At 41.4% G+C, this 72,089-nt stretch overlaps 2 protein-coding genes across 7 annotated transcripts; both read right to left on the reverse strand.

Annotated features, from left to right (window-relative positions):
* Positions 1–507: 507 nt before the first annotated feature.
* LOC147375757 (guanylate-binding protein 6-like) lies at positions 508–31,097 on the reverse strand. 6 transcript variants are annotated; one of them, XM_086391026.1, is made up of 11 exons: positions 31,040–31,097; positions 26,478–26,673; positions 22,701–22,828; positions 19,959–20,068; positions 19,552–19,748; positions 17,126–17,371; positions 15,831–16,111; positions 12,079–12,291; positions 8,296–8,398; positions 7,783–7,976; positions 508–5,279 (listed from the first exon to the last, which is right to left on the reverse strand). In XM_086391026.1, exons 2-11 carry the CDS (start codon positions 26,644–26,646, stop codon positions 5,163–5,165), a joined length of 1,758 nt encoding a protein of 585 aa, XP_086247152.1. In that variant the 5' UTR covers positions 26,647–26,673; positions 31,040–31,097; the 3' UTR covers positions 508–5,162. The 6 variants fall into 6 exon arrangements, with proteins under 6 accessions (XP_086247152.1, XP_086247154.1, XP_086247155.1 ...); XM_086391027.1 differs by lacking the exon at positions 508–5,279 and adding an exon at positions 5,304–5,472; XM_086391028.1 differs by lacking the exon at positions 26,478–26,673.
* Positions 31,098–52,462: 21,365 nt separating this feature from the next.
* LOC147375758 (guanylate-binding protein 6-like) lies at positions 52,463–62,561 on the reverse strand. The gene is made up of 5 exons (XM_086394052.1): positions 62,364–62,561; positions 58,640–58,778; positions 55,952–56,079; positions 52,889–52,998; positions 52,463–52,685 (listed from the first exon to the last, which is right to left on the reverse strand). The coding sequence occupies exons 1-5, from the start codon at positions 62,559–62,561 to the stop codon at positions 52,463–52,465; spliced, it is 798 nt and encodes a 265-aa protein (XP_086250178.1).
* Between the last annotated feature and the right edge of the window lie 9,528 nt (positions 62,562–72,089).

Here is a 72,089-nt window from a genome sequence, read left to right on the forward strand (position 1 = left end):
GATGGGAAAGCAGAACTCCTCACTGACCCCTTTACCAGACCATCCAGACTTCCGGTATTCAGGGCATTCTTCTGGTGACACCAGAGGGTCTTTGGGGACTAGACAAGCTGCAGGACTTATTCCAGAGAGTTTGGTTACAGAAGTGGCAACTGAGTGTTAACTCACATTCCTTAAGAAAGCAGAGTCATCTGCCAGATGCCCCGGTCTGTCAGCGTGTGGGTGTCATATTCAGTGAGAAAGGCAATGGCACCCCACTCCAGTACTTTTGCCTGGAAAATCCCATGGATGGAGGAGCCTGGTAGGCTGCAGTCCTTGGGGTAGCTAGGAATCGGACATGACTGAGCGACTTCACTTTCACTCTTCACTTTCATGCATTGGAGAAGGAAATGGCAACCCACTCCAGTGTTCTTGCCTTGAGAATCCCAGGGACGGGGGAACCTGGTGGGCTGCTGTCTATGGGGTTGCACAGAGTCGGTCACGACGGAAGCAACTTAGCAGAAGCAGCAGCAGCATCAAAAGTATAGTTTTATTTCAACAGAAGCTCCTTGAACAGCTGCAATTATGATGACAACTGGAGTATTTCCAATTACAATATCATTGTTCATGGGTCAAAGGTGATGGCTTCATTGCCGGATAGTTTTCTTGCAGAGAAGTTCAAGGAACCCAGAGCACGTGGGGTGTCCAGTCCCTTCCAGAGAAAAGCAGCAGGTTCAGATGGGTGTGCATGTGCTTTCCAACCAACTCCTTTTGGTTGTTGTGTTTTAATTGTGGAATGGTTTCCAACTCTTTGCAACCCCTTTGACTGTAGACCACTAGACTCCTCTGTCCATGGATTTCCCAGGCAAGAATATTAGAAAAAAAAAAAAAAGAGAATACTTAAAATGGGTTTCCATTTTCTTCTCCAGGGAATCTTCCTGAGCCAGGGATTGAACCCTTGTCTCCTGCATTGGTAGATGAGTTCTTTACCAGGGAAGTCCATCCTTCTAGTACTAGTTCATAAAACTGTTCTTGATTTTGAGTGTCCTAGGCAGCAGTTAATAGAGTAAGGAAATGGCAGTCTGTGGTTCTGATGAGTGGAAGGTCATGTATTTATCCACATACATTGTTTGAACACCTGGGGATTATGAAAACCTGGGCTTTGCAGGGGAGATAAATATACAGTGAAGATCATCAAGTAGAAGAGATCATCAGGCAGTAGGGGAGACAGAATATCAACAGGTTATTTCAATATCAAAATTATATAAAAATCCTGTGGTCAGAGTGAAACATAGTATGATGGCAGCACACAGGAGGGACACCACACTCAGTTCATTCCGAGTACACGAGTCTAGCATTGAACAGCTGACAAGAATACATAAAATGTTGAGTTGAAATGGAATGAGTCTCCTTTGAATACACGATCTTTATAAATGTGCAGGAACTTTGAGGCCATTCCAGCCTACATTCCAATAGACTTTACACCTGAGAGTAGCTTAGGGACTAGGGCTTCAAAGCCTTGATGACAACAATGTCAGGATGCAGATCTAGTACTGTTTCCTGCTGTAGTAAGCAGATTCCTCCTCTGGAGCTGACTTTTTATTTCTCATAGTGTTTGATACTTTCATCCTGTCATGAGAACCATTCCATTCCATATATTGTTATTTTTATTTCATTAATTATATCTTTTTATTTTTGAGTAGGTAATAATTCATGCAAAATATAAAACCCACAGAGGAATATGTCAAATGGACCTATTTCTCCTCTTGTTTTTTATCTCAAATATACAGGTCCATTCCTGTTGTGCTCAGGGATACCAGTTTCTTTCCTATTTCCAGAAATAGAGGGAAATGTGTGTATATGCTGATTATGTTTTAAATCAGTAATGCAACTTACACACTTTCTTTATCTTTATTTTTTTTTCACTCATGATATATCTTGGCCTCTTGATGAAGGTGAAAGAGGAGAGTGAAAAAGCTGGCTTAAAACTCAAACTTCAAAAAAACAAAGATCATGGCATCCAGTCTCATCACTTCATGGCAAATAGATGGGGAAAAAAATGGAAACAGTGACAGACTTTATTTTCTTGGGCTCCAAAAATCACAGCAGATGGTGACTTCACCCTTGAAATGAAAAGATACTCACTCCTTGGAAGAAAAGCTACAACAAACCTAGACAGCATGTTTAAAAGCAGAGACATCACTTTGCCGACAGAGGTCCATATAGTCAAAGCCATGGTTTTTCCACTAGTTATGTATGGACGTGAAAGTTATACCATAAAGAAGGCTGAATGCTGAAGAATTGATGCTTTCAAACTGTGGTGTTGAAGAGGACTACTGTTGAGAGTCCCTTGGGCAGCAAGGAGATCAAACCAGTCAATCCTAAAGGAAATCAACCCTGAATATTCCCTGGAAGGACTGATGCTGAAGCTGAAGCACCAATACTTTGGCCACTTGATGCAAACAGCGGACTCACTGGAAAAGACCCTGATGCTTGGAAAGATTGAGGGCAGGAGGTGAAGGGGGTGACAGAGGATGAGATGGTTGGATGGCATTATCAACTCAATGGACATGAGTCTGAGCAAACTCTGGGAGATAGTGAAGGACAGGGAAGCCTGGCATGCTGCAGTCCGTGGTGTTGCAAAGAGTTAGACGCAACTGTGCAGCTGAGCAACAACATCTTGGAGACTGTCTCACCTTAGCACAAATAGAATCTCCCTTTTCATTTCAGTGACTGTAGAGTACTCCTGTGTAAGTGTGTCCCAGGATTTATCTCACTAGTATGTGACAGAGGGACTTTAGAGATGTTTCCAGTCTTTTGGGATTACAACAATCCCCTCAATAAATATACTACCACACATTCCATTTTCAACTTGGGTACATAAATGTTTAAGATAAATTCCTAAATGAGAACTTGCTGTATCAACAGTATTTTCACTTAAGGTTTGGTATATATTTGCATTAATCTTCACTCTTCCTAGCATATATCAGAGATTGCCAGTTTCCTGTCACCCTTGCTGGCCTATGTCCTGTCTAAACTACTTTCTGGTCCATCTGAGAGGTGACACAGGTCCCTCCTAATTTTACCCCTCATGTCTTTTATTATCAGTATAATTAGACATTTATATTCTCATGTTTTTACCCACTTGAAAAATGTGATTGTTGCTCTTCCCTCACTGACGTATAAGGGCTCATTATGGCTTAAAGAAATCATCTCCATGCCTGTTCCATGGAGACTTTTCCTCTTATGATTTCTTTTTATACTTTTCTTAAAACTTTTCTATGAATCAACCATTACCCACTAACTTCTTCGCCATTTATTTAAATTAATTCAATCAAAATTAGGACTTCCCTGGTGGCTCAGATGGTAAAGCATCAGCCTACAATGCGGGAGACTTGGGTTCAGTCCCTGGGTTGGGAAGATCCCCTGGAGAAAGAAATGGCAATCCACTCTAGTACTCTTGCCTGGAAAATCCCATGGATGGAGAAGATTGGTAGGCTACAGTCCATGGGGTCGCAAAGAGTCAACTGAGCGAGTTCACTTTCACTTTCAATCAAAATTACTTAGATATTTGGATATCAGGCCCTGATTCTTCAGTAATAACATCTTTTTTACTTTTAAACTTTTCTGTTTTGAAACTACAATGGCATGTTTCAAAGGTTAGCAACTATTATATGAAACCCTTTATAATGTACTTAAGTGGAATTGTCAATTCTTTTATTTATTTATTTTTCTAGATATTTAGTTTATTTATTTATTATTATTATTTTTTACTTTATAATATTGTATTGGTTTTGCCATACATCAACATGCATCCGCCAAGGGTGTACACGTGTTCCCCCATCCTGAACCCCCCTCCCACCACCCTCCCCTTACCATCCCTCTGGGTCATCTCAGTGCACCAGCCCCAATCTTCCTGTATCCTGCATGGAACCTGGACTGGTGATGCATTTCTTATATGATATTATACATGTTTTAATGCCATTCTCCCAAATGATCCCTCTCTCCCTCTCCCACAGAGTCCAAAAGACTGTTCTATACATCTGTGTCTCTTTTGCTGTCTCGCATACAGGGTTGTCGTTACCATCTTTCTAAATTCCATATATATGCATTAGTATACTGTATTGGTGTTTTTCTTTCTGGCTTACTTCACTCTGTATAATAGGTTCCAGTTTCATCCACCTCATTAGAACTGATTCAAATGTATTCTTTTTAATGGCTGAGTAATACTCCATTGGGTATATGTACCACTGCTTTCTTATCCATTCATCTGCTGATGGACATCTAGGTTGCTTCCATGTCCTGGCTATTATAAACAATGCTGTGATGAACATGGGGGTACACGTGTCTCTTTCGATTCTGTTTGCTTCCATGTCCTGGCTATTATAAACAGTGCTGTGATGAACATGGGGGTACACGTGTCTCTTTCGATTCTGGTTTCCTTGATGTGTATGCCCAGCAGTGGGATTGCTGGGTCATATGGCACTTCTATTTCCAGTTTTTTTAAGGAATCTCCACACTGTTCTCCATAGTGGCTGTACTAGTTTGCATTCCCACCAACAGTGTAAGAGGGTTCCCTTTTCTCCACATCCTCCCCAGCATTTATTGCTTGTAGACTTTTGGATCGCAGCCATTCTGACTGGCATGAAATGGTACCTCATTGTGGTTTTGATTTGCATTTCTCTGCTAATGAGTGGTGTTGAGCATCTTTTCATGTGTTTGTTAGCCATCTGTATGTCTTCTTTGGATAAATGTCTATTTAGTTCTTTGGCCCATTTTTTGACTGGGTCGTTTATTTTTCTGGAATTGAGCTGTAGGAGTTGCTTGAATATTTTTGAGATTAGTTGCTTGTCAGGTGCTTCATTTGCTATTATTTTCTCCCATTCTGAAGGCTGTCTTTTCACCTTGTTTATAGTTTCTGTTGTTGTGCAGAAGCTTTTAATTTTAATTAGATCCTATTTGTTTATTTTTGCTTTTATTTCCAATATTCAGGAAGGTGGGTCATAGAGGATCCTGCTGTGATGTATGTTGGAGAGTGTTTTGCCTATGTTGTCCTCTAAGATTTTTATAGTTTCTGTCTTATGTTTAGATCTTTAATGCACATGAGATACATCATCCCTATGCACATTGTTAAAGAAAGTCACTTCATAAGGACATTAAGACAAAGGTAAAACCTGCCAGGATCCTTAAAGTAGTAAGCATGTATTTTCATTTCTTGTAGTTACTTGTCGTAGTCTAATTATCTCAATACATAATTCATCAGATTTTTTTTGAAAGTCCACATTGAGTAGTTCCCTTTGCACCTGTAGAAAGAAGACAGTACCCTGTTGGAAATATCCAATTGTCATTTATTTGTATCTAACATGGCATCCGGTCCCATCACTTCATGGGAAACAGATGAGGAAACAGTGGAAACAGTGTCAGATTTTATTTTGGGGGGCTCCAAAATCACTGCAGATGGTGACTGCGGCCATGAAATTAAAAGATGCTTACTCCCTGGAAGAAAAGTTATGACCAACCTAAATAGCATATTGAAAAGCAGAGATATTACTTTGCTAATAAAGGTTTGTCTAGTCAAGGCTATGGTTTTTCCAGTGTTCATGTATGGATGTGAGAGTTGGACTGTGAAGAAGGCTGAGCGCCAAAGAATTGATGCCTTTGAACTGTGGTGTTGGAGAAGACTCTTGAGAGTCCTTTGGACTGCAAGGAGATCCAACCAGTCCATTCTGAAGGAGATCAGCCCTGGGATTTCTCTGGAAGGAATGATGCTAAAACTGAAACTCCAGTACTTTGGCTACCTCATGAGAAGAGTTGACTCATTGGAAAAGACTCTGATGCTGGGAGGGATTGGGGGCAGGAGGAGAAGGGGATGACAGAGGATGAGATGGCTGGATGGCATCACTGACTCGATGGACGTGAGTCTGGGTGAACTCAAGGAATTGGTGATGGACAGGGAGGCCTGGCGTGCTGCAATTCATGTGGTGGCAAAGAGTCGGACATGACTGAGCAACTGAACTGAACTGAAAGAACAGTATCTAACAACCTCAGCAGCTCAGCACATGTGTCTATTTCCCTACTACTTTAGATGCTTTTTGATGAGTTTGTCCAGTATTTCCAAATGTTTGAACATGGTGGGGAGTGAGAGCATCCCTGGTTTAGCTTCCCAGGATCCCTCAACACCATCTCCCTGGGCAAGGAGCAGTTAGGCCTAAGTCAGGACTTAAAACTACCCCACTAATGTGTTCCAGCCCTAAGATTGCACTTTGGGAGGGACTGTAGGAAGAGTTAGAACTGGACATGGAACAACAGACTGGTTTCAAATAGGAAAAGGAGTACATCGAGGCTGTACATTGTCACCCTGCTTATTTACCTTATACGCAGAGTACATCATGAGAAACGCTGGGCTGGAAGAAGCACAAGCTGGAATCAAGATTGCTGGGAGAAATATCAATAACCTCAGATATGCAGATGACACCACCCTTATGGCAGAAAGTGGAGAGGAACTAAAAAGCCTCTTGATGAAAGTGAAAGAGGAGAGTGAAAAAGTTGGCTTAAAGCTCAACATTCAGAAAACAAAGATCATGGCATCTGGTCCCATCACTTCATGGGAAACAGATGGGGAAACAGTGGAAACAGTGTCAGACTTTATTTTAGGGGGCTCTAAAATCACTGCAGATGGTGACTGCAGCCATGAAATTAAAAGACGCTTGCTCCTTGGAACGAAAGTTATGACCAACCTAGATAGCATATTGAAAAGCAGAGACATTACTTTGCCAACAAAGGTTCGTCTAGTCAAGGCTATGGTTTTTCCAGTAGACATATATGGATGTGAGAGTTGGACTGTGAAGAAGGCTGAGTGCCGAAGAATTGATATTTTTGAATGTGGTGTTGGAGAAGACTCTTGAGAGTCCCTTGGACTGCAAGGAGATCCAACCAGTCCATTCTGAAGGACATCAACCCTGGGATTTCTTTGGAAGGAATGATGCTAAAGCTGAAACTCCAGTACTTTGGCCACCTCATGCGAAGAGTTGACTCATTGGAAAAGACTCTGATGCTGGGAGGGATTGGGGGCAGGAGGAAAAGGGGATGACAGAGGATGAGATGGCTGGATGGCATCACCAACTCGATGGACATGAGTCTCAGTGAACTCTGGGAGCTGGTGATGGATAGGGAGGCCTGGCGTCCTACGATTCATGGGGTTGCAAAGAGTCAGACCCGACTCTGAAGGCTATGAACTGAACTGAACTGAACTAAACTGTAGGTGAATTCTAAATATTTCTCAGTTCCCTTGAGGTAGGGTGACCACGCACATGTCATAAATAATGAGGTCTGCTGACTCTCTTTAGAACACTGAAACTCCAGGTTTGGACAAAGAATTCATTTACTCTAGGTGTATAAAATGAATCAGACAGATCTGGAAATAATGTAGCCATTTTAAGTTTTCAACATCCTGTATTTGGTAGAAGCACAATTGATACTTTTGAGAGCAGATGGAAATATTACAGGTCTTCGATGGTTGTACTGCAAGTCCTAAGTACTCTAAGACTGGGATCCTGTTCACTTAGGGGAAGTTTGACCCTCAGTCCAGGAGCCTGGACCTTTATTTGTTCCTTCCAAGCCTTAGCACTACAGAAGATGCTGAGTCTTACAGAGGTTAATTCTTCAGCACAATCCACACTGATGTTACATGAAACCTGTCTTTGGATTTCTCTCTGGGATCTGAATATAGGTCATATTTCTGTCCCTTTATTACTGAGAAACTAGCATTTTGTCCATCAGACTCTGCCCACGCCCATCTAGACTTACCTTCAGCTTGTGCTCAAGCAGTTCTTCCTGCTCTCTAAGAAGGTTTTCTCTTTCCAAAATGAACTTCTCTTTCAGTTTGGCTATACTTTCCTTGTGGCTTCTCCCTTGTGCCTCCATTTTTTGCATCTTATCATTCAGTTTCTGTATTAGCAGATCCTTTTTCATCTCTGCTGCTTGTCTTTTGGTATATTCCTCTGTTTCACAAGAGTTTTAAACAAAAAACAGTTATGCTGAGCTATACCTTCCTGAGCTCAAAGACTAAAATGACATTAAAGTGGTGGGAAGGAGTCTGACTGTTCCTGCTATCACATCAGACAATGTGCTTTGGTACATGATGTAGACACACTGATTAGATGTACATTCAACCCAAACTCCCTTGTTTATTTCCACGTGTAGCAGAGAGGATCCACAGAAGAAGAGGAAGCTCTAGTGTCAGAAAGTGTTTCCTCCCAATCCTGCTAAAGGGCAGCACAGAAGCCACCTTCCCCTCTGAGAGCTCAGTCCTCCCTGTACCTTTCATGGCTTTGTCCACATCAGCGAGGGCCTGGTCTGCCTGCAGGATGGCTGCCTCTACTCCTGCCTGTGACTGCAGGAAGCTCTGGAGGACGTGGTTTGCCTGAGGAAAAAACAAAGAGCAAAGACTTGTCAGGCAACCTCAATATAGTATCTTCCTGGGGAAATTATTGTTCAGTGAACCTACAGATTTCTTTGGGATGGTTTTGGTCACCGCCTCCTGTTCAATGTTACACACCTCCATCCATAGCTCTTCAGGCACTCTGTCTAACAGAATCTAATCTCTTGAATCTATTTGTCACCTCCACTGTATAATCATCAGGGATTTGATTTAGGTCATAGCTCAATGGCCTAGTAGTTTTCCCTCTGCAAGGGAGAAAGGTAAGTATATACCCAACTGAATGCAGAGTTCCAGAGAATAGCAAGGAGAGATAAAAAGGTTTTCTGACATGGAAGATGCAGAGAAATAGAGGAAAACAGCAGAATGGGCAAGACTAGAAATCTCTTCAATAAAATGGGAGATATCAAGGCAACATTTCATGCAAGGAATGGGCATGATAAAGGACAGAAGCGATAAGGACCTAATCAGAAGCAGAAGAGATTAAGAAGAGGTGACAAGAATACACAGGAGAACTACACAAGAAAGGTTTCAATGACCTGGATAATACAGTGGTGTGCTCACTCACCTAAAGCCAGACATCCTGTAGTGTGAAGTCAAATGGGCCTTAGGAAGCATTACTACAAATTAGTGGAGGTGACAGATTCCAGCTGAGCTATTTAAAATCCTAAAAGATGATGCTGTTAAATCAGCATCTCACTACATCAGCAAATTTGGAAAAGAACAGTGGCCACAGGACTGGAAAAGGTCAGTTTTGATTCGAACCCCAAAGAAGGGCAATGTCAAAGAAGGTTCAAACTACCATACAATTGCGCTCATTTCAGATGCTAGCAAATGCTCAAAATCCTTCAAGCTAGGCTTCAGCATTACATGGACCAAGAACTTACAGATGTATAAGTAGGGTTTCAAAGAGGTCAAATTGCCAACATTTGTTGGATCACGGAGAAAGCAAAGGCATTGCAGAAAATAATCTACTTCTGCTCCTGCTAAAGCCTTTGACTGTGAGGATCACAAAAAAGTGTGGAAAATTCTTCAAGAGGTGGGATTACCAGTCCACCTTATCTGTCCCTTGAGAAACGTGTATTCAAATCAAGAAGCAACGGTTAGTTTGAAACAAACTGGTTCAAAGTTGGGAAAGGAGTATGTGAAGGCTGTATATTGTGTCTCTGCTTTTTTAACTTACATGCAGAGCACATCGTGTCAAATGTTGGACTGGATGAAGTACAAGCTGAAATCAAGATTGCTGGGCAAAATATCAACAACCTCAGATATGCCTGTGATACCACTCTAATGGCAGAAAGTGAAGAGGAACTAAAGAGCCTCATGAGGGTGAAAGAGGAGAGTGGAAAAAGCTGGCTTAAAATCTAACATTAAAAAAAAAAAAAAAACTACAGTCATGGCATCCAGTCCCATTGCTTCATGGCAAATAGAAGGGGAAAAAGTGGAAGCAGACAGATTTTATTTTCCTGGGCTCTAGAATCACTGTGGATGGTGAGTCCAAAAATGAAATTAAATATGCTTATTCCTTGGAAGGAAAGCTACGACCAACCTAGACAGTGTATTAAAAAGCAGAGACATCACTTTGCAAAAAAAGGTACATATAGTCAAAGCTATGGTTTTTCCAGTAGTCAAGTACAGATGTGAGATTTGGACCCTAAAGAAGGCTAAGCACCGAAGAACTGATTCTTTCGAACTATGATACTGCAGAAGACTCTTGAGAGTCCCTTGGACAGCAGGAGATCAAACTAGTCAATCCTAAAGGAAATCAGCCCTGAATATTCATTGGAAGCACTGATGCTGCAGCTGAAGCTCTAATACTTTGGCAACTTGATGTAGAGAGCTGACCCACTTTTCAGTGGGACCCTGATGCTGGGAAAGACTGAAGGCAGGAGGAGAAGCGGGCAACAGAGAATGAGATGTTTAGGTAGCATTGCTGACTCAGTGGACATAAATTTGTGCAAACTCAAGGATATGGTGGACAGAGAAGCCTGGCATGCTGTAGTCCATGTGATTACAGAGTCAGACATGACTTAGTGACTGAACAACAGCATTGACCCTCCAGGTTCGACCGTGTAAATTTTTCACCTTTCTTCAGACCCCACAGTGGTTGTAGATGCCGGAATTATATGCAGCTGTAAAATCACCCATCCTCCACTGTTTGCAACTGTTTGCAACTGCTCTAGCTGCTTTCCTTCTGACTCATGCTCACCTACCCTTTCTTTATTAAGTTATCGTTTATTGACATTTCAATGTGTAGCTTTTGCCCCCTTCTCCAGGAAGCTTTCTTAAGCGTTATTCTGAGTTCTGAATGGCTGCCAAGAACCTAACAGCTACCCTATCAGCACTACCACTTGATAGATATGTGACATTAGGTAACTGAGTTCCTTTTCCTTATGTCATACTTATCAATTTTGTAATGAAGATGATAGCAGCATCTAATCTATATTATTCTGAGGACTAAATTGATGATCTAACCAAAACACCTGAAGTACACTTGAAGTAGTGAGGGCTCAACATACGTCAGTCATCATCACTACCACTACATTCGTCCCTGTCACTATCTCTATCAGTGTGTACCTGTATGATAACCATTGTGCCACCATATCCAATGGCTATTTATGTGTCCTCAGGTAAGATTATAAACTTCTCGAGAACAACAACTTTTCTTTAATTTTCCCTACACTTTGCAGAAAGTCCATTTTGGGGGTACTCATTTAAATTTTTTATTATTTTTTTTTACACAATTTTTAGAGGTTATACTCTATTTATAGTTAATGCAAAATATTGGCTATATTTCCTGTATTTTACAATATATCTTTGTAGCCTATCTTACACCCAGTCACTTGTACCTCCCACCCTCACTCCTATATTGACCCCACTCCACGTTAGTAACCACTAATTTGTTCTCTGTATCTGTGAGTCTTCTTCTTTTCAGTTATACTAACTAGTTTGTTGTATTTTTTGGATTTCACATGTAAGTGATATCATACAGCATTTGTCTTTCTCTGTCTGACATTGCTTTGAGAATAATGCCCTCCAAGTCCATCCAGGTTGCCACAAATGGCAAAATTTCATTCTTTTTGATAACTGAGTAGCATCCCAGTATATGCACATTCCACATCTCCTTTATCCATTCATCTGTTGATGGGCACTTATGTTGCTTCCATGTCTTGGCTATTGTAAATAATGCTGCTATGAACATTGGGATGCTGGTATCTTTTTGATTTAGTGTTTTTTCAAAACTTATTACAGTGTTTGCTAATTGAAAGGAATGTTCTCTTTCATCTAGATTCTTGATAATAGATCCTGTCTTTGAGAAGAAGTATTTCTAGTTTATTTAAAGAAAATTAAAGTGTTAGTCACGCAGTCATGTCCAACTCCTTGTGTGCCCATGGACTGTATGTATCCTATGAGGCTCCTGTATCCATGGAATTGTCCAGGCAAGAATACTGGAGTGGGTTGCCATTTCCTCCACCAGGGGATCTTCCCAACCTTGGAATTGAACCCGGATCTCCAAGCAGCTGCAAAATTGTGGATATAAAAGCTAAAAGTGTAGCAATACCACCATGCTCTGCTTTCTGGTGCTATGGTCTTAGAATTTCAAAAGAACCAAAAGACCCTTTGACTCCAATCTTCTGTTCTTTCACAATCCCCTTACTCCTCACCTTAACTCCTTTCCTGGGAATGAGTTTATAGTTTTCTTCAAACCTGTTCCTTGCTTCTAAGTAGCGACGGTGTCCGCCAGGGAAAGAGAAAGTTCCTTCTGAAATACTCTTCATCAAGGGGTCTGAAAGCTTCTTAAGCTCAGCCTGACAATACTTGACAGATGCTTCTTCATCTTGCAGCAAGAAATCTTCTTTCTTTTTCTTGATCATGACCTGTCAAGGAAATGAAGAGAAATTCAGTAGAAAGAAGCTGTTAGAAGAGAAGGTCCAACTGTGATCCTCTTGAAGGAAGCAGTCACACAACATCAGGGCACATGAGAAACAGAATAATAGATAGAGTCACGAGACTAGTTTTAGTTCTAGATCTGACCAACTTTTTGTGTGACTTTTAGGAAGTCTCTAAACTCTGTTGGCTTAGTCTCAATACCTGTGAACTGATGGATTGGCAGCTGTGAATTCCATTGTTCTTTAACAGTAATAGGATTAATTGTGATCCACCCATCAACCAAGAAAAATGGAAAGCTCAATTATGACTTGAAGTAGGGCTTACTATGCCTCCTAGGTGCTATAGATAAAGATATATATTAATACATAGCTAATCAATTGCCTAACTTAATGAGTTAAGTATACACAACAGAATTTTGAACTCTTTCTGAATGGTTGCTTCATTGAGGGGTTGAGTGTATGAAAATATAGGAATTTTATTTGTCACCTTTGTACTTGTAAACTATAATTGATCTGATTTTTCTCTAAGAGATTTTTTAACTGGGAGGATGGACAAAGGTAGATTAAAAGACAAAGTTTCTGTGAATATGCCAATGGTAAGCAGAATTATGATCACCAAGAATTTTCTCCCTGGTATGCACATTCCTGGACTTCTGAGTAAGTTGAACATTGATCATATGTTTCTGTTCAGTTGAGTTGCTCAGTTGTGTCCGAGTCTTGAGACCCCATGAACTGCAGCACGCCAGGCCTCCCTGTCCAACACCAACCTGGAGCCTACCCAGACTCATGTCATTGAGTCGGTGATACCATCCAACCATCTCATCCTCTGTCATCCCCTTTTCCTCCTGCCCTCGATCTTTCCCAGCATCAGGGTCTTTTCCAATGAGTCAGCTCTTCGCATCAGGTGGCCAAAGTATTGGAGTTTCAGCTTCAACATCAGAGCCTCTAATGAACACCCAGGACTGATCTCCTTTAGGATGGACTGGTTGGATCTCCTTGCAGTCCAAGGGACTCTCAAGAGTCTTCTCCAACACCACAGTTCAAAAGCATCAATTCTTCGGCGCTCAGGTTTCTATATAGTCCAACTCATACATCCATACATGACCACAGGAAAAACCATAGCCTTGACTAGATGCACCTTTGTCAGCAAAGTAATGGCTCTGAATTTTAATATGCTGTCTAGGTTGGTCATAACTTTCCGTCCAAGGAGCAAGCGCCTTTTAATTTCATGGCTGCAATAACCTTCTGCAGTGATTTTGGAGCCCAGAAAAATAGTCTGTCACTCTTTCCACTGTTTCCCCATCTATCTGCCATGAGGTGATGGGACTGGATACCATGATCTTCGTTTTCTGAATGTTGAGCTTTAAGCCAACTTTTTCACTCTCCTCTTTCACTTTCATCATGAGGCTCTTTAGTTCTTCTTTACTTTCTGTTATAAGGGTGGTGTTATCGGCCTATCTGAGGTTATTGATATTTCTCCCGGTAATCTTGATTCCAGCTTGTGCTTCATCCAGCCCAGCGTTTCTCATGAGGTACTCTGCATAGAAGTTAAATATGCAGGGTGACAATATACAGCCTTGACGTACTCCTTGTCCTATTTGGAACCAGTCCGTTGTTCCATGTCCAGTTCTAACTGTTCCTTCCTGACCTGCATGCAGGTTTCTCAAGAGGCAGATCAAGTGGTCTGGTATTCCCATCTCTTTCAGAATTTTCCACAGTTTATTGTGATCCACACAGTCAAAGGCTTTGGCTTTGGCATAGTTAATAAAGCAGAAATAGATGTTTTGATGGAACTCTCTTTCTTTTTCGATGATCCAGTGGATGTTGGAGCTGAAACTCCAATATTTTGGTCACCTGATGAGAAGAGTTGATGCATTTGAAAAGACCCTGATGCTGGGAAAGATTGAGGGCAGTATGAGAAGGGGACAACAGAGGATGAGATGGTTGGATGGCATCATCGACTCGATGGCCATGCGTTTGGGTGGGCTCTGTGTTGGTGATGGACAGGGAGGCCTGGTGTGCTGCAGTTCTTGGGTTCTCAATGAGTTGGACACGACTAAGTGACTGAACTGAACTGAACTGAATGGTTTAGTGTTTTTCCCCGCTTTCTTCAATTTAAGTCTGAAATTGGCAATAGGGAGTTCATAATCTGAGCCACAGTCAGCTCCTGGTCTTGTTTGGCTGACTGTACAGACCTTCTCCATCTTTGGCTGCAAAGAATATAATCAATCTGATTTGGCTGTTGGCCATCTGGTGATGTTCATGTATAGCATGGTCGCTTGTGTTGTTGGAAGAGGGTGTTTGCTATGACCAGTGCATTCTCTTGGCAAAACTCTATTAGCCTTTAGATTATGTTGTATAGCGTAGGATACTTTAAAAAGTAGAGATGACCCTAGTGGACAATACCTAATCACTTAAGTCTTTCACATGTAGTCTTCTCCTGTTGGTGGCAGAAGAAGTAATCAGAGAGATTAGAAAGAAAAGAAGAATACAGGGCACCATTGCTGGCCCAAAGATGGAGCAGGGTGGTTATCCAGAGCCCATATGAGTGCTGAAGAAAGATACATTCACATATTTACATGCAGGGATGACAGTGTGGCTTATACATGATTTAAATTAAACTTTATGCTAAATATAATAATCTGTTTGTGGCCTATCAAGCATGCATTTACATCTGCTTCAATCATTAAAGGAATACATTTAAAAATCAAAATGGAATAACTTGTGCAGAAATTCAAAACTGACCTTGGTGGCCATTCTGGATGTGGTTTCAGGCATGTTTCTGCATCACTGAGAACTTGAAAAACCTGAACTTTGTCACACTCAAGGATGCCACCATCCATTCCCAAAACAGTGTCTGCTATAATAGCAACTGGAAGGTGAAAACTTATGGTCTCAAAGATCCCATTGTAAACAGGCAATGGTTTCAGACTCCAAACAATCCTTTAACAAGCACTCTTACTTCTTTCCAACTCCGGTCTTAATTCTTAACAAGTACTACAGGTAGTTTTGTGGGTTTTGCCTATATTGAGGGTTTTGCAGCCCCTCCTCCCTGCACCCATTTTGGAGTCCAGTGGAGCACAATTCAAATGCTTCTTGTATGTGTATCTTCAAGGCTCTAGTCCTCATTTGGCTCAAATCATATTCTTCTTATGCTATGAGAAACTGTTTGCTGTTTATTCTTGGGAGTATTACTAAGCCCTTTGAGCCTTTTCCCCCCTCCATCTTGTTGTACACAGAGCACATCACCTGTACACCTTGAGCTGGGATCTAACCTGAAGAATTTTGAGCTAATAAATGTGTGTTGTTTTAAACAGCTAAGTACAGGGTAATTTGCTTACAGTAGAAAATAAAGAGGCCAGTTTTTAGAAAAAGGGATGGAATGCAGCCTGTAGAATCCTGTCTTTCACATGAATCCAAACTCCTTTTACAAGTGAGAAGCATGTGAACCACAGGTAAAAAGAAGGAGCCTAAGTACATTTCTAGAAGAAAAGGTATCAGGAAGGCTATATTCTAGGCTACATTACCAGAAGTTTCTTCTGGAAATCCTTCTTTCCATCCTTGAAGGAGTGCTTCATGAAGACTGCAATGGCTTCCTTCTCACAGGCTGCGTGCACCTCCAGCAGCTCCTGAAGCGTGTCTGTGGGGAGGCTCAGTCTCTTGGTCATCTGTTCACTGTAGTGGTCTGCTGCCTTCTGCACGGCTGCTGAGTTCTCTAGCTGGGCCAGAGTTGTCACCGCGTTCTCCAGACAAGGAACTGATCCACTGTTGATGGCATTTACGTAGGCCTCCACCAGAGTCCCCAACCCTGAATGACACATATTTTGAAAATAAACAGAACATTCTCCCTTGTTTTATGAACTTTAGATCAATACTCTTAAAATTACTAAAGTTTTATTGACTTTGAGGTTTTCTTTCTTCTCTTTCTTTTCCTCATCTTCATCCTTATCCTCATCATTGTATCCTCCACCTTCTACAACTTTCTTATAGTAACATCACTGTGTCTCCCATTCACACTATTTTATAGTTCTCAGTTCATCACAATTCATTATTAACTGAATTATCTCAAACAGTATGTTCAAGGTTCTCCTGTAACACTTTTCCCATTGTAATACAATACAAAGAACTTATATATATGTGAGCAAACTGCATATTTTGTGAGCACTATTTCCAAATGAAAATGTAGTGCCACATGCAAAAATGTCATCAAGAATTTCCAGACCATGATACAAACTTTAAAGCAAGCAGCCCCATCTCAGCACAGGGCACTATGTGACTGCCCCATTGACATGGGCATGAAGCCAGAACTACGTAAGATTATATTTAGACTTGTTTCTCAGACTCTCAATGAGCTTACATGGATTCATGACCTACTACTTATTATTGATTCATGTGAATTCACAGAATACCTTGTATATCCTCATTAGAAACACTTACCCACTCAGTGGTTCATCACCATGAATATGTGTATCCTTAACATATCTTTAGTGTAATATTGGGTTGGCCAAAATGTTTGTTTGGCTTTTTCCATAATATCTTACTGAAAAACCTGAAAGAACATTCTGGCCAACCCAATAGTTTCATGAGATTTGGTATGCTTCAAAAAAGCCTCATACAGGGCAATTTAGTGAAGAAGCATGCATTTCTATGTGGGGATGAATATCTGATTTTCCAAATTGTATAGAGAACACAGTTAATGAAGAAAAAAAGAAGAAAGCACCATTATCGACAATCCCAGAGTACATTTACAACTTCAACTCCACCAGACATTCGTCAACCACAGTGAATCACAGAGAGACATGCTGTAGCAAAGGAGGCTCACTTTTCCCAGTGATAGTGATTCCCTCTTTTAAAGTCTTGGTCTTTGCATGGGTATAGATATACGAGCAGAAAACTTTTGACTGCTTCTTGAAATTCACATCCAGTTCGTTGTCTGGTATTTCCTCAAGATGGAGTAATTGTTTTCTGTTACTTGCAGGGCGGTCAAAGACGAAACACTTCCGTCTGGGAAAGAACTTCTTAATACACTCTCTGGGTAAATTGGAATTTTGAATTTGGTGATTTTCATCTGCAAAAGTGGAAATGAACAATCAAAGAAGAGACAGACTCTTGATAAGGGTGCTGAGGACTTTGATTTCCAGGAATTTTTACAATCATTCTAATGCCTATGCCTATAAATCATTTCTATTTGAAAATCAACCTTACACTAATCTACCATTAGTTCAGTTCAGTTCAGTCGCTCAGTTGTGTTGGACTCTTTGTGACCCCATGAATTGCAACAAGTCAGGCCTCCTTGTCCAACACCAACTCCCAGAGTTCGCTCAAACTCATGTCCATCAAGTCGGTGATGCCATCCAGCCATCTCATCCTCTGTAGTCCCCTTCTCCTCCTGTCCCCAATCCCTCCCAGCATCAGAGTCTTTTCCAATGAGTCAACTCTTCGCATGAGGTGGCCAAAGTACTGGAGTTTCAGCTTTAGCATCATTCCTTCCAAAGAACACCCAGGACCCATCTCCTTTAGAATGGACTGGTTGGATCTCCTAGCAGTCCAGGGGACTCTCAAGAGTCTTCTCCAACACCACAGTTCAAAAGCATCAATTCTTCGGCACTGAGCTTTCTTTATAATCCAATTCATACATCCATACATGACCACTGGAAAAACCATAGCCTTGACTAGATGGACCTTTGTTGGCAAAGTAATGTCTCTGCTTTTGAATATGCTATCTAGGTTGGTCATAACTTTCCTTCCAAGGAATAAGCGTCTTTTAATTTCATGGCTGCAATCACCATCTACAGTGATTTTTGAGCCCCCCAAAATAAAGTTAAATAAGTTAAAGTTATCTACCATAGAAACTCTATTTTTATACTGAGCCAAGATTGAAGGAAATACTTCTGGGGAGGAAAAAGAACTGTTTATACCAACTGAAGAAATGTTTGTTTTCCTCAGCCATTGCATAGTATGCACTGGATCAATTATTTATAAGGTGTTTCTTGAAAGTTAAGCCAATCCAAATAACTGTCAAAAACACTAGTTTGATGTTACAATATCCATTTCAGACATGAAAAGTAATGGTGGAAATAAGGATATTCACAATATATCTGGGAAAGAAATCACATTGGGAACAAATGACATACAGGAAAGAAATGCTTTATAAAATTGAATAAAAATGCACATTCTATAAATATGTTTTGAGATTACTTTAGCATACCAATCTCATGGTTAGATTGGCCTAAAGGAAATGAGGACACTCCATCAGTCCTCTGCAACACTTTCTATTGGGTGTGACAGTATCATACAGAGGGATTTTGGGGCATATATCATCAGTTCAATAAATATTTATTGAAAGATTTAAGTATATGATTAAACAAAGTCAATATTGCTTTTAGGTACCACCTATTATTCTCTCTGCTAAATATAATCTGAGTAAACAATTTACTGGATGAATATGACATATACCATGTAAGAGAGGTTATATGTGGCTCAATCATAAAGAATTCATCAGCCAGTGCAGGAGACATGGGAGATGTGAGTTTAATCCCTGGGTAGGGGAGATCCCCAGAGGAGGAAATGGCAACCCACTCCACTATTTTTGCCTGGAAAATCTCAAGGACACAGGAGCCTGGTGGGCTACGGTCCATACATTCAAAAAGAGTCAAACATGACTGAGCAACTGAGCACACGAGCATGCATGTACATATGGTGTAAGTTTCTAGAATGAAGAGTATGATGTTATGAGAAAGCCTTTGAAGTCTGATAGTCTCAATGGAAGGATGTAGCAATGTTTTTTCTTTTGAATGAATTAGAGTATAAATAGTTTGTCTATTAAGAATATATCTATATAGGGCAATAAAAAACACTGTGAAATGTATCAATATTTCACAAATTAATCCTTTTATTTACCTTATGATTCTACATCTACCAATTTCAATTTGATGGGTTATTTTTCTCAAAGAGGAAAGAAGAGCACTTAATATGTAATACAATATGTGAGACTTTTTCTTCATATTAATTTTTCTAAAATCGTTTGTTTAATACTAGATTCTAAATTTCCTCAGTGAGCTTATGCTCTGGTCTCTGAAGTTCTTCCAGTAACAACAATGACTGAATCCACCCACCAGTCATTCACCAGGCACCATTAGCATAGCCTCATTCCAACCCCGAATTAAGAGTGACATCAAGTGCTGAATATCAGGGCTCTTGATCCCACTTCCTACTGAGCTTTCTACCACCTTGCCCCTGCTCTGATACCTGGAATCAACTTCAAGGCATTCTCCAGGTACTCATCTTCAGTGATGGGGTTTCCATTAAACTTCAGCTCCAACATGAAATCCCGCACAGTCCAGACAAAGTCTGGAAAGAATCTCACAAACTCGACTGAGTCCTCTACATCATCAGAGATGGGAGATGATTTGATTCTGATCAGCTCTGTTAATTCAGTCACATAGCTGGGATCTTAGGTAAGGAAAAAGAAGCACTCTCCAACAAAATTTCCAGATCCTACCCCAAAGCAAGTTTTACAAATATTCCCTTTTAAAATTTGCCCCATTTTACCATCTCATCAATCAACAGAATGGAGTCATGGAAAAGGAGAGACGGTGTCAGCTGCTATTCCCATAAACTCAATGAAATGTGCTAGTTCAGCTCTGGAAGGATACTGCAGCTGTTCCAGGGCCTGGTGGTTGATGGTGCCCATGCTGTTGTAGATACAGGTACTGCTCAGGAGCACGGCCAGGGCAAAGATCCATGAGTCATTTTTGGAGTCACCCTAGAAAGTACATTACAGGGTGAGGACACTACTCATGCTCTCATTCAATTGTTCATTTGCTGTAACAGCAGACTGTAACTCGATAGGAAGGCAAGCAACATAAATTTTCATCTCAGTTCAGTTCAGTGGCTCAGTCGTGTCCGACTCTTTGTGACCCCATGGACTAAATGCAAATCATTCTGGTGTTTATATTGACCCATCTAAGCTCTTTTGTGTGATTAGCTATTAGCAGAAATGAATGACATCTTATATATGTTTGAATGTTTACTATAGCACTTGGAACATAGAAGTTTTCCAGTAGAAAGTGGACAACGATTCCTTTGCAACATTTTCTAGATCATGATGGATATTAGGAATAGAAATACTAATCAATTAAATTCAACTACTAACTGTTCATCTAGATAATAGGAGACACTCATTTGCTTACTTGAATATAAAGTTCCACATAATAATCCCTACCCTAGAGAGACGGCTTTCTGGAGGGTCAGATATATATGGGAACATACCTATTTATCCAAGATGATAAACAACTCAGTGTAGAACCAAATGTGTTACTGTAATAGATAAAGGAGTAATACCACAAAGACAGAAAAAAAAAAATACTCTGTGCATTCAGAGCAAAGAGTGATTGTGTCTTACAGTGATGTGATGACATGAAGTTGAAAAGAACTGGACATTAAAGAATTGACAGAAACTTCCCTGATAGCTCAGTTGGTGAAGAATTTGCCTGCAATGTGGCAAGAATCTTCCTAGAATGCGGGAGACCTGGGTTTGATCCCTGGGTTTCGAAGATCCCCTGGAGAAGGGAAATGCTACCCAGTCCAGTATGCTGGCCTGGAGAATTCCATGGACTCTGTAGTCTATGGGGTCACAAAGAGTTGGACACGACTGAGGTCTTTCACATCAGTCACTTCAGGAACCATGCAAGTGGAAGGACCCACAGAAGCTGATCATGATTGCCAGAAACTGTGGTTATATAGAGGTATTACCAGGTTATTTTATTTGGCTGAAGTGGTGTTACCCATGTAGTAGTAGATAACAAGGTGGAAAATGATATTCAGAACAAGTCATGAGTGACTTTGGAACTGATTTATATGTATACTGCCCACTCCAGAATTCTTGGGCTTCCCTGGTGGCTCAGAGAGTAAAGAATCTGCCTTCAATACAGGAGACCTGGGTTTGATCCCTGGGTCCAGAAGATCCCTTGGAAAAGGGAACGGCTACCCACTCCAGTATTCCTGCCTGGAGAATTCCGTGGACAGGGGAGCCTGGCTGGATACAGTCTATGGGGTTACAAAGAGTTGGACACGACTGAGTGACTAACACTTTCACTTTTTTCACCCAGATACGTTACAGATAGTGAGACCAGCAAGTGGTTCTGCTACTATCAGTGTGCAGTTTGTTGTGCACTGGCTTATGGCAAATGAGGTTAGATAAAGGCGGCAGATTATGCAAACTACAACCTATTATGAATCATAGACCATCTTGGGTTGACACTGATGTGATTAAGAATAAATTAAATTTTAATTTATAATTCAGAATTCATGTCCCAGCTCTTTTCTGCAGTGATAAAACCCAAGATTCAGTGTTCCTACATTTAATTTAGATGCAGATTAATACAAATAAGGAGAAAAAAACTGATTGTAACTAACACTATAAAGTCAAAATATCTAAAATTTTCCCATTTACAAAGCTTTTTAGTTAAGAGTTCACTGACAATGCTCAGAGCCTTGGACTAAAATGTTCCAGGTACAGAAGGAGCTTTTCTGGAGATTTAAAAAACATATATATAATAGATTTTTGTTAAATAGAGTTTTAAATTTTATTTATGTTTAAAAATGTTATTTTATTAAATATATTTTTTATTAAAACTATTTCATGTTTTCTACTTACAACCCCATCAACTCCACAGCTCTCAACTAGCAGAGCCCATTGTTCCCATGGGTTATAGCTTCTACTGGACTATAACTATAGTCTTTCACCAGTTATAACTGGTTATATATATATATAACCACTATAACTGGTGAAAGACTGGTTATCATCTTCTGACTATAGCCAGACTTCCACCAGTCTAGCTTTCACCAGACTTCCCAAACTAACAACTGGTATAGGTTATCACTTTCTGTAAACATGGTTCTGTGTGCTGATAACACTGCACATTTCTTACCTCCCCAACTGAGCTCTGGGCCTTTAGCTCCATCACTCTGATACCTGTTGCATTCAACACAAAGCCCTGGGATTCAGATGCCCAATAAATATTTATTAACTTGTATCTTTCGTCTCCCCTGGAGGAGGTCATGGCAACCCACTCCAGTATTCTTGCCTGGAGAATCCCCATGGACAGAGGAGCCTGGTGGGCTACAGTCTATGCAGTTGCAAGGAATCAGTCACAACTGAGCAACTAAGCAACAGCACATCACATTTTTCGTCTCAGTGCTGAAAATAAGAAGATCTATCTATAATAACCAAACTATTGAATTTATTATACAATAAATTCAAGCAAAGGTTTTTTTAGCCTCATCATTCATAGTTTGCTTTGCATAATTTGATTGGGACATGTCATAAAAATTGAACTGAGGTGGGAAATTGAAATGTAAGTAGAGTAAGGAATAAAGAAGATTCCCTGCCTTACCTTTTCCATATCACCCAGACCCTCAGTGTCCAGAAGGACCAGGGTGTGGTTCTCCTTGGAGGGGTGGGGCACACACCACATCCAGATTCCCTTGGTTTCAGACTGCACTGTGGAGCCCAGACAGAAACCTGCACAGAAAGAGGAGGAAGCAACGCACAGTAAGACCAGAGAGTTCAGGCTAGCCAGGGGTTGCTTTGGGTAAAATGGTTGGAATGTGAGTGCCTGGGTTGGGGACAGGTGTTTCCATTTCAGCAAGGACAAGTGCTACACATACTCAGGACCTTCCCAAGAAATATTTGTCCCTTATTCACCTTCTAACATTAATGGCTCATACTGTATCACATTAAGAGGTCAGTGTAAACTCTGTTAACCTTTCTAGTTATCTGATATTAAAGAGCTTCCATATCCTCCATTTCTGATGGAGTCCCACCAGTACCAGTAGATCAGGAGTAAGCCTCCTGTTCCGCTGGCTTCCACCCTCGTGAGCCACGTTGTCCCAGCATCTCTGTTCCTCTACCTTGACCACATCTCCTTTTGTTTAGCTCCATCCAGTAGCTCTGGTGTTTGTCACATTCTGGAATCCATTCATTGCTTGCTTCTTCACACTACAGAAGATACAAAGGCTACATGGCCATTGTTCCTGCCACCCTCTGACTGCTTCTGCATCCTTCATTGATTCCTTTTGCTCTGCTTGTTCCTTTGTGATTGTTTCTTCATTAAACATCTTGATTTACCCCTTAAGTGACTTCCATATGTCCTTCCAGGTCCTGAACTGATATATCAACTCTTGATAGATTTGTTTTTCCTTCCCTTCCGCCCTGTATTTTCCTCATTTCTATTCTCCTCTTCAAGAAATGATGAATTCTTCGTTCATTGACTCAAGGTTGCTGATATTACAGCACTGAATCAGAAAAGACCCATGAGAATTGTTTGCCCTTCTTTCTAGAGTATTAAAACAACTGAGGGAGATTGTGTGTGTGCTCAGTCTGTAGCCCACCAGGCTCCCTCTGTCCATGGATTTCCCAGGCAGGAATATTGGAGGGGGCTGCATTTCTTCCTCCGTTCGTCTTCCTCACCCAGGGATCTAACTTGAGTCTCGCATGGTTGCTGCATTGCAGGCAGATTGTTTACCGCTGAGACACCAGGGAGGCCCAGAGGGAGATTATGTGAGGTATATGCCTAAAAGCTGCAGGCAGTGAATCTTATCTGTAGTGCAAGATTTTAAGTGCCCACCAGATGCCCATGGTCTCTTCAATGAGACTAGAAATGGATATGATGATATCCCTAGTGGAGCATGGTTCAGCACGGCTCAGGCCGTTCAATGATCATATCCTGTGTGTTCTGTTCAGAGAGGATATAACACCTGAGGTGATCTGCACTCTTCAACATCGTGATGGCTTTTCACTGTTTGCCGATTAATACAGAGAAATATAAGCTCCCATTTCCTTCATGGAGAAAAGATGAGGTATAACTGCGAGTCATCGCTGTCAGTTATGTGAGGTCAAGGACAGACAAAGAAGTCACCACAAGGGCAGAGTGCAGTGACTTGCTTCTGCTCGTGGACCTTGACTGGGCACCAATTTTGTTTCATTTTTGGTTTTTGTCTCCTTGTCATTCAACTGGAGTGGTAGAGTCACAATTCAAGTTCTTTAAAACATAACTAAGTGAGGGATTTCCTTAGTAACAGAATTTGTTGTTCAGTTGCTCAGTCAAGTCTGACTCATCACAACATCATGGATGGCAGCAAGCCAGGCTTCCCTGTCCCTCATGAACTCCTGGAGTTTGCCCAAGTTCATGTCCATTGTATCAGTGATGCCATTCGCCTCCTTATTACCTGATGTTATCTCAAATAGAAAAAAAAAGAATGTTGTTTAAACACCTTAATTGTTTAAACACTTTGACTGATGACTTTTCTCACAGTTTTCAAATCTCTAATCACTCAAAAATGACATATTAAGTAATACAGCCTGACAGAGAAACCAGTCCTCCCCTGACTAGTTGTCAGGAGTTTCTCTAAAAGAAAAGCAAATATAAAATATTTTTATTTGAGGCCAATGGGAGATTGAAAAGCAAAAAGAAGAAGAAAAGGAGAAAATAGAGTAAGAGAGATAAGAGACAGAGTCTGAGAGAGACATTGAGAAATAGCTAAGATTCTTAGATTTTAGTTGGCTGAGGTTGTACTCTCTAATCATGCTGAGACACTGAGCCACATAAGAAGGCATTAGGAAAGAAATGGTGTGTAGTTTTCTTAGACAGCAATATCCAAGACATCGGCAGATTGCCCCTAAAATCAATAAGAACCAAGCAAGCAATTCGGTAGAAAAAGAAAGATTCCATGAAATTGCAAATGTAAAGAGTAAATTAATATGTTCAAAGGTACAGATGTTTATTTGTAGTGAGGCAAATAACATGCAACTGTATAGACAACAAATCAGCCAAAGTTAAAATAAGTCTTTTACCAGATTTTTTTAATGATGTGGAGAATTCCAGTTACTTCTAATAAGCACATAAATTGCACATAAAACTTCAAAAACTGTTTGATATTGTCTTGAATGCCTGAAAATATATGGACTCTATGATCCAGCAGCTACATTTCTGAGTATATCACACAGGGGTAGCTAGTGTACATGTGCACCAGGATAGAAACAAGAATATTCACGACAGCAGCATCCATAAAAGGTAAACTACAGATAATAACAGTGTTCATCAACAATGAGTGAATTCTTCTACCCTTTGTCAATAGCATACTATAAAGTAGTGAACAAAAATAAATTACAGTCAAGTATGACAAACTAGATGAACCTTATAAACTTCTTGTTGAGCAAAAGAAGCAAGACCCCAATGATTGGCACACTTTAGTTCCCCTTGTATTAAGTTCAAGGTATATTTTACAACCTGGGTGTGGCTCAGCTGGTAAAGAATCCGCCTGCAATGTGGGAGACATGGGTTTGATCACTGGGTTAGGAAAGTCTCCTGGAGAAGGGAAAGACTGTATAGTCCACAGGGTCACAAAGAGGTGGACACGACTGAGCAACTTTCACTTCATGTTTTACAAATGGAGAAACCTAATATGAAGCAATTTTTTAAAAGGAAGAGTGAAAGAATACCCCATGAAAATCAGAACACTGGTGAAGTCTAATGAAGGTGTGAGAGGGCATAACTTGGGATTTTGGGTGTTGAAGTATTATTTCTTGATCTGAATAGTGATTAGACAGATGATTACATTATGTTTACCAATTTTACAATATTTGTATATGTATATTTTATGCACCATTCTGTATGTGTTATAGCTGATAGTTGGAAAAAGAGAAAACGAAAGTATAATTTACCAAATTGGAAATAAGCAAATTAAATGAAGTAAAAAAGGTCGGTGGTAGCCCCATTGAGATATGAGTTTTACAGAGATTCATCTGCCTGTACTTCCTTCTATCCTTTTTAAAAAACAACATGCTACCTGAAATGACCCTATGGTTTAGGGCAAACGTGGTGAAGGAGAAGGGAATGGAATGATTGCTGAAGATGAGCTCCTGAGCAGTTGGCAATGGATAGGATCAGGACAAATGAGGTAGATTTTTGGATGAGGTTGGGGATTCTCGATTACTGGATAAAAGAGTTAACATTGTGGAGGGATGGGTTTGAAGTTATAAATTCGGAGGTGAGAATTAGTCGTTTTCTTCAGTAGGGAGTTAGGCTCTTCAGTAACATGACCCTAGAGGAGGAGGATCAGCAGACTGTGTTATCACTGCTTCCAAGTAAAGGGTCTTGAACAACACTCACCATGGTTCTGTCCTGCCAGGCGGTTCATCAGGTAGGACTTCCCCGTCCGATAGAGCCCTGCGATGGCCACCACCACCACAGGCTGAGATATCTGCTCGAGAATCTTCAGTGCTCTGGGGTTTACCAGCAGCTGATTGTTCTGGTTTTCCACCAGACAGATGGGGTCCATTATGTTGGACCCAGATGACACTCGAAACTGTAACCCAGAGGAACAGTTCAGTAAAACACAAGATCCGCAAGTCATCTCTCATGGTGCACACAAGGCTTCTGCTTGTGGAACCTGTACATCAATTCTCTATTCTTTGTATGTTTCTAAAAGGTAAGTATTCAGCTTAGTGTGCTAAGGCCTGCACACGTGAATTATGTACATTTCCTCATGGATCCTTAATGAACCCGAAAGCAACCTGTCCATGGGAGGCATGCAGTGAATACAATGAGAACACAAAGCACTGATGATGAAGCCTTGAGAACAAAAGCATTTAGGGGGTATTAGAGGCAGATGGGATATGAAGGGGATGAGGAGTGACCAGACACCATTTCTGGAATTCCAAATGATTTGATCACTCAGTAATTGCACAAATATTTATTGAGAAACTCTCATGTGCTGGACACAGTTCTAGGGGCTCAGAAGCAAATAGTGAACAAAATGGAGAGAAATCTCAGCATCATGGAGCTCTATTCTAGAGGAGACAGATAATAAAGTAAAACCAAAATTGCTGTTGTTGTTGTTTTGTCGCTAAGTCTTGTCCAACGCCATGTACAGTAACCTGCCAGGCTTTTCCATGTACAGGATTCCCAGGCAAGAATACTGGAGTGGGTTGCCATTTTGTTCTCCAAGGGAAACTTCCTGACCCAGGGATCAAACCCACATTTCCTGCTTGGCAGGCAGATTCTTTACCACTGAGTTACCAGGGAAACCGCCCCCCACCACCACCCCAAACAAAACATATATATGTATATTAGGGGATGGGAAGAGATCAGAAGGAAAGGATAAAGGAATGGCCTATAGAGCACTGGGGGTTGAGTTTATGTAGTCAGTAGCCAGGGAAGACCGTGCCAAGTAAGGAAAACGAATGTAATCAATGATTTGATGAAGACAGATGGATGCAGGGAATCAGTGGGATCTGGAACAAGCTGGAAGAGCGAGTGTGGGAAAAAAATTGAGATAAAGAACATAGCTCTCTCTCAAACACAAAAGGATAGACCTTTAATGTGGCTACTCAAAGTTGTGCTTGTATGAATTAATTTATTAGCTGAAATTATAAGACTTTCTTATTATTTAAGCTGATAGGGAAGAGATGCAAGCAACCAGGGTGTTTAAAGGTCTGCCTAGGTGTGTCAGAGTCTCACATTTGGGCCAGGCTCTACTTAAAATGATTTTGTCACAATGATCAGGTGTTTCATGATCTCAAGAGACAAACGGCACTCTGAGGGCTTTGACAGTCCCATTGTTTTTTTCTCAGACTATGTTAAGCAGTATGTACATGTTCCCATACTTTATTAACCATGTGACAACTGGGAAGATTAATTTATCTGTGCCTCATGTTTCTCTGCTATAAACTGGTGACACTAAAAGTAAAAAACAGTCTGTTGTTAGGGTCATTAGGAGAATTAAATACCTCATAATACTTACACTATTCTTAACATTATGCTGGTTCATAGTAAATCCTATGTAAGTATTGCTTTACAGTTGAGTCCTCTGAAGAAGGGGAAGATAATTTCTGAATGAAAATGGAGGATTGGCTCTGGCCTGAACAGTGACACTTCCCTCCCTGGTTGCAAGCAAGTGGGAGGACACATCCCAAGAGGAAGATGAGCAGGCTGGGGAGATCCAGTGGGGACAGCTGAGAGGGAGGATGGTGATGGGGGAGAGTCAGGTTGGAGGAGCTCAGAGCTGCCTGGCCAAGTCCAAGTACAAGTTCTGAGTTGGGCTGCCAGGGTTCAATCAGAGGGTTCACGTGACAAGTTTGCTGTTGAGACCTTGTAAAAGGAACTTAACTCTGGAAGCCTCCATTTTCTATCAATGTTGTAGGAAGAAGAATAATTCCTACCTGATTCATTGCTGTACACGTGATAACATATAGGCTCTTAGAAAATTTTAAGAAAATTTCCTGCATTAATGTACTGTTTTAACGATGAACATGTTAGAAAATGTAATAGTCTATTAGCGCTTCCAGTAAGTTGTACATAATCAAGGTATCTAAAACCTTTAAAAAAAAAAGTCATGAATTTTTTCAGCAGAATTCCTCTCTAACATGTATCTTTTTTTTTTTTTCCTATAGTAGATTGGGGGGTGGTCCTAAGATGGCAGAGCAATAGGACGGGGAGACCACTTTCTCCCCCACAAATTCATCAAAAGAACATTTAAACGTTGAGCAAATTCCACAAAACCACTTCTGAATGCCGGCAGAGGACATCAGGCACCCAGAAAAGCAGCCCATTGTCTTCGAAAGGAGGTAGGAAAAATATAAAACACAAAAAAAGAGACAAAAGAGGTAGGGATGGAGCTCTGTCCCGGGAAGGGAGTCTTAAAAAGAGAGAAGTTTCCAAACACAAGGAAACACTCTCACTGCCAAGTCTGTGGCAAGCCTTGGAAGCACAGAGGGCAACATAACAGGGAGGAAAAATAAATAAATAATTAAAACCCACAGATTACGAGCCCAATGGTAACTCCCCCAGTGGAGAAGCAGCGCAGACGCCTGCACCCAGCACTAGCAAGCAGGGGCTGGTCAGGGAGGCGCAGGCTGCATTGCTTAGAGTAAGGACCTGGCCCTGATGCCCCAAGGGCAATCTGAGCGAACTAACTTGGGCTAGCAAACCAGACTGTGGGATAGCTACCACGTGAAAACCCCTAACCTAAGACACCCCAGGCCTGCGCACAGAACAAAGGACTGAACAGAACTAGCCAGTTGCAGACCATCCCCCTCCGGTGACAGGCAGCCAGAGCCAGAATGGGGCAGTTGCAGCCCCAGAGAGACATTATCTACCAAACTGCAAGCAGGCTTCTTTGCTAACTAAGACTTCTTGGGGTTCTGGACAGTCAACATCCGCCTGAGAAGGTGTGCCGGTTGTAAACCCAGAAAACCGAGTGGCAGGGATGGGGGAGGAGATAAGTCCCAGTGACCACGCTCGCCAAACACCTCATCACCTGAGCTGCTCGGACATGGGAAGGGCACAAAACCCAGGCCCCACTGAGTCTGCGCCTCTAAGAACCACCCAAGTGCCTGAACCTGAGTGGCTTAGACCTGGGAGGTGCATGCAGCCCAAGGCCGGCCTCAGACGGTTCCTGGCGGTTCCTGGTGGAGCAGCCTAGAGCCTGAGCAGTGTGGGCAGGGAGGAAGCATGCACCATGAGCAGGGGCAGGCCCAGTGTGGTTGAGGCGCTGCCAGCACACCCCAGTGTTATTTGTTTGCAGTGTCCCTCCCTCCCCACAGTGGGAATAACTTCTATTTTTAAGGTGAATAGCTATAAGCAAGAGAAATTGTGGAGTTTATTTCTTAGACCAAATATTGATAAAGCTTTGTGTAAGTCAATGAGTCTACAAAGATTTTGTATTTTAACTCAAAGTATACTGAGCGACCAAAACCAAGAAGCTTTTAACTTCAAAACTAAGCACTTGGAGGGACTTTCCCAGCAGTCCAGTGTAAGACTCCCTGTTCCCAATGCAAGAGACAGGGGTTCCCTGGTCCAGGAACTAAGATCCCCACGTGCTGCATGGCATGGCCTCATAAATAAATACATATAAAACAACAGAAAGCCATAAAAAATAAACTAAACAAATAGAAAAGAACAGTGCTAATAGAAGGCAGAAGATGACCAACAAGTTTCCAAAGGTGACTGTTCAGAATTATCTGATAGTCAAGAATACCCCACACTGGAGATTTTCAGCAAGTACCAGAGGTTATTCTGAGGCTGTTAATGTATGTGCCACTCATTAAAAAATCATGCATGATCAACAAACATAATTAGATCTTACAGTTATTATTAAGAGTTTTTTTTTTAGTAAGAGTGAGATTGAATTATTCCAAAGAAAACAGTTCTGTATGTATTCAGAGTATCAAATGTTAAGACAAAAATAATCCCGAGTCCATCTTTTAGGATTTAAATTGGCTCTGTGTGTAGGACCATCTTTTTTGTTTGACCACTGCCCAGCGGGGTGCAGTCAGGATGTGCCTGAGGAGGGCAAGAGGGGGCTAGGAGAAGAGACCGCACCCATCGCCTCTGCGAAGGGCGGGCTGGGGAGTGAGGGTGAGTTTGCGTCTTCGATCTCAAAAATGACTTCAGCTTCCTTTCCTCAGAAGACATACCTGCTCTCCTGCTTTTTGCTGCAGCCCTGCTTAGATGCTCCGGGAGCAGCGGCGCATCCGGGCGACAAGCCTGAAAGCAGCCTGGGATCCAAAAGGAGACTCGGAGCTGCCTGAACAATGCGCCTGGCCGGCGCCAGCCGCTGGCCCCGCGCCTCCATCTGCTCCTCTCCTCCCCCAGTGTGGGGTCTGCGCTGGGAGATTTATTGTTATTTAACCGAAGTGTGCTTGGAAGGTCAAGTTTAGGAGCAGACTTACCTGGAGCTGCAGCTGGGGGTCAAGTCAGTTGCTCTGGCTGGCTCCTAGGGCTCTTCCTGTTTCTGGCTCCTCTGGAAACCACTCTTATGCTCAGAAGCTGGCGGGGTTGGGGGGGGGCGGTGCGGAGGAGGAAGCTGAAAAGCCAGCTGGTTATTAAAATGGGTGGGGATTATGGGAAATGAAATCAAAACAGAAAGGGATAATTGTTTGTTTCTTTTTTTAATGGAGGCAGGAATCTGGATGAATTCCAGGAAAGACAGGGAGACAGGTGTTCCTCCAGGCCTGGCTGGGTCAGCGCAACTTTGTCCCTCCTCCACAGTTGGTTTGAAGGAGGTACAAGTAATGGTAGGATGAGTTCAACAGTCTGTCTCTCAGGGGTGGTTTGTCAGAGAGGGAGTTTATTAATGTTTCTTCACTTGAAAAATGTTTCATTTTTTCCTTTCTCTTTCCTTTTTAAAAAGTGTTTTAACTCGATCTTTTTTTTCATTAGCAAAATAAATATGTGTGTATAAAACCCTCAATTTTATAGCCCAGACATATTCACTATTTTTTTAATTGGAGAACAATTGCTTTACATTGTTGTGCTGGTTTCTGCCACACAATAACACAAATCAGCCATAATTATATGTATTTCCCCTCCCTCTTGAGCTTCACTATTATTTTGTTAGAATTTTCCTCTTTCCTTTTACTAGTGTGGATCCAGATTTGGAGGTTAGGGGTTGATTCAGATTCCTTCCGTTCTTTTCTGTATCCTTTAAGGCATTGTACTAACCTGTAAGTTAAAAGGCTGACTGCTGCTGTTAGGGAACCAGGTTCTTTTGTCCAAGGAGCTGCAAGCCAAAACACTGAGAGCAGGAGATTTGCAGCAGAGAGTTGATTTGTGAGGCAACCCAGTAAGGCTGCAGGGGCTGTGATGACACTAGGTCCCCTATGGGACAGGCAGGTCTATTCTGACTCTGATCAGCTATATTGGTTTCACCTGGCCTCAAACAGTTTTGCTGTGTTACAAGAGGAAGGCGTTTTCAAACAAGCTCTTCCCTTATCTGCTCATTCTGTAAGACGAGCTCAAGAATTTCCCTTAGTCTGCAGTTTCTGTGTCAGGTTTCTACCCTATGAAGCAGGGTTTCACTATCCCATTTGTATTTCAGATGGAAGTGAGGGAAAGGAAGGACAGGCAGAATATAATCTCAAAGTTCTATGGCCAAATGTTCCCAAGAGGAAGTGCTTTGGCACATATTCCCTATGCAGACTTCTTTAAGTTAAAAAGCAGCTAGAAAAATATAAAAATCCTTAGCCAGATTCAGTTCAGTTCAGTTCAGTCACTCAGTTGTGTCCGAATCTTTGCAATCCCATGAATTGCAGGATGCCATGCCTCCCTGTCCATCACCAACTCCCAGAGTTCACCCAGACTCATGTCCATCGAGTCAGTGATGCCATCCAGCCATCTCATCCTCTGTCGTCCCCTTCTCCTCCTGCCCCCAATCCCTCCCAGCATCAGAGTCTTTTCCAATGAGTCAACTCTTCGCATGAGGTGGCCAAAGTACTGGAGTTTCAGCTTTAGCACCATTCCTTCCAAAGAAATCCCAGGGCTGATCTCCTTCAGAATGGACTGGTTGGATCTCCTTGCAGTCCAAGGGACTCTCAAGAGTCTTCTCCAACACCACAGTTCAAAAGCATCAATTCTTTGGCGCTCAGCCTTCTTCACAGTCCAACTCTCACATCCATACATGAACACTGGAAAAACCATAGCCTTGACTAGACAAACCTTTATTAGCAAAGTAATGTCTCTGCTTTTCAATATGCTATCTAGTTTGGTCATAACTTTCCTTCCAAGGAGTAAGTGTCTTTTAATTTCATGGCTGCAGTCACCATCTGTAGTGATTTTGGAACCCCCAAAAATAAAGTCTGACACTGTTTCCCCATCTATTTCTCATGAAGTGATGGGACCAGATGCCATGATCTTCATTTTCTGAATGTTGAGCTTTAAGCCAACTTTTTCACTCTCCACTTTCACTTTCATCAAGAGGCTTTTTCGTTCCTCTTCACTTTCTGCCATAACGGTGGTGTTATCTGCATATCTGAGGTTATTGATATTTATCCCGGCAATCTTGATTCCAGCTTGTGCTTCTTCCAGTCCAGCGTTTCTGATGATGTACTCTGCATATAAGATAAATAAGCAGGTGACAATATACAGCCTTGACGTATTCCTTTTTTTATTTGGAACCAGTCTGTTGTTCCATGTCTAGTTCTAACTGTTACTTCCTGACCTGCATTCAAATTTCTCAAGAGGCAGATCAGGTGGTCTGGTATTCCCATCTCTTTCAGAATTTTCCACAGTTTATTGTGATCCACACAGTCAAAGGCTTTGGCATAGTCAGTAAAGCAGAAATAGATGTTTTTCTGGAACTCTCTTGCTTTTTCCATGATCCAGCGGATGTTGGCAATTTGATCTCTGGTTCCTCTGCCTTTTCTAAAACCCGCTTGAACATCAGGAAGTTCATGGTTCACATATTGCTGAAGCCTGGCTTGGAGAATTTTGAGCATTACTTTACTAGCGTGTGAGATGAGTGCAATTGTGCGGTAGTTTGAACATTCTTTGGCATTGCCTTTCTTTGGGATTGGAATGAAAACTGACCTTTTCCAGTCCTGTGGCCACTGCTGAGTTTTCCAAATTTGCTGGCATATTGAGTGCAGCACTTTCACAGCATCATCTTTCAGGATTTGAAAGAGCTCAACTGGAATTCCATCACCTCCACAGCTTTGTTCTTAGTTATGCTTTCTAAGGCCCACTTGACTTCACATTCCAGGATATCTGGCTCTAGGTCAATGATCACACCATCATGATTATCTGGGTCGTGAAATCTTTTTTGTACAGTTCTTCTGTGTATTCTTGCCATCTCTTCTTAATATCTTCTGCTTCTGTTAGGTCCATACCATTTCTGTCCTTTATTGAGCCCCTCTTTGCATGAAATGTTCCCTTGGTATCTCTAATTTTCTTGAAGACATCTCTAGTCTTTCCCCTTCTGTTGTTTTCCTCTATTTCTTTGCATTGATCGCTGAGGAAGGCTTTCTTATCTCTTCTTGCTATTCTTTGGAAGTCTGCATTCAGATGCTTATATCTTTCCTTTTCTCCTTTGCTTTTCATTTCTTTTCTTTTCACAGCTATTTGTAAGGCCTCCCCAAACAGCCATTTTGGCTTTTTGCATTTCTTTTCCATGGGGATGGTCTTGATCCCTGTCTCTTGTACAATGTCACGAACCTCATTCCATAGTTCAGATTGCCGTATGCTTATTTTGTAAAATTAGAATGAGACCATATTTGGAGCTGCAAAGCGTGTTATATAACTCTAAAGGTGTATACTACAATATCAGGGCCAGATATATCTAGAATTCTGAGACTTCCCTTGGTAGATTCAAGACTTGAACCCAAACTGGGAAAACTACCGTGGCTCTACAATCCCTGAGCCACTGAGATGGATTTAGGGGGAGATTGAGCACATAACCTAAAGCCAAATTAATTAACTTTTCTTTTCTCAGTTATCTGGATCCCAGAAATTTTTCTCATTTCCTCCCTCACTCTTGGTCTTGTTCTGGATCTCTTGACCTATTCTCTTCTGTTTTCATTCAGTTCAGTTCAGTTCAGTCACTCAGTCATGTCCAACTCATGGCGACCCCATGAATTGCAGCACGCCAGGCCTCCCCATCCATCACCAACTCCTGGAGTTCACTCAGACTCACGTCCATCGAGTCAGTGATGCCATCCAGCCATCTCATCCTCTGTCGTCCCCTTCTCCTCCTGCCCCCAATCCCTCCCAGCATCAGAGTCTTTTCCAATGAGTCAACTCTTTGCATGAGGTGGCCAAAGTACTGGAGTTTCAGCAGCATCATTCCCCGCAAAGAAATCCCAGGGCTGATCTCCTTCAGAATGGACTGGCTGGATCTCCTTTCAGTCCAAGGGACTGTGTTCATTAACTTTGTTTTTGTCAATGTGAGTATAAAGATATATGTTTCAAAATGAAGACCATAAGGCCACTTAGATATGTTTGGCTCTGAAACATAATATATATTACACATATTATAAACATGATATATATTACTACTTACAAATATATTTGGAGTCTTATTTTCAGTTTCCATGGTTTGTCACTGCTTCAGGAAAAATCCTTTTTAAATTATATCCCATAGGTATAATTGACAAAAGTATACTATTTTGGAAAAGTAAGAATAATTACTTAAGTAAGTAAGAATGGCATCACCAACTTAATGGACATGAATCTGAGTGAACTTCGGTAGTTGGTGATGGACAGGGAGGCCTGGCGTGCTGAGATTCATGGGGTCGCAAAGCTGAGCCACTGAACTGAACTTAAGAATGATTAAAATGTGTTCCTAAATGGAAGACTTTGGCCACCTGATGCAAAGAGCTGACTCACTGGAAAAGACCCTGATGCTGGGAAAGATTGAGAGCAGGAGAAGAAGGGGACGACAGAAGATGAGATGGTTGAATGGCATCACCAACTCAATGGACATGGATTTGGGTAGACTCCGGGAGTTGGTGATGGACAGGGAGGCCTGGCGTGCTGTGGTTCATGGAGTCACAAAGAGTTGGACACGACTAAGCGACTGAACTGAACTGAACTCCAGAATAAGTGGTCTTGCATCTTGCTTTAGAAATTGTGCTTGTTTGTCATCTAGTGCACTGAACTTTGTGTCTAGTGAAACTTTTGAGAGGAAGAGTCTCATTTTCACATCCTCAGAGTTTCATGAAAGACCATGGGCTGTGGATTGACCTGCATTGTAAACAGTTCAAACCTGACACACTTTCAGTTCTGAAATATGAGTGTAGTTCATCAGGTGTGGAAAATGTGGATTCAAAGGAATAATAGCCTTTGGGGATAAAATTCCTAGGTTTGGGGAGCTGTAGAATTGGAGAGAGTAGCCACTGAGACAAAATATTTGTAAAAATGTGCAAAATTAAAAGCACCTTGGATATTGCTGAGCACTGAAATAAATAAGAGAAAAGAATAGGCATTCAGGACTATAAAATTGTAAGGTGATAGACCTTGATTGCTTATTTGGCTATAATAAGTATGTCACTCTGCTTGCAAGCTGGAGTGGAGGTGTATCACCTGAGGAAATTCAGCCTCAGTATATCTGCAACACGAGGTAAAGGGATAGCTGATAGTGTTCAAGCTAAACTCTCTTTAGATCTCATTTTTAAAGGAAAAAGTTATTTCTGGCTTAAGGTTCCTTTTACCATTTTTGAAGTGTCAGAGAGTTCTCATGATCAAAGTCCGCAGACTTTAATACAGTTAGGTAGGGGTTCAGGGGACGGAGTCTACTAGAGCTATACAGAAACAGAAAGCAGGATCTAATACAAACCGAAAGCCCCAAGTATCTGTGCATTCATACACCGTTAGTCTCATTCTGCGGAGAAGGCCATGGCACCCCACTCCAGTACTCTTGCCTGGAAAATCCCATGGACCGAGGAGCCTGGTAGGCTGCAGTCCATGGGGTCATTAAGAGTCGGATAGGACTGAGCGACTTCACTTTCACTTTTTAGTTTCATGCATTGGAGAAGGAAATGGCAACCCACTCCAGTGTTCTTGCCTGGAGAATCCCAGGGACGGGGGAGCCTGGTGGGCTGCTGTCTATGGGGTCGCACAGAGTCGGACACGACTGAAGCGACTTAGCAGTCTCATTCTGTGTTGTCCATTGTTCTAAATTTTTAGGATCCACATGTACTTCACCAGGAATTGTTACTTTCTCACTCATCTCCACTACTCTTTAAGAATATTGGAGCCAATAGTCATGTCACAATGGTATTACTATAGTTAAAATCTTAAACTATATCTCTAATTATCTTAAACTAGTCTATCTAATTCTTGCATGAGAAGTGGTGTGGACATCTATCAATTAAACTACTACTCTGTTTTGTCTTGGTTCTTACTTCGAATGAGGGGAATAGGAACTGCAGCCATTACCCGACACAGACAAAAGCTAGTTAAGCACAAATATTTTCTTTTTCAAAGTATTCCCAGCTGTTCAATATGTCCAGCTGAATTCCACTCCCTATTTTGTACCCTTTAAATGTACCTTATAATGATAAGCAAACAAAGGGAAGCTAATGCAGACAAATTTGGATGAGAATATGTAAATCTCTTTTTAAAGCTATAGCTTTGTAGTTAGCTTCTTGTATGCTGGCTCTAATTATAGCAGGATTTCAACATCCTTTTGAAGATGAGCCTTTTTTCAGTTCTTGGGGATGTGTTTGGCCACTCACACAATACAGAATGAGCTTAAGATCATGTGACATGAATTCAACTGGTTCTACCACAATCACACAGTTCAGAACTAGCCTGCCCAGTAGAATTGTAGAACACTCTCAGGAGGCAATTGAGATGCCAATTGATCATAACTCTTGAGAGGATGGGACATCATTGTTCAGGATGTGGTCAATAATGTAAGCCCAAAGTCATTATAGAATGCTGTGCACCCAATAGGCATAATACATGGATTTGGAGGCCAATGGCACACAGTATCACTCACAGGGACTTCTTTAGGGAAATTTGTGCTCCTTGACCTTGAAAATCTAGGCCTGTGGTTCTAGAGAAGGAGTGTTTCATTGAGGGGGCACACTAACAGTACCTTAAACCTAAAGCTTAAATGCTGCCTGTTTTCTCCGGGCATCTTTTGCCAGTAAAGCAGCAGGCACAGGAGTAGTTTATCATGACAATTGACTTTGATCCTCATGAAGAGGTACTATTGCTACCATGTGATGGGAGCAGGGAGGAATATTTTGGTGAAAATACTAGCCTACAAGTCCTAAGGGCATATATATGTTTTTGCAGACCTTGTTTTCTTGGGAGCAGAATAAAAACACTGTTGTTGTTGTTATTCAGTCAGAAAGTTGTGTCCAGTACTCTTGCCTGGAGAATCCCATGGACAGAGGAGTGTGGCAGGCTACAGTCCATAGGGTCTCAAAGAGTTGGATTTTCTATTTGCATTTCTACTGAGTTCTGACAATCCATCTGTAACACTAAAGAATTTTCTTAATAAATATATTCTGTGAGGACTGTGTAATACCCAGTCAGCAGGCAAGAGACCCTTGTGAGCATGCTGTAAACAAGTCTGAGGAGAAGCAGTAAGGAATGTAGAGATGTCCAGAGTAGCTCACTTCTTCCTGTACCAAATGTTGTGTGAAAGAATGACTGTGATGCTGCCTTCCTACAGAATTGCTCAACAAATACTTGTATAGATCTTTAATTCCATTAGCAATTAGCATATATTTATTAGTTATGAAGTTATAGAAGTAGCTTTTCACCAGGAGGTTTGTCTTGAGATGAGTATAACTTTATTCCAATAGATGACCACTTAGAACTGAACATCAGAGCAATGCAGGTTCCTTTCACTCTACTGTAATTGTCCAGTCCCTTACTCTTGACCCCTTTGTTTCTCTGAACCATGATCACTTCATGGTGGAAACATGTGTGCCTCTTTCTTGTTTGCGTTATTTGTCACGTGTGTCAGGGAGATTTGATGGGAAAGCAGAACTCCTCATTGCCCCCTTTACCAGACCATCCAGACTTCCGGTATTCAGGGCATTCTTCTGGTGACACCAGAGGGTCTCTGGGGACTAGACAAGCTGCAGGACCTATTCCAGAGAGTTTGGTTACAGAAGTGGCAACTGAGTGTTAACTCACATCCCTTAAGAAAGCAGAGTCATCTGGTAGATGCCACGGTCTGTCAGCTTGTGGGTGTCATATTAGTGAGAAATATATCCTCCTATCAAAAGTATAGTTTTATTTCAACAGAAGCTCCTTGAACAGCTGCAATTATGATGACAACTGGAGTCTTTCCAATTACTGTATCATTGTTCATGGGTCAAAGGTGATGACTTCATTGCTGGATAGTTTTCTTGCAGAGAAGTTCGAGGAACCCAGAGCACGTGGGGTGTCCAGTCCCTTCCAGAGAATAGCAGCAGGTTCAGACGGGTGTGCATGTACTTTCCAACCAACTCCTTTCAGTTGTTGTTGTTTTAATTGAGGAATGGTTTCCAACTCTTTGCAACCACTTTGACTGTAGACCACTAGCCTCCTCTGTCCGTGGGATTTCCCAGGCAAGAATATTAGAGAAAAAAAAAAAAAAGATAGAATACTGAAAATGGGTTTCCATTTTGTTCTCAAGGGAATCTTCCTGACCCAGGGATCGAACCCTTGTCTCCTGCATTGGTAGACGAGTTCTTTACCAGGGAAGCCCATCCTTTTAGTACTAGTTCTTAAAAACAGTTATTCTGAGCTATACCTTCCTGAGCTCAAAGACTAAAATGACATTAAAGTGGTGGGAAGGAGTCTGACTGTTCCTGTTATCACATCAGACAACATGCTTTGGTACGTGATGTAGACACACTGATTGGATGTACATACAACCCAAACTCCCTTGTTTATTTCCATGTGTAGCAGAGAAGATCCACATAAGAAGAGGAAGCTCTAGTGTCAGAAAGTGTTTCCTCCCAAACCTGCCAAAGGGCAGCATGGGAGCCACCTTCCCCTCTGAGAGCTCAGTCCTCCCTGTACCTGCCATGGCTTTGTCTGCATCAGCGAGGACCTGGTCTGCCTGCAGGATGTCTTCCTCTACTCCTGCCTGTGACTGCAGGAAGCTCTGGAGGATGTGGTTTGCATGAGGAAACAACAAAGAGCAAAGACTTGTCAGGCAACCTCAATATAGTATCTTCCTGGGGAAATTATTGTTCAGTGAACCTACAGATTTCTTTGGGATGGTTTTGGTCACCGCCTCCTGTTCAATGTTACACACCTCCATCCATAGCTCTTCAGGCACTCTGTCTAACAGAATCTAATCTCTTGAATCTATTTGTCACCTCCACTGTATAATCATCAGGGATTTGATTTAGGTCATAGCTCAATGGCCTAGTAGTTTTCCCTCTGCAAGGGAGAAAGGTAAGTATATACCCAACTGAATGCAGAGTTCCAGAGAATAGCAAGGAGAGATAAGAAGGTTTTTTGACATGGACAATGCAGAGAAATAGAGGAAAACAGTAGAATGGGAAAGACTAGAGATCTCTTCAATAAAATGGGAGATATCAAGGCAACATTTCATGCAAAGAATGGGCATGATAAAGGACGGAAGCGATAAGGACCTAATCAGAAGCAGAAGAGATTAAGAAGAGGTGACAAGAATACACAGGAGAACTACACAAGAAAGGTTTCAATGACCTGGATAATACAGTGGTGTGCTCACTCACCTAAAGCCAGACATCCTGTAGTGTGAAGTCAAATGGGCCTTAGGAAGCATTACTACAAATTAGTGGAGGTGACAGATTCCAGCTGAGCTATTTAAAATCCTAAAAGGTGATGCTGTTAAATCAGCATCTCACTACATCAGCAAATTTGGAAAAGAACAGTGGCCACAGGACTGGAAAAGGTCAGTTTTGATTCGAACCCCAAAGAAGGGCAATGTCAAAGAAGGTTCAAACTACCATACAATTGCGCTCATTTCAGATGCTAGCAAATGCTCAAAATCCTTCAAGCTAGGCTTCAGCATTACATGGACCAAGAACTTACAGATGTATAAGTAGGGTTTCAAAGAGGTCAAATTGCCAGCGTTTGTTGGATCACAGAGAAAGCAAGGGCATTGCAGAAAATAATCTACTTCTGCTTCATTGACTATGCAAAAGCCTTTGACTGTGAGGATCACAATAAAGTGTGGAAAATTCTTCAAGAGGTGGGATTACCAGTCCACCTAATCTGTCCCTTGAGAAACGTGTATTCAAATCAAGAAGCAACGGTTAGTTTGAAACAAACTGGTTCAAAGTTGGAAAAGGAGTATGTGAAGGCTGTATATTGTCTCTCTGCTTATTTAACTGACATGCAGAGTACATCGTGCTAAATGTGGGACTGGATGAAGCACAAGCTGAAATCAAGGTTGCTGGGCAAAATATTAACAACCACAGATATGCCTGTGATACTACTCTAATGGCAGAAAGTGAAGAGGAACTAAAGAGCCTCATGAGGGTGAAAGAGGAGAGTGGAAAAAGCTGGCTTAAAACCTAACATTAAAACAAAAAGTAAGATCATGGCATCCAGACCAATTGCTTCATGGCAAATAGAATGGGAAAAAGTGGAAGCAGACAGATTTTATTTTCCTGGGCTCTAAAATCACTGTGGATGGTGAGTGTAAACATGAAATTAAATATGCTTATTCCTTGAAAGGAAAGCTATGACCAACCTAGACAGTGTATTAAAAAGCAGAGACATCACTTTGCAAAAAAAGGTACATATAGTCAAAACTATGGTTTTTCCAGTAGTCAAGTACAGATGTGAGAGTTGGACCCTAAAGAAGGCTAAGCACTGAAGAACTGATTCTTTCGAACTATGATACCGCAGAAGACTCTTGAGAGTCCCTTGGGCAGCAGGAGATCAAACTAGTCAATCCTAAAGGAAATCAGCCCTGAATATTCATTGGAAGGACTGATGCTGCAGCTGAAGCTCTAATACTTTGGCAACGTGATGTAGAGAGCTGACCCACTGAAAAAGACCCTGATGCTGGGAAAGACTGAAGGCAGGAGGAGAAGTGGGCAACAGTGGATGAGATGTTTAGATAGCATTGCTGACATAAATTTGTGCAAACTCAAGGATATGGTGGACAGAGAAGCCTGGCATGCTGCAGTCCATGTGATTACAGAGTCAGACATGACTTAGTGACTGAACAACAGCATTGACCCTCCAGATTTGACCCTGTAAATTTTTCACCTTTCTTCAGACCCCACAGTGGTTGTAGATGCCGGAATTATGTGCAGCTGTAAAATCACCCATCCTCCACTGTTTGCAACTGCTCTAGCTGCACATTGCTTTCCTTCTGACTCATGCTCACCTATCCTTTCTGTATTAAGTTATCGTTTATTGGCATTTCAATGTGTAGCTTTTGCCCCCTTCTCCAGGAAGCTTTCTTAAGTGTTATTCTGAGTTCTGAATGGCTGCCAAGAACCTAACAGCTACCCTATCAGCACTACCACTTGATAGATATGTGACATTAGGTAACTGAGTTCCTTTTCCTTATGTCATACTTATCAATTTTGTAATGAAGATGATAGCAGTATCTAATCTATATTATTCTGAGGACTAAATCGATGATCTAACCAAAACACCTGAAGTACACTTGAAGTAGTGAGTTCTCAACATATGTCAGTCATCATCACTACCACTACATTCGTCCCTGTCACTATCTCTATCAGTGTGTGCCTGTATGATAACCATTGTGCCACCATATCCAATGGCTATTTATGTGTCCTCAGGTAAGATTATAAACTTCTTGAGAACAACAACTTTTCTTTAATTTTCCCTACACTTTGCAGAAAGTCCATTTTGGGGGTACTCATTTAAATTTTTTATTATTTTATTTTTTACACAATTTTTAAAGGTTATACTCTATTTATAGTTAATGCAAAATATTGGCTATATTTCCTGTATTTTACCATATATCTTTGTAGCCTATCTTACACCCAGTCACTTGTACCTCCCACCCTCACTCCTATATTGCCCCCACTCCACGTTAGTAACCACTAATTTGTTCTCTATATCTGTGAGTCTTCTTCTTTTCAGTTATACTAACAAGTTTGTTGTATTTTTTGGATTTCACATGTAAGTGATATCATACAGCATTTGTCTTTCTCTGTCTGACATTGCTTTGAGAATAATGCCCTCCAAGTCCATCCAGGTTGCCACAAATGGCAAAATTTCATTCTTTTTGATAACTGAGTAGCATCCCAGTATATGCACATTCCACATCTCCTTTATCCATTCATCTGTTGATGGGCACTTATGTTGCTTCCATGTCTTGGCTATTGTAAATAATGCTGCTATGAACATTGGGATGCTGGTATCTTTTTGATTTAGTGTTTTTTCAAAACTTATTACAGTGTTTGCTAATTGAAAGGAATGTTCTCTTTCATCTAGATTCTTGATAATAGATCCTGTCTTTGAGAAGAAGTATCTCTAGTTTATTTAAAGAAAGTGAAAGTGTTAGTCACGCAGTCATGTCCAACTCCTTGTGTGCCCATGGACTGTAGATAGCCCATGAGGCTCCTGTATCCATGGAATTGTCCAGGCAAGAATACTGGAGTGGGTTGCCATTTCCTCCACCAGGGGATCTTTCCAACCCCGGGATTGAACCCGGATCTCCAAGCAGCTGCAAAATTGTGGATATAAAAGCTAAAAGTGTAGCAATACCACCATGCTCTGCTTTCTCTACAAAAATGGTGCTATGGTCTTAGAATTTCAAAAGAACCAGCAAAGACACTTTGACTCCAATCTTCTGTTCTTTCCCAATCCCCTTACTCCTCACCTTAACTCCTTTCCTGGGAATGAGTTTAGAGTTCTCTTCAAACCTGTTCCTTGCTTCTAAGTAGTGAAGGTGTCCTCCAGTGAGAGAGAAAGTTCCTTCTGAAATACTCTTCATCAAGGGGTCTGAAAGCTTCTTAAGCTCAGCCTGACAATACTTGACAGATGCTTCTTCATCTTGCAGCAAGAAATCTTCTTTCTTTTTCTTGATCATGACCTGTCAAGGAAATGAAGAGAAATTCAGTAGAAAGAAGCTGTTAGAAGAGAAGGTCCAACTGTGATCCTCTTGAAGGAAGCAGTCGCACAACATCAGGGCACATGAGAAACAGAATAATAGATACAGAGTCACGAGACTAGTTTTAGTTCTAGATCTGACCAACTTTTTGTGTGACTTTTAGGAAGTCTCTAAACTCTGTTGGCTTAGTCTCAATATCTGTGAACTGATGGATTGGCAGCTGTGAATTCCATTGTTCTTTAACAGTAATAGGATTAATTGTGATCCACCCATCAACCAAGAAAAATGGAAAGCTCAATTATGACTTGAAGTAGGGCTTCCTATGCCTCCTAGGTGCTATAGATAAAGATATATATTAATACATAGCTAATCAATTGCCTAACTTAATGAGTTAAGTATACACAACAGAATTTTGAACTCTTTCTGAATGGTTGCTTCATTGAGGGGTTGAGTGTATGAAAATATAGGAACTTTATTTGTCACCTTTGTACTTGTAAACTGTAATTGATCTGATTTTCCTCTAAAAGATTTTTTAACTGGGAGGATGGACAAAGGTAGACTAAAAGACAAAGTTTCTGTGAATATGCCAATGGTAAGCAGAATTATGATCACCAAGAATTTTCTCCCTGGTATGCACATTCCTGGACTTCTGAGTAAGTTGAACATTGATCATATGTTTCAGTTCAGTTGAGTTGCTCAGTCATGTCCAACTCTTTGAAATCCCATGAACTGCAGCATGCCAGGCCTCCCTGTCCAACACCAACTCCCGGAGCATACCCAAACTCATGTCCATTGAGTCAGTGATACCATTCAACCATCTCATCCTCTGTCGTCCCCTTCTCCTCCTGCCCTCAATCTTTCCCAGCATCAGGGTCTTTTCCAATGAGTCAGCTCTTCACATCAGGTGGCCAAAGTATTGGAGTTTCAGCTTCAACATCAGACCATCTAATGAACACCCAGCACTGATTTCCTTGAGGATGGACTGGTTGGATCTCCTTGCAGTCCAAGGGACTCTCAAGAGTCTTCTCCAACACCACAGTTCAAAAGCATCAATTCTTCGGCGCTCAGCTTTCTTTATAGTCCAACTCACACATCCATACATGACCACTGGGAAAACCATAGCCTTGACTAGGTGGACCTTTGTTGGCAAAGTAATGTCTCTGCATTTTATTTTTATTTTCTTTTTTTTGCTGTCTAGGTTGGTCATAATTTTACTTCCAAGGAGAAAGCATCTTTTAATTTAATGGCTGCAATAACCTTCTGCAGTGATTTTGGAGCCCAGAAAAATAAAGTATGTCACTCTTTCCACTGTTTCCCCATCTATTTGCCATAAGGTGATGGGACTGGATGCCATGATCATAGTTTTCTGAATGTTGAGCTTTAAGCCAACTTTTTCACTCTCCTCTTTCACTTTCATCAAGAGGCTCTTTAGTTCTTCTTCACTTTCTGTTATAAGGGTGGTGTTATCTGCCTATCTGAGGTTATTGATATTTCTCCCAGTAATCTTGATTCCAGCTTGTGCTTCATCCAGCCCAGCATTTCTCATGAGGTACTCTGCATAGAAGTTAAATAAGCAGGGAGGCAATATACAGCCTTGACGTACTCCTTTTCCTATTTGGAACCAGTCTGTTGTTCCATGTCCAGTTCTAACTGTTGCTTCCTGACCTGCATACAGGTTTCTCAAGAGAGAGGTCAGGTGGTCTGGTATTCCCATCTCTTTCAGAATTTCCCATGGTTTACTGTGATCCACACAGTCAAAGGCTTTGGCATAGTCAATAAAGCAGAAATAGATGTTTTTCTGTATCTCTCTTGCTTTTTCAATGATCCAGTGGATGTTGGAGCTGAAACTCCAATACTCTGGCCACCTGATGAGAAGAGTTGACTCATTTGAAAAGACCCTGATGCTGAGAAAGATGAGGGCAGGAGGAGAAGGGGACGACAGAGGATGAGATGGTTGGATGGCATCATCGACTCGATGGCCATGAGTCTGGGTGTGCTCTGGTTTGGTGAAGGAAAGGGAGGCCTGGCGTGCTGCCGTTCTTGGGTTTTCAATGAGTCGGACATGACTAAGCGACTGAACTGAACTGAAATGAATGGTTTAGTGTTTTTCCTCACTTTCTTCAGTTTAAGTCTGAATTTGGCAATAAGGAGTTCATGATCTGACCACAGTCAGCTTCCGGTCTTGTTTTTGCTGGCTGTATAGAGCTTCTCCATCTTGGGCTGCAAAGAATATAATCAATCTGATTTCGGTGTTGGCCATCTGGTGATGTCCATGTATAGAGTCGTCTCTTGTGTTGTTGGAAGAGGGTGTTTGCTATAACCAGTGTATTCTCTTGGCAAAACTCTATTAGCCTTTAGATTATGATATATAGCGTCAGATCAGATCAGTCGCTCAGTCGTGTCTGACTCTTTGCGACCCAATGAATCGCAGCACGCCAGGCCTCCCTGTCCGTCACCAACTCCCAGAGTTCACTCAGACTCACATCCATCGAGTCAGTGATGCCATCCAGCCATCTCATCCTCTGTCGTCCCCTTTTCCTCCTGCCCGGAATCCCTCCCAGCATCAGAGACTTTTCCAATGAGTCAACTCTTGGCATGAGGTGGCCAAAGTACTGGAGTTTCAGCTTTAGCATCATTCCTTCCAAAGAAATCCCAGGGATGATCTCCTTCAGAATGGACTGGTTGGATTTCCTTGCAGTCCAAGGGACTCTCAAGAGTCTTAAACACCACAGTTCAAAAGCATCAATTCTTCGGCGCTCAGCCTTCTTCACAGTCCAACTCTCACACCCATACACGACCACAGGAAAAACCATAGCCTTGACTAGACGGACTTTTGTTGGCAAAGTAATGTCTCTGCTTTTGAATATGCTATCTAGGTTGGCCATAACCTTCCTTCCAAGGAGTAAGCGTCATGGCTGCAGTCACCATCTGTAGTGATTTTGGACCCAGAAAAATAAAGTCTGACACTGTTTCCACTGTTTCCCCATCTATTTCCCATGAAGTGGTGGGACCGGATGCCATGATCTTTGTTTTCTGAATGTTGAGCTTTAAGCCAACTTTTTCACTCTCCACTTTCACTTTCATCAAGAGGCCTTTGAGTTCCTCTTCACTTTCTGCCATAAGGGTGGTGTCATCTGCATACCTGAGGTTATCGATATTTCTCCCAGCAATCTTGATTCCAGTTTGTGTTTGTTCCAGTCCAGCATTTCTCATGATGTACTCTGCATATAAGTTAAATAAACAGGGTGACAATATACAGCCTTGACATACTCCTTTTCCTATTTGGAACCAGTCTGTTGTTCCCTGTCCAGTTCTGACTGTTGCTTCCTGACCTACATACAAATTTCTCAAGAGGCAGATCAGGTGGTCTGGTATTCCCATCTCTTTCAGAATTTTCCACAGGATACTTTAAAAAGTAGAGATGACCCTAGTGGACAATACCTAATCACTTAAGTCTTTCACATGTAGTCTTCTCCTGTTGGTGGCAGAAGAAGTAATCAGAGAGATTAGAAAGAAAAGAAGAGTACAGGGCACCATTGCTGGCCCAAAGATGGAGCAGGGTGGTTATCCAGAGCCCATATGAGTGCTGAAGAAAGATACATTCACATATTTTCATGCAGGGATGACAGTGTGGCTTATACATGATTTAAATTAAACTTTATGCTAAATACAGTAATCAGTTTGTGGCCTATCAAGCATGCATTTACATCTGCTTCAATCATTAAAGGAATACATTTAAAAATCAAAATGGAATAACTTGTGCAGGAATTCAAAACTGACCTTGGTGGCCATTCTGGATGTGGTTTCAGGCATGTTTCTGCATCACTGAGAACTTGAAAAACCTGAACTTTGTCACACTCAAGGATGCCACCATCCATTCCCAAAACAGTGTCTGCTATAATAGCAACTGGAAGGTGTAAACTTATGGTCTCAAAGATCCCATTGTAAACAGGCAATGGTTTCAGACTCCAAACAATCCTTTAACAAGCACTCTTACTTCTTTCCAACTCCGGTCTTAATTCTTAACAAGTACTACAGGTAGTTTTGTGGGTTTTGCCTATATTGAGGGTTTTGCAGCCCCTCCTCCCTGCACCCATTTTGGAGTCCAGTGGAGCACAATTCAAATGCTTCTTGTATGTGTATCTTCAAGGCTCTAGTCCTCATTTGGCTCAAATCATATTCTTCTTATGCTATGAGAAACTGTTTGCTGTTTATTCTTGGGACTATTACTAAGCCCTTTGAGCCTTTTCCCCCCTCCATCTTGTTGTACACAGAGCACATCACCTGTACACCTTGAGCTGGGATCTAACCTGAAGAATTTTGAGCTAATAAATGTGTGTTGTTTTAAACAGCTAAGTACAGGGTAATTTGCTTACAGTAGAAAATAAAGAGGCCAGTTTTTAGAAAAAGGGATGGAATGCAGCCTGTAGTATCCTGTCTTTCACAGGAATCCAAACTCATTTTACAAATGAGAAGCATTTGAACCACAAGTAAAAAGAAGGAGCCTGAGCACGTTTCTGGAAGAAAAGGTATCAGAAAGGCTATATTCTAGGCTACATTACCAGAAGTTTCCTCTGGAAATCCTTCTTTTCATCCTTGAATGAGTGCTTCATGAAGACTGCAATGGCTTCCTTCTCACAGGCTGCGTGCACCTCCAGCAGCTCCTGGAGCATGTCTGTGGGGAGGCTCAGACTCTTGGTCATCTGCTCACTGTAGTGGTCATCTGCTCACTGTAGTGGTCAGCTGCATTCTGCACGGCTGCTGAGTTCTCCAAGTGGGCCAGAGTTGTCACTGCGTTCTCCAGACAAGGAACTGATCCACTGTTGATGGCATTTACGTAGGCCTCCACCAGAGTCCCCAATCCTGAATGACACATTATATTTTGAAAATAAACAGAACATTCTCCCTTGTTTTACGAACTTTAAATCAATACTCTTAAAATTACTAAAGTTTTATTAAATTTGTGGTTCTCTTTCTTCTCTTTCTTTTCCTCATCTTCATCCTTATCCTCATCACTGTATCCTCCACCTTCTATAACTTTCTTATACTAACATCACTGTGTCACCCATTCATGCTATTTTATAGTTCTCATTTCATCACAATACAGTATTAACTGAATTATCTCAAACAGTATGTTCAAGGTTCTCCTGTAACACTTTTCCCATTGTAATAAAATACAAAGAACTTATATATATATATATATGTGTGTGTGTGTGTGTGTAAACTGCATATTTTGTGAGCACTATTTCCAAATGAAAATGTAGTGCCACATGCAAAAATGTCATCAAGAATTTCCAGACCATGATATGAACTTTAAAGCAAGCAGCCCCATCTCAGCACAGGGCACTATGTGACTGCCCCATTGACATGGGCATGAAGCCAGCACTACATAAGATTATATTTAGATTTGTTTCTCAGATTCTCAATGAGTTTACATGGATTCATGACCTACTACTTATTATTGATTCATGTAAATTCACAGAATACCTTGTATATCCTCACTAGAAACACTTACCCACTCAGTGGTTCATCACCATGAATATGGGTGTATCCTTAACATATCTTTAGTGTAATATTGGGTTGGCCAAAATGTTTGTTGGGGTTTTCCCATAATATCTTACTGAAAAACCTGAAAGAACATTCTGGCCAATGCAATAGTTTCATGAGATTTGCTATGCTTCAAAAAAGCCTCATACAGAGCAATTTTAATGAAGAAGCATGCATTTCTATGTGGGGATGAATATCTGATTTTCCAAATTGTATAGAGAACACAGTTAATGAAGAAAAAAAGAAGAAAGCACCATTATCGACAATCCCAGAGTACATTTACAACTTCAACTCCACCAGACATTCCTCAACCACTGTGAATCACAGAGAGACATGCTGTAGCAAAGGAGGCTCACTTTTCCCAGTGATAGTGATTCCCTCTTTTAAGGTCTTGGTCTTTGCATGGGTATAGATATATGAGTAGAAAACTTTTGACTGCTTCTTGAAATTCACATCCAGTTCGTTGTCTGGTATTTCCTCAAGATGGAGTAATTGTTTTCTGTTACTTGCAGGGCGGTCAAAGATGAAACACTTCCATTTGGGAAAGAACTTCTTAATACACTCTCTAAGTAAGTTGGAATTTTGAATTTGGTGATTTTCTTCTGCAAAAGCAGAAAAGAACAATCAAAGAAGAGACAGACTCTTGGTAAGGGTGCTGAGGACTTTGATTTCCATGAATTTTTACAATCATTCTAATGCCTATGCCTATAAATCTTTTCTATTTGAAAATCAACCTTACTCTAATCTATCATCAGTTCAGTTCAGTTCAGTTGCTCAGCTGTGTCCGACTCTTTGCGACACCATGAATTGCAGCACGCCAGGCCTCCCTGTCCATCACCAACTCCCAGAGTTCACTCAAACTCATGTCCATCGAGTTGGTGCTGCCATCCAGCAATCTCATCCTCTGTCGTCCCCATCTCCTCCTGCCTCCAATCCCTTCCAGCATCAGAATCTTTTCCAATGAGTCAACTGTTCGCGTGAGGTGGCCAAAGTACTGGAGTTTCAGCTTTAGCATCATTCCTTCCAAAGAACACCCAGGACCAATCTCCTTTAGAATGGAGTCGTTGGATATCTTTGAGAGTCTCCAAGACCACAGTTCAAAGGCATCAATTCTTTGGTGCTCAGCTTTCTTCACAGTCCAACTCTCACATCCATACATGACCACTGGAAAAACCATAGCCTTGACTAGATGGACCTTTGTTGGCAAAGTAATGTCTCTGCTTTTGAATATGCTATCTAGGTTGGTCATAACTTTCCTTCCAAGGAGTAAGCGTCTTTTTTTTTTTTTTTACCTTTGAAAATTTCTACATCTTGCCGTCATTTTTTAAAAATTTTATTTTATTTAACTTTACAATATTGTATTGGTTTCACCATATATCAAAATGAATCTGCCCCAGGTATACATGTGTTACCCATCCAGAACCCTCCTCCCTCCTCCCTCCCCATACCATCCCTCTGGGTCATCCCAGTGCACCAGCCCCAAGCATCCAGTATCATGCCTTGAAGCTGGACTGGTGACTCATTTCGTATATGATATTATACATATTTCAATGCCATTCTCCCAAATCATCCCACCCTCTCCCTCTCCCACAGAGTCCAAAAGACTGTTCTATACATCAGTGTCTCTTTTGCTGTCTCGTATACAGGGTTATTGTTACCATTTTTCTAAATTCCATATATATGCATTAGTATACTGCATTGGTGTTTTTCTTTCTGGCTTACTTCACTCTGTATAATAGGCTCCAGTTCCATCCACCTCATTAGAATTGATTCAAATGTATTCTTTTTAATGGCTGAGTAATACTCCATTGTGGATTAAGTGTCTTTTAATTTCATGGCTGCAATCACCATCTACAGTGATTTTGGAGCCCCCCAAAATAAAGTTAAATAAGTTAAAGTTATCTAACATAGAAACTCTATTTTTATACTGAGCCAAGATTGAAGGAAATACTTCTGGGGAGGAAAAAGAAATGCTTATACCAACTGAAGAAATGTTTATTTTCCTCAGCCATTGCATAGTGTGCACTGGATCAATTATTTATTAGGTGCTTCTTGAAAGTTAAGCCAATCCAAATAACTGTCAAAAACACTAGTTTGATGTTACAATCTCCATTTCAGACATGAAAAGTAATGGTGGAAATAAGGATACTCACAATATATCTGGGAAAGAAATCACATTGGGCACAAATGATATACAGGAAAGAAAAGCTTTATAAAATCAAATAAAAATGCATATTCTATAAATATGTTTTGAGATTACTTTAGCATACACAATCTCATGGTTAGATTGGCCTAAAGGAAATGAGGACACTCCATCAGTCCTCTGCAACACTTTCTATTGGATGTGACAGTATCATAGAGAGGGATTTGGGGCATATATCATCAGTTCAGTAAATATTTATTGAAAGGTTTAAGTATATGATTAAACACAATCAATATTGCTTTTAGGTACCACCTATTATTCTCTCTGCTAAATATAATTTGAGTAAACAACTTAGTATATGAATATGACATATACCATGTAAGAGAGGTTATATGTGGCTCAGTCATAAAGAATCCATCCGCCAGTGCAGGAGACACAGGAAATGTGAGTTCAATCCCTGGGGAGGGAGAATCCCCAGAGGAGGAAATGGCAACCCACTCCACTATTCTTGCCTGGAAAATCTCGAGGACACAGGGGCCTGGTGGGCTATAGTCCATAGAGCCTAAAAGAGTCAAACATGACTGAGCAACTGAGCACACGAGCATTCATGTACATATGGTGTAAGTCTCTAGAATGAAGAGTATGATGTTGTGAGAAAGACTCTGAAGTCTGATAGTCTCAATGGAAGGATGTAGCAATGCTTTTCTTTTGAACAAATTAGAGTATAAATAGTTTGTCTATTAAGAATATATCTATATAGGGCAATAAAAAACAGTCTGTGAAGTGTATCAATATTTCACAAACTAATCCTTTTATTTACCTTATGATTCTACATCTACCAATTTCAATTTGATGGGTTATTTTTCTCAAACAGGAAAAAAGAGGCACTTAATATTTAATACAATATGTGAGACTTTTTCTTCATGATATAAATTTTTCTAAAATTGTTTGTTTAATACTAGATTCTAAATTTCCTCAGCGAACTTATGCTCTGGTCTCTGAAGTTCTTCCAGTAACAACAATGACTGAATCCACCCACCAGTCGTTCACCAGGCACCATTAGCATGACCTCATTCCAACCCCGAATTAAGAGTGACATCAAGTGCTGAATATCAGAGCTCTTGATCCCACTTTCTACTGAGCTTTCTACCACCTTGCCCCTGCTCTGATGCCTGGAATCAGCTTCAAGGCATTCTCCAGGTACTCATCTTCAGTGATGGGGTTTCCATCAAACTCCAGCTCCAGCATGAAATCCCGCACAGTCCAGACAAAGTCTGGAAAGAATCTCACAAACTCGACTGAGTCCTCTACATCATCAGAGATGGGAGATGATTTGATTCTGATCAGCTCTGTTAATTCAGTCACATAGCTGGGATCTTAGGTAAGGAAAAAGAAGCACTCTCCAACAAAATTTCCAGATCCTACCCCAAAGCAAGTTTTACAAATATTCCCTTTTGCCCCATTTTGCAATCTCATCCGTCAACAGAATGGAGTCATGGAATAGGAGAAACGGTGTCAGCTGCTATTCCCATAAACTCAATGAAATGTGCTAGTTCAGCTCTGGAAGGATACTGCAGCTGTTCCAGGGCCTGGTGGTTGATGGTGCCCATGCTGTTGTAGATACAGGTACTGCTCAGGAGCACGGCCAGGGCAAAGATCCATGAGTCATTTTTGGAGTCACCCTAGAAAGTACATTACAGGGTGAGGACACTACTCATGCTCTCATTCAATTGTTCATTTGCTGTAACTGCAGACTGTAACTCGATAGGAAGGCAAGCAACATAAATTTTCATCTCAGTTCAGTTCAGTGGCTCAGTCGTGTCCAACTCTTTGCGACCCCATGGACTAAATGCAAATCTTTCTGGTGTTGATATTGACCCATCTAAGCTCTTTTGTGTGATTAGCTATTAGCAGAAGTGAATGACATCATATATATGTTTGAATGTTTACTAGAGCACCTGGAACATAGATGTTTTCCAGTAGAAAGTGGACAATGATTCCTTTGCAACATTTTCTAGATCATGATGGATATTAGGAATAGAAATACTAATCAATTAAATTCAACTACTAACTGTTCATCTAGATAACAGGAGACACTCATTTGCTTACTTGAATATAAAGTTCCACATAATAATCCCTACCCTAGAGAGACGGCTTTCTGGAGGGTCAGATATATATGGGAACATACCTATTTATCCATGATGATAAACAACTCAGTGTGGAAGCAAATGTGTTACTGTAATAGACAAAGGAGTAATACCACAAAGACAGGAAAAAAAAAAAAAAAAAAACTCTGTGCATTCAGAGCCAAGAGTGATTGTGTCTTACAGTGATGTGATGACATGAAGTTGAAAAGAACTGGGCATTAAAGAATTGACAGAAAGTGGATTTGTGAAGCTGTAGGGCTTCCCTGATGGCTCAGTTGGTGAAGAATTTGCCGGCAGTGTGGTATAGTAAAGAATCTTTCTAGAATGCGGGAGACCTGGGTTTGATCCCTGGGTTTCGAAGATCCCCTGGAGAAGGGAAAGGCTACCCAGTCCAGTATGCTGGCTTGGAGAATTCCATGGACTCTAGAGTCTATGGGGTCGCAAAAGTCAGACATGACTGAGGGCTTTCGCTTCAGTCACTTCATGAACCATGCAAGTGGAAGGACCCACAGAAGCTGATCATGATTGCCAGAAACTGTGGTTATATAGAGGTATTACCTGGAGAAGGTGATGGCACCCCACTCCAGTACTCTTGCTTGGAGAATCCCATGGACAGGGGAGCCTGGTGGGCTGCAGTCCATTGGGTCGTGAAAATTCAGACACAACTGAGCGACTTCACTTTTACTTTTCACTTCCATGCACTGAAGAAGGAAATGGCAACCCACTCCAGTGTTCTTGCCTGGAGAATCCAAGGGACAGCAGAGCCTGGTGGGCTGCCGTCTATAGGGTCGCACAGAGTCGGACATGACTGAAGCGACTTAGCAGCAGAAGCAGCAGAGGTATTACCAGGTTATTTTATTTGGCTGAAGTGGTGTTACCCATGTAGTAGTAGATAATGAGGTGGAAAATGATATTCATAACAAGTCATGAGTGACTTTGGAACTGATTTATATGTATACTGCCCACTCCATAATTCTGGGCTTCCCTGGTGGCTCAGACAGTAAAGAATCTTCCTGTAATACAGGAGACCTGGGTTTGATTACTAGGTCCAGAAGATCCCCTGGAAAAGGGATGGCTACCCACTCCAGTATTCCTGCCTGGAGAATTCTGTGGACAGGGGAGCCTGGCTGGCTACAGTCTATGGGGTTACAAAGAGTTGGACACGACTGAGTGACTAACACTTTCACTTTTTTCAACCAGATACATTACAGATAGTGAGACCAGCAAATGGTTCTGCTATTATCAGTGTGCAGTTTGTTGTGCGTAGGCTTATGGTAAATGAGGTTAGGTGAAGGAAGCAGATTATGCAAAGTACAATCTATTATGAATCATAGAGCAACTTGGGTTGACACTGACATGACTACTGAATAAGTTAAATTTTGATTTATAATTCAGAATTCATGAATTCATGCCCCAACTCTTTTCTGCAGTGATGAAACCCAAGTTTCAATGCTCCTACATTTAATTTAGATGCAGATTAATACAAATAAGGAGGAAAAAACTGATTGTAACTAACACTATAAAGTCAAAATATCTAAAATTATCCCATTTACAAAGCTTTTCAGTTAAGAGTTCACTGACAATGCCCAGAGCCTTGTAATAAAATGTTCCTGGTATAGAAGGAGCTTTTTTGGAGATTTAAATATATATACATAAAATAGATTTTTGTTAAATAGACTTTTAAATTTTATTTATTTTTAAAAATGTTATTTTATTAAATATATTTTTCTAATAATATAGATTTTTACTCAGAGAAACTCTATTTCATGGTTTCTACTTACAACCCCATCAACTCCACAGCTCTCAACTAGTAGAGCCCATTGTTCCCATGGGTTATAGCTTCTACTGGACTATAACTATAGTCTTCCACCATTATAACTCGTGGAAGACTGGTTATCATCTTCCGACTATAGCCAGGCTTCCACCAGTCTAGCTTTCATCAGACTTCCCAAACTAACAACTGGTGTAGGTTATCACTTTGTGTAAACATGGTTCTGTGTGCTGATAACACTGCATATTTCTTACCTCCCCAACTGAGCTCTGGGCCCTTAGCTCCATCACTCTGATACCTGTTGCATTCAACACAAAGCCCTGGGATTCATATGCCCAATAAATATTTATTAACTGGTATCTTTCGTCTCCCCTGGAGGAGGTCATGGCAACCCACTCCAGTATTCTTGCCTGAAGAATCCCCATGGACAGAGGAGCCTGGTGGGCTACAGTCCATGTGATTGCAAAGAATCCGTCACAACTGAGCAACTAAGCAACAGCACAGCACGTTTTTTTGTCTCAGTGCTGAAAATAAGATCTATCTATAATAACCAAACTATTGAATTTATTATAGAATAAATTCAAGCAAAGTTTTTTTTAGCCTCATCATTCATAGTTTGCTTTGCATAATTTGATTGGGACATGTCATAAAAATTGAACTGAGGTGGGAAATTGAAATGTAAGTAGAGTAAGGAATAAAGAAGATTCCCTGCCTCACCTTTTCCATATCACCCAGACCCTCAGTGTCCAGAAGGACCAGGGTGTGGTTCTCCTTGGAGGGGTGGGGCACACACCACATCCAGATTCCCTTGGTTTCAGACTGCACTGTGGAGCCCAGACAGAAACCTGCACAGAAAGAGGAGGAAGCAACGCACAGTAAGACCAGAGAGTTCAGGCTAGCCAGGGGTTGCTTTGGGTAAAATGGTTGGAATGTGAGTGCCTGGGTTGGGGACAGGTGTTTCCATTTCAGCAAGGACAAGTGCTACACATACTCAGGACCTTCCCAAGAAATATTTAATGTCCCTTATTCACCTTCTAACATTAATGGCTCATACTGTATCACATTAAGAGGTCAGTGTAAACTCTGTTAACCTTTCTAGTTATCTGATATTAAAGAGCTTCCATATCCTCCACTTTCTGATGGAGTCCCACCAGTACCAGTAGGAGATCAGGAGTAAGCCTCCTGTTCCGCTGGCTTCCACCCTCGTGAGCCACGTTGTCCCAGCATCTCTGTTCCTCTACCTTGACCACATCTCCTTTTGTTTAGCTCCATCCAGTAGCTCTGGTGTTTGTCACATTCTGGAATCCATTCATTGCTTGCTTCTTCACACTACAGAAGATACAAAGGCTACATGGCCATTGTTCCTGCCACCCTCTGACTGCTTCTGCATCCTTCATTGATTCCTTTTGCTCTGCTTGTTCCTTTGTGATTGTTTCTTCATTAAACATCTTGATTTACCCCTTAAGTGACTTCCATATGTCCTTCCAGGACTTAGACTGATATAACACTCTTGATAGATTTGTTTTTCCTTCCCTTCCTCCCTGTATTTTCCTCATTTCTGTTTTCCTCTTCAAGAAATGATGAATTCTTCATTCATTGACCCGAGGTTGCTGATATTACAGCAGTGAATCAGAAAAGACCCATGAGAATTGTTTGCCCTTCTTTCTAGAGTCTTAAAACAACTGAGGGAGATTGTGTGTGTGCTCGGTCTGTAGCCCACCAGGCTCCTCTGGCCATGGATTTCCCAGGCAGGAATACTGGAGTGGGCTGCATTTCTTCCTCCAGTTCATCTCCCTCACCCAGGGATCTAACTTGAGTCTCGCATGGTTGCTGCATTGCAGGCAGATTGTTTACTGCTGAGACACCAGGGAGGCCCAGAGGGAGATTATGTGAGGTATATGCCTAAAAGCTGCAGGCAGTGAATCTTATCTATAGTGCAAGATTTTAAGTGCCCACCAGATGCCCATGGTCCCTTCAATGAGACTAGAAATGGATATGATGATATCCCTAGTGGAGCATGGTTCAGCACGGCTCAGGCCGTTCAATGATCATATCCTGTGTGTTCTGTTCAGAGAGGATATAACACCTGAGGTGATCTGCACTCTTCAACATCGTGATGGCTTTTCACTGTTTGCCGATTAATACAGAGAAATATAAGCTCCCATTTCCCACAGGGAGAAAAGACAAGGTATAACTGGGGATCATCGCTGTCAGTTATGTGAGGTAAAGGACAGACAAAGAAGTCACCACAAGGGCAGAGTGCAGTGACTTGCTTCTGCTCGTGGACTTTGACTGGGCACCAATTTTGTTTCATTTTTGGTTTTTGTCTCCTTGTCATACAACTGGAGTGGTAGAGTCACAATTCAAGTTCTTTAAAACATAACTAAGTGAGGGATTTCCTTAGTAACAGAATTTGTTGTTCAGTTGCTCAGTCAAGTCTGACTCATCACAACATCATGGATGGCAGCAAGCCAGGCTTCCCTGTCCCTCATGAACTCCTGGAGTTTGCCCAAGTTCATGTCCATTGTATCAGTGATGCCATTCACCTCCTTATTACCTGATGTTATCTCAAATAGAATAAAAAGAATGTTGTTGAAGCACCTGTATATTCCATGGGGTTGCAAAGAGGTGGACACGACTGAGCGACTTTCACTTCATGTTTTACAAATGGAGAAACATAATATGAAGCAATTTTTTAAAAGGAAGAGTGAAAGAATACCCCATGAAAATCAGAACACTGGTGAAGTCTAATGAAGGTGTGAGAGGACATAACTTGGGATTTTGGGTGTTGAAGTATTATTTTTTGATCTCAGTAGTGATTAGACAGATGATTACATTATGTTTATCAATTTTATAGTATTTATATGTGTATATTTTATGCACCATTCTGTACGTGTTATAGCTGATAGTAGGAAAAAGAGAAAACGAAAGTATAATTTACCAAATTGGAAATAAGCAAATTAAATGAAGTAAAAGGTGGGTGGTAGCCCCATTGAGATATGGGTTTTACAGAGATTCATCTGTCTGTACTTCCTTCTATCCTTTTTAAAAAACAGAACATGTTGAACAAAATTTGTGTGCTACCTGAAATGTCCCTGTGGTTTAGGGCAAACATGGAGAAGGAGATGGGAAGGGAATGATTGTTGAAGATGAGCTCCTGAGCAGTTGGCAATGGATAGGATCAGGACGAATGAGGTAGATTTTTGGATGACGTTGGGAATTCTCAATTACTGGATAAGAGTTAACATTGTGGAGGGATGGGTTTGAAGTTATAAATTCGGAGGTGAGAATTAGGCGTTTTCTTCAGTAGGGAGTTAGGCTCTTCAGTAACATGACCCTAGAGGAGGAGGATCAGCAGACTGTGTTATCACTGCTTCCAAGTAAAAGGTCTTGAACAACACTCACCATGGTTCTGTCCTGCCAGGCGGTTCATCAGGTAGGACTTCCCCGTCTGATAGAGCCCTGCGATGGCCACCACCACCACAGGCTGAGATATCTGCTCGAGAATCTTCAGTGCTCTGGGGTTTAAAGGTAAGTATTTAGCCTAGTGTGCCTAGGCCTGTACACGTGAATTATGTACATTTCCTCATGGATCCTTAATGAACCCTAAAGCAACCTGTCCATGGGAGGCATGCAGTGAATACAATGAGAACACAAAGCACTGATGATGAAGCCTTAAGAACACAAGCATTTAGGGGGTATTAGAGGCAGACTCTGATGCTGGGAGGGATTGGGGGCAGGAGGAGAAAGGGACGACAGAGGATGAGATGGCTGGATGGCGTCACTGACTCGATGGACATGAGTCTGGGTGAACTCCAGGAGTTGGTGATGGACAGGGAGGCCTGGCATGCTGAGGTTCACGGGGTCGCAAAGAGTCGGACACGACTGAGCGACTGATCTGATCTGATCTGAGAGGCAGATGGGATATGAAGGGATGAGGAGTGACCAGACACCGTTTCTGGAATTCCAAATGATTTGGTCACTCAGTAATTGCACAAATATTTATTGAGAAACTACCATGTGCTGGACACAGTTCTAGGGGCTCAGAAACAAACAGTGAACAACATGGAGACAAATCTCAGCATCATGGAGCTCTATTCTAGAGGAGACAGATAATAAAGTAAAACCAAAATTGCTGTTGTTGTTTTGTCGCTAAATCTTGTCCAACGCCATGTACAGTAACCTGCCAGGCTTTTCCATGTACGGGATTCCCAGGCAAGAATACTGGAGTGGGTTGCCATTTTGTTCTCCAGGGGAAACTTCCTGACCCAGGAATCAAACCCACGGTTCCTGCTTGGCAGGCAGATTCTTTACCACTGAGTTACCAGGGAAACCGCCCCCCACCACGACCCCAAACAAAACATATATGTGTATATTAGGGGATGGGAAGAGATCAGAAGGAAAGGATAAAGGAATGGCCTATAGAGCACTGGGGGTTGAATTTATGAAGTCAGTAGCCAGGGAAGACCATGCCAAGTAAGGAAAACGAATGTAATCAATGATTTGATGAAGACAGATGGATGCAGGGAATCAGTGGGATCTGGAACAAGCTGGAAGAGTGAGTGTGGGAAAAAAATTGAGATAAAGAACATAGCTCTCTCTCAAACACAAAAGGATAGACCTTTAATGTGGCTACTCAAAGTTGTGTATGTACGAATTAATTTATTAGCTGAAATTATAAGACTTTTCTTATTACTTAAGCTGATAGGGAATTGATGCAAGCAGCCAGGGTGTTTAAAGGTCTGCCTAGGTGTGTCAGAGTCTCACATTTGGGCCAGGCTCTACTTAAAATGATTTTGTCACAATGATCAGGTGTTTCATGATCTCAAGAGACAAACAGCACTCTGAGGGCTTTGACAGTCCCATTGTTTCTTTTCTCACAGACCATGTTAAGCAGTATGTACATGTTCCCATACTTTATTAACCATGTGACAACTGGGAAAATTAATTTCTCTGTGCCTTATGTTTCTCTGCTATAAACTGGTGACGCTAAAAGTAAAAATCAGTCTGTTGTTAGGGTCATTAGGAGAATTAAATACCTCATAATACTTACACTATTCTTAACATTATGCTGGTTCATAGTAAATGCAATGTAAGTATTGCTTTACAGTTGAGTCCTCTGAAGAAGGGGAAGATAATTTCTGAATGAAAGAGGAGGATTGGCTCTGGCCTGAAACAGTGACACTTCCCTCCCTGGTTGCAAGCAAGTGGGAGGACACATCCCAAGAGGAAGATGAGCAGGCTGGGGAGATCCAGTGGGGACAGCTGAGAGGGAGGACGGTGATGGGGGAGAGTCAGGCTGGAGGAGCTCAGAGCTGCCTGGCCAAGTCCAAGTACAAGTTCTGGAGTTGGGCTGCCAGGGTTCAATAAGAGGGTTCACGTGACTTGTTTGCTGTTGAGACCTTGTAAAAGGAATTTAACTTTGGAAGCCTCCATTTTCTATCAATGTTGTAGGAAAAAGAATAATTCCTGCCTGATTCATTGCTGTACAGTTGATAACATATAGGGTCTCAGAAAATTTTAAGAAAATTTCCTGCATTAATGTACTGTTTTAACGATGAACATGTTAGAAAATGTAATAATCTGTTAGTGCTTCCAGTAAGTTGTAAATAATCAAGGTATCTAAAACCTTTAAAAAAAAAAAACATGAATTTTTTTCAGCAGAATTCCTCTCTACATGTATCTTTTTTTTTTTTTTTCCTATAGTAGATTGGCAGCAGAGATGGGAGAACAAAATAATCTTTTACTTCTGTGTTATGTGAAACTTAATAAGGGGAAACTTCACTCAAATGGAGTCAGCATGCCAGAAAGAAGAGCTCGCATGCAGTACAACTGGAGGTAAGTTATAAGGAAAACTGTCAAATATAGACCCCAAGGACAAAACCTTCAACAGGGGAATCATCAATGACAGTCCCCAACAGGAAAAGATGTACACTGCATCTCCTAGAAGAATTGTCTCCCCCAGCAATTCAGCCAATGAGGATGGGTCATCACCCCGACCTCTTATTTTTTTTTACTAATGGACTTGTTTTCAAAATAATCTTTCCCAACTCCTTCCTTTTCTCAATAAAATAATATTCTTTCTTTGTGAGATTTGCCCATGGCTTTCCTGTAACTTGCTACTTCTGAATTACAATTCCTCTGCTATTCCTGAATAAATCCACTTTTACTTGAAAAATAGCTGTTTAATTTTTAAGGTGAGCAGTCATAAGCAAGAGGAATTGTAGACTTTCTTTCTGAGATTAAATAGTGATAAAGTTTTGTGTAAGAGTCCATGAGTTTGCAATGTATTTTTTAGAATTCAAAGTATACTGAGGTACCCAAACCAAGAAACTTTTCACTTTAAAACTAACCAAATAGAATGAAATAATGATACTACACGGCAGATGACTAACGTTTTCCAAAGGCTACTGTTCAGGAGAGTTATCTGAAGTGATGGTTAAAAGTACTCTAATCTTTGTATTTTCAGGAAATACCAAAAGTTATTATGAGGCAGTTCTTATATGGGAAAGGTATTAAAAGCAGTGCATGATAAATCAACATGATTAGACCTTAAAGCTATTATTTATAGTTGGTTAATGAGACTAAGATTGAATTATTCCATATAATACAGTTTAATAGTATGTGGAATATTTAATTTTTTTAAAAAAACTTTTTATTTTATATTGGAGTACAGCTGATTAACAATGTTGTGATAGTTTCAGGTGGACAGCAAAGGAACTCTGTCATACATATTCTTCCACAAACTTCCATCCCATCTAGGCTGCCTCGTAATGCTGAGGAGAGTTCCATGTGTCATACAGTAGGACCTCATTGGTTAGCCATTTTCAATATTGCATTGAGTACATGTCAGTCCCAAACTCCTTAACTATCCCTTCTTCCCATCCTTCCCCCATGGATTGTTAAATATTTTTAATACAAAAATAATCGTGTTTATCTCTTAGAGTTTACATAATCTGTATATTATGGGACTTCCACTCTCTCTAGTTTTTTCAATGCCCAGCAACGTAAAGTCAGGACTCAGTCAGAGTCGGGGGGGTAGGTGCAGGGGAAACAGCCCCAACCAGTGCCTCTGTGAAGAGGTAGGTGTTGGGTCATGCAGTCCTAGGAAGGACTTCAGCCCCCTTACCTCAGAAGAGTTAGGATGCACACCTCTGTATTCTGTGGTGGGCTCCTTTCTGCACTCCTGGATGGATGCTGGAGGAGGAGCATCCATCCAGGACATGGTGCACAGGCTGTTACCTGCCAGCTGCCTCAGGTCCAAACCGAGATACCGAGTGGCAGGAGGAAAGCTCCCTGCAGGCTGCTTGTCCTTCACTCCCTCCATACTCTCCTGCCTCCCCTCCCAAAGTGTGGGCACTGTGCTGGGGGACTTATTGCTCTTTCTAGTCAACAAGAAAGTACGTATAAGTAAATTTTAGGAGTGTACTTTGTGTGTATTCTGCAGCCAGGAAACAATTTCTCAGCTGTCCTCGCTTGTTTCCTGAGCCCCTCCTGTGTTTGGTTTTGAGAAAACACGTCTATTTTGAAACTGAAAATGGAGCAGGGTGTTACACCCATCCTGTTATGGGTTGAGTTGATAAAAAGAGAAAAAACAAAGTGGCATGAAAGTTGCTCAGGCATGTCCAGCTCTTTGTGACCCCATGGAATATACAGTCCATGGAATTCTCCAGGCCAGAATACTGGAGTGGGTAGCCTTTCCCTTCTCCAGGGGATCTTCTTAACCCAGGGATTGAAACCACGTCTCCTGCATTGAGGGCAGATTCTTTACCAGCTGAGCCACAAGGGAGACCCAAGAATACTGGAGTGGGTAGCCTATCCCTTCTCCAGCAGATCTTTCCGATCCAGGAATAGAACAGGGGTCTCCCGCATTGCTAGCGGATTCTTTACCAACTGAACTATCATGGAAGCCCCCAAAGGAGAGGAAATCAAGTCTAAACCACATGACCTTTTCTGGAGAGGTTAGTTGTTAGATTTTCTTTCTTTCCTTTTTATTCTTTGAGGCAGGAATGAGATGAGGTGGGAGTAATGACATCACTTCCTTCACAGTCAAGTTCACAAACCCACCCTCAGTCTTCCTCCCCAGTTGGATTTTGGGGGTCTTTTGTTTACATATGCACTGAAAATTTTTTCTTCTATATGTGTGAAAAATACTGGTATTTTGATACATGTCTTTTGTCTCCTTCAGTTCAGTCAGTTCAGTCGCCCTGTTGTATCCAACTCTTTGCAACCCCATGGACTACCGCACGCTAGGCCTCCCTGTACATCACTAACTCCAGGAGTTTACTCAAACTCACGTCCATTGAGTGGGTGATGCCATCCAACTATCTCATCCTGTGTTGTCCCCTTCTCCTCCCGCCTTCAATCTTTCCCAGCATCAAGGTCTTTTCAAAGAGTCAGTTCTTTGCATCAGGTGGCCAAAGTATTGGAGTTTCAGCTTCAGCATCAGTCCTTCCAATGAATATTCAGGTCTGATTTCCTTTAGGACGGACTGGTTGGATCTCCTTGCTGTCCTAGGGACTCTCAAGAGTCTCCTCCAACACCACAGTTCAAAAGCATCAATTCTTCGGCGATCAGCTTTCTTTATAGTTCAACTCACATCCATACCTGTCTACTGGAAAAACCACAGCTTTGACTAGACAGACCTTTTTTGGCAAAGAATTGTCTCTGCTTTTTAGCATGCTGTCTAGGTTGGTCATAGCTTTTCTTCCAAGGAGCAAGTATCTTTTAATTTTATGGCTGCAGTCGCCATCTGCAGTGATTTCAAAACACCCCCAAAATCAAGTTTGTCACTGTTTCCACTGTTTCCCCATCTATTTGCCATGAAATGATGGGACCAGATGTCATGATCTTAGTTTTCTGAATGTTGAGTTTTAAGCCAACTTTTTCACTCTCCTCTTTCACTTTCATCAAGAGACTCTTTAGTTCTTCTTTGCTTTCTGCCGTAAGGGTGGTGTCATCTGCATATCTGAGGTTATTGATATTTCTCCCAGCAATCTTGATTCCAACTTGTGCTTCATCCAGCTCAGCGTTTCTCATGATGTACTCTACATAGACGTTAAATAAGCAGGGTCACAATATACAGCCTTGATGTACTCCTTTCCCAATTTGGAACCAATCTTTTGTTCCATGTCCAGTTCTAACTGTTGCTTCCTGACCTGCATACAGGTTTCTCAAGAGGCAAGTCAGGTGGTCTGGTATTCCCATCTCTTTCAGAATTTTCCACAGTTTGTTGTGATCCACACTGTCAAAGGCTTTGGCATAGTCAATAAAGCAGAAATAGATGTTTTTCTGGAACTTTCTTGCTTTTTCCATGATCCAGCAGATATTGGCAATTTGATCTCTGGTTCCTCTACCTTTTCTAAATCCAACTTGAACATCTGAAAGTTCACATTTCACATATTGTTGAAGCCTGGCTTGGAGAATTTTGAGCATTACTTTACTAGAGCGTGAGATGAGTGCAATTGTGGGGTATTTTGAGCATTCTTTGGCATTTCCTTTCTTTAGGATTGGAATGAAAACTGACCTTTTCCAGCCCTGTGGCTACTGCTGAGTTTTCCAAATTTTCTGGAATATTGAGTGCAGCACTTTTTTTAGGTAAGATTATTCCTATGTCGTTTATTGTTTTTGATGGAATGGTAAATGGGATTGTTTCCTTAATTTCTCTTTCTGGTGGCTCATTTTTAGTCTGTTGAGTGCAATAGATTTCTGTTTACTAATTTTGTGTCTCCTTCCCAACTTCAGGAGATTTTAGTTCTGTTTCTGTGAAAAATGCCATTGGTAACTTGATAGGGATTGTATTGAATCTGTAGATTGCCTTGGGTAGTATAGTTATCTGACCAATATTGATTCTCCCAACCCTGGAACATGTTACATCTTTTCAGCTATTGGTTTTGGTGCTGAGACAAGGACTTCCAGGAGATCTCACACCAATTAATATTCCTTGGGACCTGATATTCTCTGTTAGTCCACTGTACTGGATTTAGTGCAAAAACTCAAGCCCAATCCCTGGCCGGAGATCCAGGCCCCTGCAAGCCATGCTATGTGGGAAAAAGACAAAAAGCAACAAGCAGTAAGGAGAAGAAAAATAACACACAATAAAAGCTAAGGTAAAATGAAAAGAATAAAAAACATACAATAACAATATAAAATAAAAATAAAACAATAAAAAATAACAATAAAAATGAAACAACAACAAAGAAACGAGAACCGCAACAGCAAAATCAATCAATAAATAAAAACTGAAAATAAGATAAAAAAAATAAAACAACAATAATAATAATATAAAAAATAAACAATTCCCTGGTGCCTTCTCTTTCAGTGGCCTTACTCCCGCAGTGAGCTACAACCAACCCCCGCACCCCCAGGCAGGCCTCCAAGGCTCCTAGGCAGCTCTCTGGTCCTGTTGTGTCAGTCCATCTCTGTGTGTGCTTTTCTCACCAGCGTTTGCTCCTGGAGCTGCTTCTGAGCACAGGTGCCTGTGCAGGCCATCAGAGATGCAGATTTCCACAGGCATCCCTGCAAGGGCTGGTGCAGCTAGAGTAAGCCTTGGACTGAGCTGGTGCTCAGTCCTCCTGGCCCCACACAGTCAGGAAACCCTGTCAAGGGTGGCACTCGGGCTGCCAAGACCCACATTTCCATAACAGGCCTTGGTGCGGGTGGGGGCCCAGGGAGTGCACTTAAGGCCTGGGGTCCCATGCACCAGGAAAGGCCCTTAGGGGGTGGGTGTGTCCCAGAGGGGACCTACATGGCTAGAAGAGGCCTAAGGTGGGGTGCTCTGGCCCAGGATCCATTCACCCAGAAGGGGCCCTGGGGGTTGAAATTTCAAGCCTGGGACCTCATCAGGCTGGCCAGGGCCTGAGCAGGTAGGAGAGTCTCTGGCAGCCTTTCCCTCAAACCCCTCAAGGTCACTCTCCATTCTCACCAGTCCCTTCACTGTGCCTTCACTCTGAAGGGGCAGAGGAGAGTAGGGATTCAGGCAGGGCACCCCAACAGGCTTGCCTGAGCCTCAGAGGGTGAGAGGATATACTGGCAGGGTTCCCTTCCAATCATTGGATCCACAGAATTGCCTTTCTGCCCCTGCTGATCCCACTTTGGTGAGTGGGCCCCTCTGAGCATCAGAGCCTCTCCACACCCGCAAAACCCACAGGTGCACTGATCCCACCCTGCCTCTACTTTCCCTCCTTCTCCTCTTTCCCAAGTCTCACCTGGTACCGAGGGGCTTCCTCCTGTCTCCTTAGGTGTCTGAGGACCCCCACCAGTGCCTACTTAATGCCCTGTGTGAGGAGACACACACTACTCCATTATCTTGCTCTGTTACATGTCTGATTTACCTTGTATATTGAGGTGCTCCTATGCTGAGTGCACGTGTATTTTTGTTGTTGTTTCATTGTTGAGTCATGCCAACTCGTCTGTGACCCCATGGATTGTACCCACAGACCTCTTTACATAGGATTACCCAGGCAAGAACACTGGAGAGGGTTGCCATTTCCTTCTTCTTGGGAATCTTCAGAACCTAGAGATCAAACCTAGGTTTCCTGCATTGCAGGTGGATTATTGTCTGAGCCAGAGGATAAGCATTGTTATATCTTCTTCTTGGATTGATCCCTTGATTGATTAGGTAGTGTCTTTCTCTCTTTTATTTTAAAGAGTACTTTGTCAAGTGTTGCTATTCTGACTTTCATTTGATTTCCATTTGCATGAACTCCTTTTTCCATACACTCACTTTCACACTGTGTGTGTCTCTAGATCTGAAGTGACCTCTGTAGGCAGCATATACACAGGTTTTGACTTGTTTCCATTCAGCCACTCTGTGTCTTTTGGTTGGTGCATTTTGGATATTTTCACTTAAGATAATGACCAATATGTATATTCTTATGGCCATTTGGTGAATTGTTTTGGAAATGTTTTTGTAGGTCTTCTTTTCCTCTTACTTCATCTTTTGCTCTCTTCTCTTGTGATTTGATGACTAACTGTAATGTTATGTTTAGATTCCTTTTTCCTTGTGTTGTGTGTGTGTATCTATTATAGATTTTTTTGTTTGCAGTTACCAAGAGGTTTCTTTCTTTTTTTTTTTTTTTAATGAAAAGCTATGTGTATCCATGCGTGCTAAGTCACTTCAGTCATGTCCAACTACTTGTGACCCTATAGACTGTGGCCCGCCAGGCTTCTCAGTCCATGGGATTCTCCAGACAGGAATACTGGAGTGGGTTGCCATTTCCTTCTCCAGGCTATATGTATAGGTAATTGTTTTAAGTTGTTGATCTCTCATTTTCAAATACATTTTCAAAACCCTGCATCTGTACTCTCCTCCCTTCAAGATTGCTGTTTTTGATAGCCTGTTTTACATCTAGTTATTTTGTGTCTTTTTTAACTGCTCCTTGTGTTTAGAGTGCAATTGTGCAGTAGTTTGAGCATTCTTTGGCATTGCCTTTCTTTGGAATTGGAATGAAAACTGACCTTTTCCAGTCCTGTGGCCACTGCTGAGTTTTCCACATTTGCTGGCATATTGAGTCCAGCACTTTCACAGCATCATCTTTCAGGATTTGGAATAGCTCAACTGGAATTCTATCACCTCCACTAGCTTTGTTGGTAGTGATGCTTTCTAAGGCCCACTTGACTTCACATTTCAGGATGGCTGTCTCTAGGTCAGTGATCACACCATCGTGGTTATCTGGGTTGTGAAGATCTGTTTTGTACAGTTCTTCTGTGTATTCTTGCCATCTCTTCTTAATATCTTCTGCTTCTATTAGGTCCATACCATTTCTGTCCTTTATCAAGCCCATCTTTGCATGAAATGTTCCTTTGGTATCTCTGATTTTCTTGAAGAGATCTCTAGTGTTTCCCATTCTGTTGTTTTCCTATATTTCTTTGCATTGATCTCTGAGGAAGGCTTTCTTATCTCTTCTTGCTATTCTTTGGAACTCTGCATTGAGATGTTTATATCTTTCTTTTTCTCCTTTGCTTTTTGCTTCTCTTCTTTCCACAGCTATTTGTAAGCCCTCCCCAGACAGCCATTTTGCTTTTTTGCATTTCTTTTCTATGAGGATGGTCTTGATCCCTGTCTCCTGTACAATGTCACGAACCTCATTCCATAGTTCATCAGGCACTCTGTCTATCAGATCTAGTCCCTTAAATTTATTTCTCACTTCTACTGTATAATCATAAGGCATATGATTTAGGTCATACCTGAATGGTCTAGTGGTTTTCCCTACTTTCTTCAATTTAAGTCTGAATTTGGCAATAAGGAGTTCATGGTCCGAGCCACAGTCAGCTCCTGGTCTTGTTTTTGCTGACTGTATAGAGCTTCTCTATCTTTGGCTGCAAAGAATATAATCAATCTGATTTCGGTGTTGACCATCTGCTGATGTCCATGTGTAGAGTCTTCTCTTGTGTTGTTGGAAGAGGGTGTTTGTTATGACCAGTGCATTTTCTTGGCAAAACTCTATTAGTCTTTGCCCTGCTTCATTCTGTATTCCAAGGCCAAATTTCCCTGTTACTCCAGGTGTTTCATGACTTCCTAATGCTCAAAATTCTCCAAGCCAGGCTTTAGCAATATGTCAACCGTGAACTTCCTGATGTTCAAGCTGGTTTTAGAAAAGGCAGAGGAACCAGAGATCAAATTGCCTACATCCACTGGATCATAGAAAAAGCAAGAGAGTTCCAGAAAAACATCTATTTCTGTTTTATTGACTATGCCAAAGCCTTTGACTGTGTGGATCACAATAAACTGTGGAAAATTCTGAAAGAGATGGGAATACCAGACCACCTGATCTGCCTTTTGAGAAATTTGTATGCAGGTCAGGAAGCAACAGTTATAACTGGACATGGATCAACAGACTGGTTCCAAATACGAAAAGAAGTACATCAAGGCTGTATATTGTCACCCTGCTTATTTAACTTAAATGCAGAGTACATCATGAGAAACACTGGACTGGAAGAAACGCTGGACTGGAAGAAACACAAGCTGGAATCAAGGTTGCCAGGAGAAATATCAATAACCTCAGATATGCAGATGACACCACCCTTATGGCAGAAAGTGGAGAGGAACTCAAAAGCCTCTTGATGAAAGTGAAAGTGGAGAGTGAAAAAGTTGGCTTAAAGCTCAACATTCAGAAAACAAAGATCATGGCATCTGGTCCCATCACTTCATGGGAAATAGATGAGAAAACAGTGGAAACAGTGTCAAACTTTATTTTTCTGGGCTCCAAAATCACTGCGGATGGTGACTGCAGCCATGAAATTAGAAGACGCTTACTCCTTGAAAGGAAGGTTATGACCAGCCTAGATAGCATATTCAAAAGCAGAGACATTACTTTGCCAACAAAGGTTCATCTAGTCAAGGCTATGGTTTTTCCTGTGGTCATGTAAGGATGCAAGAGTTGGACTGTGAAGAAAGCTAAGCACCGAAGAATTGATGTTTTTGAACTGTGGTGTTGGAGAAGACTCTTGAGAGTCCCTTGGCCTGCAAGGAGATCCAACCAGTCCATTCTGAAGGAGATCAGCCCTGGGATTTCTTTGGAAGGAATGATGCTAAAGCTGAAACTCCAGTACTTTGGCCACCTCATGCAAAGAGTTGACTCATTAGTAAAGACTCTGATGCTCGGAGGGATTGGAGGCAGGAGGCAAAGGGGACGACACAGGATGAGATGGCTGGATGGCATCACTGACTCAATGGACGTGAGTCTGAGTGAACTCCGGGAGTTGGTGATGGACAGGGAGGGCTGGCATGCTGTGATTCATGGGGTCGCAAAGAGTCGGACACGACTGAGAGACTGATCTGTTCTGTTCTGATCTGTGATTAGAGACCATTTTACTACTTTTGTCTTGTAACCTCCATACTAGCTTTGTGTGTGGCTGATTTTCTGCCTTTACTGTACGTCTGCCTTTATTGGTGTGCCTTTCATTTCATAACTTTTCTTGTTTCTACTTGTGGCCTTTTTTGCCTAGAAGAAATTCCTTTATCATTTGTTGTCATGGTGGTTTGGTGGTATTGAACCCTTTAAGCTTTTGCTTATCCATAAAGCTTTTGATTTTTCCATCAAGTCTTAATGATTGCCTTGTTGCATAGAGTAAGCTTGGTTTTGGGTTTTCCCTTTTATCACTTTAACTATATCATGCCATTTTTCATCTAGCCTGTTGAGTTTCTGATGAAAAATTAGCTGATAGCTTATGGGAGTTCTTTTGCATGTTATTTGTTTATTTTCCCTTGGTTCTTTCAATATTGTCTCTTTATCTTTATTTTTTGTCATTTTATTTTTTTTTAATTTAATTTTATTTTTAAACTTTACATAATTGTATTAGTTTTGCCAAATATCAAAATGAATCCACCACCGGTATACATGTGTTCCCCATCCTGAACCCTCCTCCCTCCTCCCTCCCCATACCATCCCTCTGGGTCGTCCCAGTGCACTAGCCCCAAGATCCAGTATCGTGCATTGAACCTGGACTGGCATCTCGTTTCATACATGATATTTTACATGTTTCAGTGCCATTCTCCCAAATCTTCCCACCCTCTCCCTCTCCCATAGAGTCCATAAGACTGTTCTATACATCAGTGTCTCTTTTACTGTCTCGTACACAGGGTTATTGTTACCATCTTTCTAAATTCCATATATATGCGTTAGTATACTGTATTGGTGTTTTTCCTTCTGGCTTACTTCACTCTGTATAATAGGTTCCAGTTTGATCCATCTCATTAGAACTGATTCAAATGAATTCTTTTTAATGGCTGAGTAATACTCCATTGTGTATATGTACCACGGCTTTCTTATCCATTCATCTGCTGATGGACATCTAAGTTGCTTCCATGTCCTGGCTATTATAAACAGTGCTGCGATGAACATTGGGGTACACGTGTCTCTTTCCCTTCTGGTTTCCTCAGTGCGTATGCCCAGCAGTGGGATTGCTGGATCATAAGGCAGTTCTATTTCCAGTTTTTAAGGAATCTCCACACTGTTCTCCATAGTGGCTGTACTAGTTTGCATTCCCACCAACAGTGTAAGAGGGTTCCCTTTTCTCCACACCCTCTCCAGCATTTATTATTTGTAGACTTTTGGATCGCAGCCATTCTGACTGGTGTGAAATGGTACCTCATAGGGGTTTTGATTTGCATTTCTCTGATAATGAGTGATGTTGAGCATCTTTTCATGTGTTTGTTAGCCATCTGTATGTCTTCTTTGGAGAAATGTCTATTTAGTTCTTTGGCCCATTTTTTGATTGGGTCATTTATTTTTCTGAAGTTGAGCTGGAGGAGTTGCTTGTATATTTTTGAGATTAGTTGTTTGTCAGTTGCTTCATTTGCTATTATTTTCTCCCATTCTGAAGGCTGTCTTTTCACCTTGCTAATAGTTTCCTTTGATGTGCAGAAGCTTTTAAGGTTAATTAGGTCCCATTTGTTTAGTTTTGTTTTATTTCCAATATTCTGGGAGGTGGGTCATAGAGGATCCTGCTGTGATGTTTGTCAGAGAGTGTTTTGCCTATGTTCTCCTCTAGGAGTTTTATAGTTTCTGGTCTTACATTTAGATCTTTAATCCATTTTGAGTTTATTTTTGTGTATGGTGTTAGAAAGTGTTCTAGTTTCATTCTTTTACAAGTGGTTGACCAGTTTTCCCAGCACCACTTATTAAAGAGATTGTCTTTAATCCATTGTATATTCTTGCCTCCTTTGTCAAAGATAAGGTGTCCATAGGTGCCTGGATTTATCTCTGGGCTTTCTATTTTGTTCCATTGATCTATATTTTTGTCTTTGTGGCAGTACCATACTGTGTTGATAACTGTGGCTTTGTAGTAGAGCCTGACGTCAGGTAGGTTGATTCCTCCAGTTCCATTCTTCTTTCTCAAGATCGCTTTGGCT

This window comes from Bos grunniens, chromosome 3 (genome assembly GCF_055505025.1).
Source record: "Bos grunniens cultivar Pamir isolate PY7600 chromosome 3, Bosgru_T2T1.0, whole genome shotgun sequence".
Taxonomy (NCBI): Eukaryota; Metazoa; Chordata; class Mammalia; order Artiodactyla; family Bovidae; genus Bos; species Bos grunniens.

Coding starts and splice junctions, on each gene's coding strand:
- LOC147375757 (XM_086391026.1), bottom strand. CDS start 26,646: ATGGACCCCATCTGTCTGGTGGAAAACCAGAACAATCAGCTGCTGGTA. Junction 22,829..26,477: donor CCTGGCAGGACAGAACCATG/GTGAGTGTTGTT, acceptor CTTTCTGTGCAG/GTTTCTGTCTGGGCTCCACA. Junction 5,280..7,782: donor TGCTTGAGCACAAGCTGAAG/GTAAGTCTAGAT, acceptor TTCTTTCTACAG/GTGCAAAGGGAACTACTCAA.
- LOC147375758 (XM_086394052.1), bottom strand. CDS start 62,561: ATGGAGGGAGTGAAGGACAAGCAGCCTGCAGGGAGCTTTCCTCCTGCC. Junction 56,080..58,639: donor CCTGGCAGGACAGAACCATG/GTGAGTGTTGTT, acceptor CTTTCTGTGCAG/GTTTCTGTCTGGGCTCCACA. Junction 52,999..55,951: donor GTCTGGGTGATATGGAAAAG/GTGAGGCAGGGA, acceptor TGTACTTTCTAG/GGTGACTCCAAAAATGACTC.